Source organism: Quercus suber, unplaced genomic scaffold, assembly GCF_002906115.3.
Source record: "Quercus suber isolate HL8 unplaced genomic scaffold, Cork oak 2.0 scaffold_21, whole genome shotgun sequence".
Classification (NCBI taxonomy): domain Eukaryota; kingdom Viridiplantae; phylum Streptophyta; class Magnoliopsida; order Fagales; family Fagaceae; genus Quercus; species Quercus suber.
The window spans coordinates 2,098,521-2,170,609 of NW_027069486.1; the positions used below are offsets into that span (position 1 = coordinate 2,098,521).

The following is a 72,089-nucleotide window of genomic DNA, read 5'->3' on the forward strand; positions in this document are numbered from 1 at the left end:
ATAAAGCTCTTTTCTCTTCTGAGGGTACAACAGGACTAGAGATAGTCATTCGTGATAGTTCTGGTAATGCTCTCCATGCTTTGGCTCAACGTATCATAAAGCCAACCTCTACTGCGGTAGTGGAGGCGTTGGCTTGTCGTAGGGCCATGTTTTTTGCAAAAGAGAAAGGAGTGCTGGACTGCATTTTTGAGGGTGATGCTGAGGTTATTATACAAGCTATTAGGTCCTCGGATTTTTCTCATCCAGAGTATGGAAACGTGATTCATGATGTTCTCAACTTAGCCAGTGTTTTCTCTTTTTGTAGCTTTTCTCATATAAAATGGCAAGGAAATTTAGTTGCCCATTGTTTAGCCAGGTCTTCTAAATCTAGTTGTGAGCCTCAGGTTTGGCAGTATTCTATTCCTGGTGACATAGCTCCTATAGTCACATGTGAATCCTTGTAATTTCTTTTTTATTTCAATAATACTCAGACCTTCTTAGTCTGGTTTCTCAAAAAAAAAAAAAAAATAAATTGGTTCAAGTTACACCTGGTGTAACTTCATAAGAGTTACACCTTTTGTGAACCATTAATTACTATTAGATCTAAGGGTCAAAAAACACTCATAATAGTATCATTATTACTCCCTAGAAATTAGTGATTTAGGCATTAACTCTTCTTATTAAAGGGGGGAAAAAAAAACCACAGCATTAACTTTAAGTAATATTACACCATTCAATAAAGATTGAGAATTGTTCTTTTCAGAATAGAACTTGAACCCAACCCTATATATATATATATAAAGATTGAGAATTGTTCTCTGCAGAATAGAACTTAGCCAAGAAAGATCTCAGGTCCAATTCTCATAGTCTTATTGCTTAATATCAGCACAAAACTACGAAGTTTGGAACTTGAGTTAACCTTGGCCAGGGAGAAGAAGCCCGAAGAGTAGTGTATTTTTTGGGAGAAAGGGTGTACTTTAGTTGTGCATGCCAAGATATTCTACAAAGGGTTTTCTCTACTACTCTCTTAAAAAATTGTTCTGCCACAATTCTTTTTCTATTCTCTCTAATATATTTACTGCTCTACAAATACTTCTTTTTTCTCTTCTTGTTGATGTCCCTTGTGGCTGAGTTCTATTCCTATTCATGCACAAATTTTGGGATTTTCCTACCCCTTTTTCTTGCTAACTCTCTTCCTCTCTCTTTGGAAATTCTTATTACAAAAGGGGTTTTAATTTCTTTCTCTAGTTGGTAAATAGACTAATATCTTAAATCACAAGTCACAACAGCCCTTCTTTTCTAACAAGGATTCCTAGGGAGTAATGGATGCAAATTGATTATCTTATTTAAGCAAGGTACAATCTTAAGATTTCCAAAGCATGCACCATATGGTTCATCATATTCTCCATCCATTCGGGCAAAGCACTTCCTAGCAAGTCTAAGCAACCATGGCAGAATCCCAAAAACCAAATACTCCCTCCCCTCCACCAAGCCACAACTCCCAAGCTTCAATCAGCAATAAATCTTCCTTTCTTTCCAGGTTTGGAATGCAGAGGAATGGTACCAATCCTTTTCTTCACACTGCTCAATGTTTGAAATTACAAAATGGTTTTACTTACCTTCGTGTTCAATAGCTCTCTCTGTTTTCCCTTCTTTTTTTCACGGAGTGCTCAAGAGTCTCCAATTCTCTTATATAAGAAGTCTGAGGCTTCTTGGGCTTGTTTCAATTCTTTGGATCATTTTGTAAAAGCCCCTTTTTGTGGGCTTTTTATTCTTTTCAACGTGTTTAGGCCATTTCTTGGGCCTATTTTTGCTTCTATCGCAAGCTTCTTAGTATGCGTTTGAATACTGCTTATTTGGATGAAAACTGAAAACAATAAAAAAAATATTTTTTAGTTACTGTTCATTAATGAAGTTACTGTGCATTTGCCTTGATGCACTATTCATGTCCCATGAACAATGCACTAGGCATTGGAATAAAAATTATTAAAAAAAAAAAAAAAGGCAACTGGGTAGAGATTAGAGAATATATTGTGTTTGATTGTTTGTTGTGTGATAGTTGGGTAATAAAATAGGGACGAGTAACAGAAATAGGGACAAGTGACATAAATAGGAATAGTGATTCAACTTTCAAGGAATAAAAATGGTAAAGTTAGAAAAATATTTGTTGGAGTGCATATAAATTCATAGTATAGGTAGTAGGACTGGGCGAGTGACAGAAAAAAGAGATAAAGGCAGAGATACAAAGACAAAGACAAATCATATATATAATAAATTGTACACAAATTTAAAAGATTACAGTGATTCACTTGCACCTATTGTTAACTCATAACGCTATGACTAGTAAAAAAGTGAAACATTAAAAGTGGGACAATAATTCTATTTGTGGTAAGAGTTTAGAAGCTATATATCTTAAAACACTGCCACATGAATTTGCTCCAATATAGGTGTTACTTTAAAAAGCCTATATTGGGTTATAATAAATATTCTAAACTATTACTCGCAGGAGCTTATAACAAAATCCAGTACTTCAACAAAACATACACACACAAACATATTCCACTTTATATATAATTCTTGATAGCAATCTCTATTAATAGATTTTTGGCTCTTTATCTAATAGTTTTAGATTCAAGATAAACCTCCTAAATAGCATTTCACAAGTTAATAATTCACTGAGTATTGGTTCTATAGGTTGTATCAGCAAAGATAGCTCTTCCAGAGGAGGCAACTAAGGAATCAATCAAGGTTCAGGAGACTAAAGACAACAGAGGAGGTAGTGACTGCACCACCTGCACCAAAGCCAACCAAAGACGAGGCGGCAAAGGAAGCAGAAGAGATTGTGGCTAAAGTGTCTGAGGCAATCGTGGCCCCAAAACCTGAACCTGAAGCCCCAGCCAAAGTTGAGACTAAAAAGGTAGTAGAAAAGGCCAAGGTTTTATATCATATTATTAGTAGTCTAGTCTTTTCCTGAACAAATGAGTCTTTCTACACAAACACCAGTTTATGTTCGTTTTATTACTGCCAACATGAATCAGACACCAAATTAAAGGGAGGTTATCACACTACAAGTAGCTACAAATTATAAAGGAGCTCTCTAATTCCCATGCTAGACATGCCTTACATGTCATTTTATGATCAATGCAATTTGATTGTCCAAAAATGGCCAACCATTTTTTCAATTTGTTTAATTTCTTACCAATGCTAAGATGCATGCATGTAATTTTTCCCCATTTATAGCATGTTTGTAATCTCTTGTCTACCAAATTATGATTCTCATATACCAACCTTGCTTGAAATTGTTGGGAGAGAAGCTATAAATTAAGAATTTCCTATTATCCATATGTAGAGGATTATATCTATAAAATTGGCAAAATAAATTACCAATTATAGGTTAGAATGCCGACACAATCCATATCAATCCATGACCTGAGTTGAGAGCCCATTATTGTAATGACATAAGATTTAGACATCATAAAGGACAAATCTTTATCATAATTATACTCATTTCCTTGTCTTGGACTATTAATCACCACTTCTCAAAGAACTAAAATAAATAATAAATGTTGAAGGGAGTAGATTAATGTCATTGCATTGCTACCAAGAAAGTACCAATCAACTTTCTGCTACAGAAAAAAAAAAGCAACCTTTGTTATGTGCAAGGCACACTGTCCAGTCTAGATTATTGAGTAAGGTTATCCAATTTCAATTTCTAGGATTCAACCTAAACACCTTAGGTCAGATAAAACTTATGGGCAACTAACTCTAGTTGCCAGGTATCCCCTGACATGCTATGACAATTTTATCTTTAAAAAAAATGTAAAATCACCTGTTGCTTAGGTACTGAAGAATAAGGTTGATAACTCTGTCAGGTAAATAGCCACCAACACGAATCACAATAAGCAAATTTATGTGACACTCCAAGATCTTTTCAGCATATTTCTAATGAAACGTTTGAGCAAAAGCTTTGTTTTCTTGGTTTTGAAGGTTCAAATCTACAAACCTGAGTAAAATAAGAGTATAAATGGCAATGAAAAGTCAAAATGCGTCCTATTACAAGCCTCATGCTTATTAAATCAAAGAGGATGGCCATAAACCCACATATCAAAATAGTATCATTCCTATTTTGAAACACTTCATCAAACAACCTTTTTGCATCAACAAGTGAACTTAGCTTGATCCCAACTCAAACATGTTGCTAACTAAGGAATGTACACTGATTCAACACTAGAAAAACAAGAAACGAACACAATATTTTCAACCATAAAATTCAACATAGTTCAAACTTATTTTAGCAAAATCATAGAGTAAAATTCTAAACAAACAGTTGGATGATCCAGACCATAAAAAAAACAATAAAGCAAAGAAAAATTAAACAATAAAAAAGAAAAGACAAAAATTATAGATGACTATTATAAACACTAGATGACATTCGGCAAGCCTAGATGACAATTATAAACACTAGCAAAAGAAAAAGGAACAAACAAACATACACTAGATGACAATTAATTAGTAACCATTGTCTTACATACACACCCATGGTAAGTATAGTTTCTACCAAAAAAAAAAAAGTGCAACAAGTACATAAAGAAAATCCAATTACCACAACACCAAGCCTAAGCAACCCTATCGAGACAATCCCCTTTCTTTTAGAAAAAATGATATTGAGGGTTCATTTGGTACTACAACTGTAGCCACTTCAGCCGGACCTCCTTTTGATTCACAAGTGCTGCAAACATGATCTTACCCTCTTGCTTTCCCATTAAGAAGCAGGTGCTAAATAGATGAAGGTAATCACCTAATGCACCCTAGGAAGACTCAACACCATGTCCATAATTGTTTGAACCTCAGTAGCTGTTGTGGAAGCAAATGGTGTATGAATACTTACACTTCTACTTTTAATAATAACATTTATGATGTTCTTTAAAGAGTTAGACATCTCTTGCATAATTGAACGCTTCATTTTTTTTTTTTAGTTTCTTGCAAATTCCCCTAAAAAGGTGGACACCACTTGCCAAGCCTTTCACTACCGGTCTTGCCTTCGACGATGATGAGCCTTCAACCTCCATTAGGTCAACATTCGCAGAAGGTAGACATTAGGGGTCAACAAATTCTTTACTATCAACGGAGTCCCCAGACCCTTCGGTGCATTCCTTTGGTATTTTACCACTCGTGCAAAATGCATTTTTCCTCGTTGCAATCGTGCCTTTAAACATGATTGCCATGGATTGAACATTTGACAAAGGTTTGTTTTTAAATGTTAATGCCTTGAGACATGCCTACATGTGGACAACCAGTAGTTAGAACACAATATAGTTGAAGATAGTTGAGTTTTTCACAATTATGTAAAGTGAACTAACCTGAAGCTTTTAGGTCTACCACTCATCACTAGCCTCAAGGTTTCTAGTTACAGGATCATAACCCAATCCAGTCTCATACTCAAAACACTCATTCCAAGCCTTCCACTGTTTTCTCAGATGATCCCATTTGTTTTTAAACTGCGTATGAGTCACCACTTTTCTCATTTCATCCAACTACTCAATCACTGCATCAACTCATTCCCTTCTCAAAAATCCTCCATTCCTCTTGCCGTCTAAGATTTGAGCAGCACATAAATCACAAAAAGTTTTTAGTTCCACTAGTTCTTTCTACCTAGTTCTCACTTCATTACCACCGTCCTTCAATTTCCCCTTACCCATTTTTGCTACAACTTTCTTCCATACTCATTGAGGCATTTCAACAAACAGTTCGTATGCATATCATAATCGGTTACGCATGCCCACATGAAAAATGCAAAGTAAACTCATAGTCCAAATACAACATAGGCAAGAAGAGAAACACACAAAATTACACGAAAGAGAGAAAAATCTACATACTAGTGTCATGGAAAACACAAAAACCACACATAAACGTGGAACACAAAAATCACACACAAATGTTGAACACAAAACCACAAATAGAAGCCTCATGGAAAACAATATAACCACACATCAATAGATCAGAGAGTATGAGAAGTTAAACACAACTTACCCGTGAATGCAGAGACCTATAGTGGCAGCAACGACGTCCCAAGTGGAGAGAAGGTAAGCTCGAGCAAAGGAAGAACAGAGGGGATCAGGTTTGTTTGTTCTGCGTAATGGGTTTGCAATTACCGCGTTTTCTCTGTTTTGATGGTTTATTGGTTGATGGGTAGGTGCAATTCATTGAAGAGGAAGAGGAAGGAGCATTGAAACGCATTGAAGACATTTCTGTCATGGCAATTGAGAGAAAGAAGAAACCTAAGAATGCAAAAATTAGTCGTTGGCCTGAACGCACCGTTTTGTGTTTCCTCTGCTTCGTAGGTCATATGAGTGAACAGTACACAATACACAGTGAGAAGGTTGTGGCAACATGTTTCCTTTTAAGGTTGTATCCACGAACAGTACACACACACGCACAACATTAATGAAATGGTGCATTCAGGCTTTTATCTATACGTTTCAGCTGGAACTTTTACGCGTTTATTTCATGGGCACTGTAGCCGTGGGTCCTACGGTGAGTAAAATACAAATGAAACCTTGAAACGCTGCCTAGAAACGCAATCCAAACGCTACCTTATAAATTGAAAAGCAATGAGAAATACTGAATTTATAATTAACTGCTTCATATATATTACCTAGATTCTAGTATTTGTCTTTACTTAGTAACAACAATTAGTTTGTTTGTGAGATAATATATACAATTCTTATTTTATTTGTAGATCATGAGAAAATTAACTACAATGTTTGATTTTTTTCAAAAGAAAATATTCAAATTCTTTAGAAGTCAATGTAGTTTTACCAACAATTAATGTTGCTATTTCAATTCCTAAAAATGTTAATGTTCCAATTCTAGAAAATGTTCATTCCTCAATTTTGGAAATTGTCGATGTTCCAATTCTAGAAAATGTTGATATCCTAATTCCAGCAAAATGACTATATCCCTCAAACAAAATTTCAAAAAATTGATCTTGACTCTTTAGATTATGATCCCGGAACACATAAAGAAATATGGAAATATCATGTTAATCAACGTGATGACATTCGACGAGCTTACATTAAAAATGGTCCACACCAACCTTGTCTAGATACATACAAAAAAGGCGGGGAACATAATCGTAGCTTTTAAGTTTCTTGGTTTGAATACCATTCAACATGGCTTGAATATTCTCCAACAAAAGATGCAGCTTATTGTTTACCCTGCTTTATCTTTCATAAGCCAAATGGGGTTGTGGGACAAAATGCATTCATTGTTGGTGGATTTAGAAATTGGAAAAAAGTTGGGGGCAAAAATTGTTATTTTCAAAGTCATATAGGGATATATTCTAACTCGGCTCATAGAGTTACAGAGCAAATATGTAAGGATTTGATGAACCAATTGCAACATTTACAAAAGGTGATTGATTATTTCACTACAAAATAAATTGCAAATAATCGGTTGCAATTGAAGGCATCAATATATGTTGCCTGACATCTTGCCTTTCAAGCTATATATTTTAGAGGTCAAGATGAAAGATTTAGTTCATCTAATCGTGGGAACTTTCTTGAAACATTGGATATTGTGACTTTTTGGAATGAGAAGGTTGCTGAAATAATAGAAAAGGCTCCTAAAAATGTAACCTACACATCACCTAGGATTCAAAAGGAAATTCTACATGTTTACTCAACCAAGGTGAAAAAGGCAATTCGGGAAGAAATTGGTGATGCAAAGTTTTGCATAATGGTTGATGAAGCTCGTGATGAGTTCATGAAAAAGAAAATGGTTGTGGTTTTTAGATATGTTGATACAAAAGGCTTTGTGAAAGAATGTTTTTTTGGAGCTTATTCATGTTGTTAACACTGCGGCTTTGACTCTAAAGAAGGGGTATATTCTTTGTTATCTCAACATTGCTTAGATATACAAAATATTCGAGAGCAAGGATATGATAGAGCAAGCAATATGTGAGGTATGTGAAATGGATTACAAGTTTTGATTTTGAATGATTACTCATATGCTTATTACATTCATTGTTATTGCACATCGCTTACAACTAGCATTAGTTTTTTTTTTTTTTTTTTTTTTTTTTTAAGTATACAACTAGCATTAGTAAAAGCATCAAAACAAGTTGTTCCTATCAGTGGGTTTTTTCTAAAATTGATTTTGGTGATCAAAACTGCTAATGCTTCATACAAGCGTAATGAGCAATTGAAAGTTGTCAATGCTAATGAAATATCACATTTGATTGATCTTGAAGAACTTGAGGCTGGAAGTAGACTTAATCAAATTGGCATTTTACAATGACTTGTAGAAACACGTTGAAGTTCACATTTTAGATCAGTTTCTAGCTTATTAAGGATGTTTACTCCAACATGTGAAGTTTTATTAAGCATAATTGATGATGTAAGTGACAGTGAACATCGGACAGTAGCAAAGTTAGTTTATGATGGTTTAAATTCATTTGAATTTATCTTCATCTTGCATCTTTTGAAGGAAATTATGAAGATCACTAATAAACTTTATCAAGCTTTGCAAAGCCAATCTCAAGACATTTTAAATTCCATGCATTTAGTTTCATCTACTAAAACATTTATCCAAAAATTTAGAGATGATGGATGGGATGACTTACTTGCCATTGTGATATGATTTTGTGAGAAACATTGTATTGATGTCCTAGATATGAATGCTTGTTATGTTGGGAGGCGAGGCCGAGCTCATAAATAGCAAGGTGACTTTACAATTGAGCATTATTATCGAGTTAATATTTTTTATGTTGCAATAGACTCTTAACTACAGGAACTAAATCATTGGTTTAATGGGATGCAATAGAGTTACTTAGGCTTAGCTCAGCTTTAGAGTCTCGAGAGACATTAAATTCTTTTAGAATTAGTGATCTTTGTTTGTTGGTAAAGAAGTTCTATCAACAAGATTTCACGGACTATGACAAATAAGTGTTGGAGAAGAACCTTTATTATTATGAGCATAATGTAGTCTAGGACCTAGAGTTCAAAAAATTGAAAAGTTTATTTGAGTTGTGTCAATGGTTAGTGAGAATTGGAAACTCAAAACACCACAAACTTGTTTATAGAATAATGAGATTTGTGCTTACTCTTCTGATTTCTACTTCAACTACAGAGCGAGCATTTTCAGCTAAGAAAGTTGTCAAAACTAATCTTCGTAAGAAAATAAAAAATGATTTTTTGACGGACTCTCTAATGTTATGCATTGAAAAGAATATAGCTTTGACATTTAAAAGAACATCGAGTTCCCTTTTCATAGATAATGTATTAAGAGACAATAGGGTTTTGTATATTTTGTTTTTGTCGGTAGATGATTGCATCTTAATATATTTAAAAACAATGATTTTTGTATATTTGTCTTGGTTGATAGTTTGTTAATACTATATGGATGTGTATTTGAATTTTTTTTTTCGCTTATCTCCGGCCCCCTAGCTTGAAATCCTGAGTCCGTCCCTGAGGACGTGGGTCTAGTAATAGATTCTTTAGGTCCTTTCTTCCTTGCCTTTCTTGGGCTATTCTCTAGTGGTTTTGAGACTTTATTTTCTGGGCCATAATATAAAAAAATGGGCATCAACATACATCTCTCATTTTCACATTTTAAATGTGAACATCAATAAAGAAATATGTATATCATGCATGAAATTATGAACTTTGTGTATATGAAGTATACAACAAGAAGTGCAAAACGATATTTCTGTAAAAGATTAGCTTTTGAATTGTCAATCTAGCCATGACCTTTTGAACCAAAAAAATCATAAGACAAATTATCATTTTTTTTTAATAGAGGATTATGCTTGAAGAGCTTTTAGGTATGGCCTCTTCCTTTGCATTCAACTCCTCCTCTCCTCGGTTGAAATTGAAATGGATGCTTGCTTAATTGTTAATTTTATAAATAGAGGAACTAACACCTCTAGATCCTTATCTCATCAAGTTGATGATTGTAGACCCTTTTCAGTAGGATCCCCCGCTACTAGCTGAAGTGTTGCTTTAGAGAAGCAAATAGTGTGCCTCATGCACTAGCAAGGAGTGGCATTGAGATTGGAGAAGATTTTGTTATTTTTTGAACCTTTCTTCTAAATATTTTTATGTCACTTGATTGTTACTTTGGGTAATGCATATCTAAGGCATTGCCAAAACAATGCCAACAATTCGTAGTTTCTTCCTTCATCTACGCCAGATTCCCAACCCCCCCCCCCAACAAAAAAAAATAATAATAAAAGAAAGAAAGAAGAATAAGATTTAGACTTAGACATCTTGGTAGATGCCAATTAACATACGAGTGATATTGACATTGTTCATAGAAATCATTAATTACATACTGATACATGCCAAAAGGCATAGGAGTGATATTGATAGTAACTCTACGTATAAATCATTAACCACATTGTAATTAATAGTTTATCACTACTGTGAGAATATAATTATTTCTTCTTATTTTCTCAATCACATAAATGCATAATTATCTTTTGATAGTTCCCAACTGGCATGTTGACGAAGGGAGTTAGTCAAAATGTCAAATACTCGCTTTGCCACTTTGGGGGCTATATATAGAATGTGAAATGTTAATGGATGCTTTTAGGATAATGGTTAATAATTCATTTAAAGAAAGTTTTTATAGAAAAAAAAAATTAATGTTTTGACAACTTTTTCAATTTCTTATAAAAGTTGTGTCAAAACTTTTTTAAAATGAATTGTTAATTATTGCCCTAAAGGCACCTATTAGCATGACCCATATAGAATAAACAATTAGATAGCAACATTATAACTAGTAAATTACTATATATGATAAAAAAATTTGACAACAATAGTATATTGTATAACACAATAAGCATTAGACAACAACAGTATCATTATTCCTAATAATAATAGAGATGGGTTTAAATTACACCTGATGTAACTTTATAAGAGTTACACCTTTTTTAAGTCATAGATTTACAAAATATCTAATGGTAAAAAAAAATAGCATTAAATGCTAATTGATTTGCACATTTTTCACTTAATTAATAACAGTTTTGTTTCTCCCTCCGTACTTATTGTTAAAACCTTTTACATATATATTATTTTTTTGGCCACATGACTTTACAAATATATTTACAATACTCTTTCACCCTACATCTTCTTCTACCAGACTACCACTACTACTCTCTCTTTCCTTGTACACGTTTGCCATATCTTTCTTTGTTTTCTTTTTTCTTTCTAAGTCTTTGTTCCTCCTCTCTATTCTCTTGCGCCACTTTCAGATTGGATCTATTATCTCTGCCACCCTACTTTTTTTTATTTTTTTATTATCTCAATGTAGTTTCATCCAGAGCTTCCTTTTTCTTTTTTCCGCTAGGTATTATTTGACGCCCATAACTCTTGAAACCCAAAGAAGAAGAAAATGGAAAAGAAATTTTGAAAACAAATTTTGAATTAGAAAAATAATAGAAAATTAATTGTAATTGTGTTGTTGTTCCTGAGTTTCAGTTTGTAAAGTGGATTAGTTTTAATGGGCAAATAGATCTAATGGAGATTACTGGTTCAGAGGGTGTTAGTGCCCCTCCAAAGCCATAGTTTATCATAGTTAACATTTTTACTTGAACATTTTATGAAATGGATGAGGAAAGTGATAGAGGAAAAATAAATTACAGTGAAATAAAGAGAGAGAAAAAGAGAGACAAGAAGTAATTAATTAGGAGAGAGTTAATAAGGATGTTATTAATTAGGTAAGTATTTAATGATGAGATGAAAAAATTGTGTTTTCTTTTTGACCGTTAGATCTTTTGGAAATTTATGGCTTAAAAAAGGTGTAACTCTATAAGGTGTAACTTGAACCTATCTCATAATAATATATAATAAACAATTTACTCAAAAATGTATAATAAAAACAAATGTTGCACTTATGACTATAATTGCAACACCATTCCATTAGAAAAATAATTACTATATCATTGTTCATTATACAGTTTTATCATCACTACCACAAGGTGTGACTTGGTGGTAAGAGTCTTCATATGACAAGACTTGAGCCATTCGACTATAAATTCTTACAACAATAATCCTATCAAGGTTCCAATGGTACATGTAGTATTACGTATTGCCATCGTGTGGCGTGAGGTTGATAATTCTACACTGGACAGCGACGGACCTAGGTAGGGCCCAAGCCCCCTGGGTCCCATTTTTTTATTTTATTTTAGTTATTATATATTTCTTTTTTGTAGTTGGCCTCCCCTTGTAAAACCTTAGACCCCACTTCTCCTCAATAAGCCTAGCTAATCTCACTCAAATAGCAACTATCCAATTCAAAAACTTAACAAAAACAATAAAATCATTCACAATGATGATTGTATTTTAGCAACAACAAAAAAAAAATCTTTAATTAAAAAACTCAAATCTCTCTCTTCCTTTATTATTTTAATGAGTTGTTTTATATTATTTTAAATGAAGTGATAAAAAAAAAAAAACAATATTTGAATGAGTTATTGTAAGTGATGTGGTAAAATAGATAAAATAGTTTTTTGAGATGCTAAAAGCTAAAATTTTTAGCACAACCTCTGTAAATGCTCTAACTTCAATAAATAAATAAATAAATCTTAGGCAGCCTAGTATTAAAAAAAACATTTTGTTTTTGTTTTTATCTTTGTTAGTAAATGATTGCATCTTAATGTATTTAGAAACAATAATTTTGAGTGTTTAAAATTTTTTAATACTATATAAATGCCTATTGGATTTTTTTTTCTTTATACTCCAATCGCGCTAGTTTAAAATCCTGGGTCCGTTCCTGACACCAGAGACCTCCTTTTTTATTCAACAAAAAAAATATAATTTTGTCATCAATATATATATATATATAATATATATATAACCATCATATTAAAATTTGTGTCATAATGAAAGACTAAAATGAAATGACGCAAGTTTTAAGAGAGTTTTTTTTTTTTTTCTTAGTGTGAGTTTGGAATGTGCGTTTTGCACGTTTCTTAGTGGCAACTTTTTTTTAGTGGGTCCCATGAACTGTTTCACGGGATCCACAAGTACTTTTTGCAAAAAAACTTTAAAAAATGGGTCTTACAGCACTATTCACATATTTAAAAATTATTTTTTTACAGTGTTTTTAGCTTTCAATTTTCAGTTTTCAATTTCCAGTAATAAGCGGTATCTAAACAGACATTTACTTTTCATTTGATTCGATGGAAACTTATGTAGAATAAATCTTTAAAAAAAATATATATTTTCTTAAAATTATTATTTTTTATGTGTGGTTGTGATCTTGAAAATAAGTGAAAAAAATAAAGAAAATAGAAATTGTTGTTGTTTGTTACATACACAAAACCATTGATATTTCTTATCATTCTCAATAATCATATAAACAAAAACATTGATTCACAATAGAAACCTCAAGTGGGAAAATATTTCGTATTCTTTACCATTTAAAAGCCTTAAATGGAATATATATATATATATATATAGACTCAAACTTTTACTAATTTAAAAAAAAAAAAACCATTTTCATTTTATTGGACTTACTCTTTTTTTCTTAATTCATTATATTTTTTTTTGTTGGTAAAATATGATCAACTTATTTAGGTTTGGACTAATGTAGTTTAAGACATTTCAAAATTAACCAACTTAATCTATATCACTAACGACCATGAGAGAGAGAAAAAAAATAAATAATAGATTAAAGACAAAATTGGGTTTAGAAATCAAATTAATCAATTTTGAAANAAACTATTTTACCACCCCACCAAAAATCAAAAAGAAAACTAAAAATAAATGAACTCGGAGTTATTCAATTAGTTGATGGAATTGTTAATAGAAATCAAATTAATCAATTTTGAAATGTCTCAAAACTAATTTATCTACATTTTAGTCTTTATATATATATATATATATATATAAATCTTCATTCAAATGCTTTCTAAAACAAGTCAACAACGCAAGCAAATGTGATTTTCCGCCGAAACAAAAAAAATAAAAAATAAAAATAAAGCGACGGCAGAGAGAGGGCACAGTTGGTATGAGTAGAAATAAGCCGAGGTCCGTTTAACCCCAAAAAAAAAAAAATAAATAAACCGAGGACACAACGGTAAATTCACTCCACCGCAGAATTTCTCCAATCTTTCAAACTATAAATACCTCTTCACACTTTCCATTCTCGCTTGCTCTCAGCAGTTTCTCTCTCTCTCTCTCTAAATTCTCACAACAATGGCCCAGCCAGGCCAATTCCCCATAAACCCTATGAATCCGATGATGTACCACCCGACCGTACCGGTTTCGGTTCCCGTACCCGTACCCGCACCTCTACCCTTACCCATGCCCATGCCCCGACCCGTGCCTACTGCCGCGTTTCCCGAATTCGAATACGGACAGCCGTCGGCGGCGGCCGGGAAGCGCCGCCGGGAAGACGAGCTGGTTTCTGCTGAAGACGAGTCGGCGGCGAAGCGGAGAGTGAAGTTGGCTCAGGACGTACTGTTCAGAATCGTCGTCCCGTCACGGCAGATCGGGAAGGTCATCGGCAAAGAAGGCTGCCGAATCCAGAAGATTCGCGAAGATACCAAAGCCACCATCAAAATCGCCGATGCCATCGCTGTATGATGCTTCTAGCTTCTTCTTCTTCTTCCTCAAATTTTTTCGTGTTTTTTTTTTTTTTTTTTCATTTTGTGTAGTTTATATTTCACGTTAGGGTTTTGATTTTGTGTGTGACTGTACGAATTTTTTGCGATGTTGCCTGTGATTTTATATAGAGCTTTCGAGCTTGTTCGGCGGTTCTGTGAATCTACACTTTTAGAGCTTTTGTGATCATTGGCTTTCGAGTTCGTTAGGCTGTTCTATGATTGGCTTTCGGTGACTATTTGGAAAATTTAATTTGTGCTATTGCATTAGCAAAACATGGCTATTTGTGACAAATTGTGTTACATACACTTTTAGCTGAAGGAGTTGCCATTTGAGCTAGGGTTTTATGGGCTTTGTGTTTTATTGCTTATAATGTTGTAGTCGACAGGAATAGCATTTATTTTTTAGGGTAAATGGGGGAAAATTGTAATTCCATTAGGTTCCTTTCAAATTAAGTGTCTTCAAACGTTTCTTGTGTGATATTCTTTGTAATTTGTTAAGATACTTTGTGTTCATCATGAAGCAATGTTCTTTTTGAACAAATGAGTGTCTTTTCACATGTGGGTCATGTGATTTACTAACTTTTTAAGGTTAGTCCGTGTAGTATTTGAAAATTTTGTGGGGGGATAAATTGTGATAGGGCCAAACCAGAAGGGAATTTAGGGTAAATTTGTCTACAAAATGCAAAATCTGTTCATTTGAACAAAACCTTTATAATTTCATTTTGATCCAAATTTTAGGGTTTCAAATGTAGCAATTGAAACTCTGTGGACTAATTTGTGATAAGGCCAAACTACAAGGGGGTAAATTGTAATTTTTGCTATGTTTTATTATGTTAACCGAAAATTTGAAAATGCAACATTAGGAAAGGGTTCAGTTGTCACTGCAAATGCTAACAATGTTTATTTACTTTGGTGAGGAGTTGTTCAAAGTGATTTTTGTCTATAGAATTGAATCCTAAGTTTTAATCAACCAAATTCTGGTGATTAGTCTATTCCTACTTATCCAGTGGGCTGTGGCATGTTCTAAATCTGTTTATATTTTTTGCAGCGACATGAAGAGCGTGTAATTATCATAAGTTCTAAAGACAGTGACAACAAGCTCACTGACGCAGAAAATGCACTCCAGCAAATTGCCACTTTAATACTAAAGGTGATGTATTTCATAGTGAATGAACTTTTGTCCAGGTCATATCATGTTAGCACAATTTACTACAATTATGTGGTGGGCTCTTGAAATTCATTGTCAATAATATTTATATGTGCCCTAAATTTCATTTGAGTTTGATGCAAGTAGGCGCTTTTCTATAAAAAGTATTATCTGCTTTCCATTTGTCGACAACACGCAAAGAGTTTAATGTGGTCAAATATCTGGCCTTTTCTTAAGTGGCTTCTTTATTTATTCACTTGTTGGACTATATTTATCCATGAACAGTAATCTTAAGTTTAATGAATGTGGAAGTGGTTTAGTTGGCTTTTAGTCTAGACTCTCTAGACATTATATTTACTACCAAAAATATTTTGAATAGAATTCAATGGTATAAGGAGGGTAAGATTGTATAACAAACACTAAATCCGATGGACTGGTGTAGCTTGATATTAGTTAGATGGCCAGCCACTCAGTCTCCAAAGTGGTATATTCGCCTAGGTGCATTTAGTCACTTGGAGATCACTTAGGTCTGGATTCAACTGCATTTATTTGAATGCATACTTCATCAATGATTTTGATCTTGGTAGAGTTTATGCTACTGTCCTTCTGTAAGCTAGTGGTGAAGGTCTGAAGAACCTATTTTGAAGACTTCTCTTCTTCAAACTATTTCCTTGTAGGCAACCACCTACCATGTTCTTAATCCCAAGTTCTTGTTATGTTAGAATTCTATATCGTTTTATGTGAGGCTTTCTAGTTGGGACGTTGATGCAGGACAGCCTAGACTTCACCACCTAGAACAGCCCTGTAAACCTTAGGCTTCACCACCTAAGGGTTTTTTGGAATCACCATCAAACACAAAACAATTTCACGAATGAAATTTTATTTATAATAAATTAATAATAGTCCAAATACAAAATAAACCATCTAGGGCTTTTATAGAGTTTCTAGTAATTAAGATAAAGATAACATCCATGAAAACTAATCCTAACTGAACTCAATAGTCTAACCTGATCCAAACAACTAATCTTTATCTAAGAACGTGAAATCTAATCCCTATCTGAACTCAAATTAAATAAATAAATAAACTTAAAATGTGATATAATCTAATGAAAATCTAAAATAAAATTCTGAAATAATTTTTGGTTGTGCTCATGCATTAGATGTGTTATTTGCATTCGCCATAATTTGTATGAAATGCCATGATTAACAATTTGAAATAATGAAATTGATAGTAAGAAAACTTCAAGTCCACTAAGTTATCATCCCTTAACAACTTCTTATCAAAATATTTGGGAGTTCCAATAAAAAGCTGAGTATGTTCGAAGTGCATTGAGTATGAAATTCTGGATCATCCATGAGCACACAGACAACGTCATCAAGAAATGGGGGAATTCTGAGCAATGGGTTCTAGAATTACGTGATGGGAAGAGGGTGGCTGTCCCGATACAAATTTCTTTACCACCGGGAGATGTCGTTTTTGGAGTGGATGAGTCAGACCAGTGGCCGACGGTACCGATTGTGTCAGCGGAATGCAAGGAGCCTGATCCAGAATTGGTTAAAGGAGATTTTTGCTTCGAGGATGCTTCTCAACTTTCTGATTCTTCGCCACCTCTTAATGTCGAACCACTGGCTATCTCTTTGCCTAGGGGCGTCTTGGATATTTCCGAAGGGTCAGCAACTCAGAATGAGGAGAGTTTGCTGGGTAAGGAAAACTTCTCAGAATGGTTTCAGGAAAAGTTCAGTAGCTTTGATGATTTTCTTGGGACATCCCTCAAAGGTTTGGAAGAGCCAGCAACCAATTTCCTGTTGGCTGTTGAAACTGAGTTACAGAAGAGGGCCATTAAGGAACAAACTGTAAAAGCCCTGAAGAGCTCAGGGAGGAAAGGAATAAGGGAATTGCGGGGTTTATTTAGCTCTGTCAACTATGGTCCAGCTTCTCCAAGACGAATTAGTTTTGGTAAGGACAGGGCTCTACTTACTCTCCAATGAATTTGAAAATTTTATCTTGGAATGTTAGAGGGTTGAACGAGAAGAAAAAGCGGCTCGGGGTGTGTAATTTTCTACGTTCTTGGAAGGCAGATATCGTTTGTCTGCAAGAGACAAAATTGGAATGGATTACAAGAGGAATTGTTAGAAGTATTTGGAGTTGTCCTTACATAGATTGGCTTTATTTGGGTTCTGAGGGTGCTTCTGGTGGTATTTTGCTCATGTGGGATAGAAGGGTGGTTGAAAAGATAGAGGAAGCAGTGGGGTTTTATTCGATCTCATGTAGGTTCAAAAATGTCAGGGACCAATTTGAGTGGGCTTTCTCAGGTATCTATGGTCCAAATTTGAACAAGAATCGTCTATTTTTGTGGGAAGAATTGGCAGGCTTGAACAGTTGGTGGAATTTGCCTTGGTGCATGGGAGGAGATTTTAATGTCATCCGCTTTCCTTCAGAGAGGTTAGGGGCAGGAAGATTTACTCGCTGCATGTATGACTTTTCGGATTTTATATCTCACCATGGGCTTATGGACAATTCTCTGGAGGGAGGCCTATTCACTTGGTCTAACTCCACCTCAGCCTCTAGAATTGACCGATTTCTTCTCTCTTCAGACCTGGCAGACTATTTCTCTCATTTCTCACAAAAAAGGCTTCCTAGAGTGTTATCCGACCACTTCCCAATTCTTTTGGAGAGTGGGAGTCACTGCAAAGGGCATATTCCTTTTCGTTTTGAGAACATGTGGTTGAAGGCGGAGGGGTTTTTAGATAAGGTGAAGGCTTGGTGGGAAAATTACAATTTTCAAGGGACTCCTAGTTTCATTCTAGCCAAGAAGTTGGCTGCCTTAAAAGCGGATCTTAAAAAGTGGAACGAAACAGATTTTGGCAATATCACAGCCAAGAAACAACATTTATGGAGCAAGTTGAATGCTCTAGATGTAAAAGAGGACTTTCAACCTCTAACGGAAGAGGAGAAATTGGAAAAAGCATCTTTACGCGCCGATCTTGAAAAGGCAGCCTTATTAGAGGAGACTAGCTGGAGACAAAAGTCTAGAATGCTGTTTTTAAAGGAGGGCGATTCCAATACAAGGTTTTTTCATAGGATGGCTAATTCTAATAGAAGGAATAATCGTATTGAAAATCTTATGATTGATGGGGCCTTGTCTTCCAATCAGGATAGGATTTCTGACCATATTGTTCATTTCTATATGAACCTTTACTCTGAGCAGCAAGAGAAGCTCCCTTTACAGGAGGTTCTAGACTTTCCAAGGATTTCTGGGGATAATGTGAAATGGTTAGAGAGACCTTTCGAAGAAACTGAGATTTTTGAAGTCATCAAGGAGTTTAATGGGGACAAATCTCCTGGGCCTGACGGTTTTTCGATGGCTTTCTTTCAAGCTTGCTGGGGGATTCTCAAACCAGACATCATGGCTGTGTTCCACCATTTCCATGATACTGGTCAGTTTGAAAAAAGCTTGAATGCAACTTTCATTGCTCTCATTCCAAAAAAAGCTGTGGCAGTGGAGGTAAAAGACTTTCGGCCTATCAGTCTTGTTGGGGGGGTTTATAAAATTCTTGCTAAAGTTTTGGCGTCTCGTCTTCGTATGGTTTTAGGAGAGATCATCTCAGCTCCCCAGAACGCCTTTGTTCTAAATAGGCAGATTCTTGATTCCGTTCTTATTGCTAATGAATGCCTTGATAGTAGATTGAAGTCTGGTCAGCCAGGATTGTTATGTAAATTGGATATTGAAAAAGCCTTTGATCACGTGAATTGGGGACTTCTTTCTACCTTGCTTGAGCGTTGTGGTTTTTCTAATAAGTGGAGGCAATGGATTTCATTTTGTATATCAACGGTTCGCTTTTCCATCCTCATTAATGGTACTCCCCATGGGTTTTTTGGAAGTTCTAGGGGGTTGCGGCAAGGTGATCCTTTGTCCCCCTTATTATTTGTTCTGATTATGGAAGCAGCCGGTAGAATGTTGGATAAGGCTGTTCATGAGGGTCGTTTGTCAGGCTTTAGCGTTGGAGCTTCCTCTGGAAGATCTTTGATGATTTCCCATCTTCTTTTCGCAGATGATACTCTGATTTTTTGTGATGCTAATATTGATCAAATTTTGATTCTCCGTATGGTGCTTATTTGGTTTGAGGCTGTGTCTGGTCTGAAGGTAAATTTGGGCAAGTCTGAGCTAGTGGCTGTGGGGGCTGTTCATAATATGGATCTTTTGGTGGCTGTTTTAGGCTGCAAGCAAGGTTTCTCCAATGAAATACTTGGGTCTTCCTTTGGGGGCAAAATTTAAGGACAAGTCTATTTGGAATCCAATTCTAGAGAAGATGGAAAGAAAATTAGCAGGGTGGAAAAAATTATATCTCTCCAAGGGAGGTAGAGTCACTTTGATTAAAAGCACTCTCTCTAACCTCCCTACTTATTTTCTTTCCTTATTCCATATTCCTGCTTCTGTGGCCAACCGTATTGCTAGACTCCAGAGAGACTTTCTGTGGGGTGGCTTAGGAGACGAGCCCAAATTTCATTTGGTTAATTGGTCTACAGTATGTTCTCCGCTCTCTTCAGGTGGGCTGGGGATTAGAAACCTGAGAACCTTCAATGTAGCGTTATTAGGGAAGTGGTTATGGAGATTTGGGCAAGAAAGGGATGCTCTTTGGCGTCAAGTGATAGAGGTGAAGTATGGTTGTGATGGGGGCGGTTGGTGTTCTAGCTCTTTCTCTGGTCCTTATGGTGTTAGTTTGTGGAAAAATATTAGAAGAGGGTGGCATTCCTTATCTCGGTTTATTCTATATGAAATTGGAGATGGATCAAAAGTGCAGTTTTGGCTTGATCGTTGGTGTGGATCTTCTCCCCTTGCAGACCGTTATCCTAATTTATATAGGATTTGTTGCAACAAAGAGGCAAGTGTAAGGGATCTTATGAAGTTCACCAATGGAGTACTCCACTGGGAACTTCAGTTCTGTAGGGAGGTGCATAACCGTGAATTGGAAGCTTTCAGGAGTTTCATCAATTCCATTTATTGCACCCCTGTAAGGGGGATCGGGGAGGATAAGAGATGTTGGCTGCCTTGTAAGAGTAAGGGATTCACGGTCAGTGCTTACTACCATCTTCTAGCTGGCCATACTGAGCAGTTTTTCCCTTGGAAAAGCATTTGGAAGCTATGTTGCACGGACACAGACACGGACACGGACACGGACACGACACAGACATGGACACGGGGATACGGCAATTTTTGAAAAATAAGGACACGACACGGCGGGGACACGGCGGTTAAATAATTAATTAAATTATATATTTAGGCATATTTTTAAATATTTTTAGACATAAAATATATTTATGTTTAGAATTTAAATTATGTAACAACTACAAATAAATAAATTAACACCCAAATTAATATAATAATACACATAAAATATTTAGAGTACAAACCAAAAGTTTAAATAAACTACATTCAAATACTAATAATAATATTAAAAATAATAGTCAAAATAATAATATAAATTATTTTCTTTTGGACCAATGGCATCTTAAAGACATCATGGCATTGACTTATGGTGCTCAAAAGTTGAAATTTGAAATTGAAAGTTGGGAGTGACTTTCACGGGGGTTGGCAGAAGACACGCAAAACAAAGAGGAAATATAAAAAAGTATTATAAAAGTTAAAATGAACAGGGGAAGACAGCAGGCATCTGGGTCTGCGAAGAAAAAGAAAACGAAGAAGAAGAAGAAGAAGGAAAGAGGAGGAGCTCGCCGATCGGAAGGGACAGGGCACGCCGGCACAGCGTCGACGTCTATGGAGTTCGCCGATCGGCTCGATCTAGCTCCGACGAGGGACAAAGGGCAGCGGCAGCGGCAGCGGGTAGAGGTCAGAGGTCAGAGAGAGGGTGGAATCTGTGATTTTTTTTTTTTTCACTAAAAAAAAAAAAAAAAAGGGACACCGCCGGACACCCCAATCTGGCGCGTCGGACACCGACACGACGCCAAAAATGGCGTGTCCGTGCAACCTAGTTTGGAAGCAAAAGATCCCCTCTAGAGTGGCTTTCTTTGTATGGACAGCAGCCTTGGGGAAATGTCTGACTATTGACAACTTAAGGAAAAGAAAGATTTGCATTTTGGACTGGTGTTTCATGTGCAAGTGTAAAAAAAAAATTCAAAGTCATACAATTTTACTTTTTGATTACAAGACATCCTAATAAAATGCCAAACAAATAATAAACCAAGATGAAATCTTCAAGCACAAAGAGTACAACTTTAAATTGAAAACATCTTGATCATGCTGCTTTTGGTCCCTGAGAAAACATAGGAAAAAAAAACAGAGAAATATACGTAGAACTTCAACTAGTAGGGCTGTAATCAACCTGAGCCAAGTATAGAGAGGCCAAGATCGGCTTGATAATAAAGATAGCATGTTCAAACTCCGCTTGAACTTGATCCAAGCCTACAAACAATTTTTGAACTTGAGCTTGACAAAGACTCTAAAGGCTTGAGGTCGGCTTGCTTCATTAGTCAAGTTCATGCTCAATATCAAGCACTTGAGCTTGAACACAAGCACATAATCAAATGTTTAAATCTCAAGGAAAAAAAAAAATCAATGGATAATAATAGAAAACAATGGATTTCCTCTTTTGAGCCACAACAAAATATCACAATTTCTCAACAGTAACAGGAATCTAATGGATAATAAACATATCACAAATGAGTAATGCCCAGGGACACAATATTTTTCATAACTATTGACATGATACGACTTTTATTATGCACCAGTCACAACAAATCATATCATCAGTTGTGAAGAGTGTTGCGTCACTAGACTTGTTGTATCACAAATTGGGAAGCAATGGATAAACATGACAAGAACAGAAAAATATAGTAATGATGCATTATTAACTAGTTTCTTTGTCCTTCTCATTAGAATTAACAGTGGGTTTTCTTGTTCACTATAAGGACAGAATTAACATGACAAAAAATGCCATAGATGTGAACTTGGAAAGACACATTACAATAATAATTAACAAAGGAAGAACAAAGATTTCAACCACAAAAAGCTGAGCATTAACTGACAGAAGTTTTCACTCTAAAAGAGAAAAGATAAAATGAGTGTATATATTAAATTGCTCTGTTCTCAACATTATTCATAAAGGGTACTACCTACTATTCTTAACCCGAGACACCGGAAAAATCCAGAAACATAGTACACAGACAGAACACAAACATAGAGAGAGAGAGAGAGAGAGAGAGAAGAAATACTACCTCGGTCCCATTTTTTTTGTCCTCTATTCCATTTTGAGATGTCCCAAAATATTGTCCTGTTTCTAAAAATAAAAGTCATTAATTTACTAATGTTCCTATTATACCCCTATTAAGTTACTAATTCAATTTTTTGATAAATTTTTTTAAGGGTAGTTTTGGAAACTTATACATTTTTAAAAGATAGACAAGACAATAAATGATGTTCCCTTAAAAAGTTTGACTTTTCAAACAGGACAAAAAAAATGGGACAGAGGGAGTATTATAAATTTTTTTAAGGGTAGTTTTGGAAACTTATACATTTTTAAAAGATAGACAAGACAATAAATGATGTTCCCTTAAAAAGTTTGACTTTTCAAACAGGACAAAAAAAATGGGACAGAGGGAGTATTAATTTAAAATATTTAAGAGACAACAAATAACAAGTACATAAATCATTAATAGAACAGAGAATTACCTTGTGAAAAAGGGTGGCTTTTGTTGGCCTCAGCCTTGGCTGTGTGTACAGAGAGCCGTAAGAAAGCCGAATTCTCGAAAAAGAAGGAAATTTGGGAGGTGGGTTTCTTTTTAGGATGAGAGAAATCTAAGACACGATATTCTGGGTTTTCTTTCTCTCTCTCTCTCTGAGATTTCTCGCAGATTCTCGCTAACCAAACAGGGAATGCGAGACAACGTAATAATATAATTGGATTTATAGGGGCAGTGAGTGATAAATGATGACTATTATTTTATTTTTTTTTTATTTATTTGGGTACTATTATTTTTGGTATTTTTTTTAGGTCAAAATGTAAAGGAGATGTAAAAGAGAGGTTTTAATTTTTACAAAATAGGCGTAGTTCCCAAGGGCACATCCCTCGGGGACCCGTGGTTACATGTATTCACTACTTGCTTTCACTGAACCTAGCTTTTAGATCTTCTTTTCCCTTGATTTTTTAGTTTTTTATGTTTTGAAAAGAGAGACATAAAAGAGTAACAAAAATACAAATTTACTCATGTTTTTAACAGAAGTGGGTAACGGGAGACAAACGGAACTAGTCTTAAGTAAGTAAAGTGTCAATTTTTAAACCACAAGTAGGCAAAGTGTTTTTCAGGCAAATCACAAGTGGACAAAGTGTAATTTTCCCATTTATTTTTTATTTTCTTAATTTTTAAAAAATAAGTTAACAAAAATTTTATAAAAAAAAAACTTTAATTAGGGGAACAGCATCGCTCACTCCCCACATCTGAAGAACCAAAATTCTAACCCCACCCATCTGATAACTGAGAGACTAAAGTATCTATTTGGGATCTGCTTATTCTACTGAAGCTGAAAACTTTTTATTAAAAATACTGTAAATAAAAGTAAAAGTTAGCTGAAATAATACAGTGGCACCTATGAATAGTATCAAAAAAGCAGTAAGACCCATGAATAGTAGCAAAAATTAGCTGAATAATAAAATAAACTGGCAAAAATAATTTTTGCCAAAAGCACATAGAGAGGGAGAAAAAGGGGGAAAGAGAGAGAAAGAGAGAGAAATCGAGCGAGAGATTGAGACAATGTAAGTATGGTTTGTTGGGGTTGAAATATTATTTGGGTTTATTTTGAATGTCCAAAACATTTACTGGTTTTGGTTTTTTTGGCCTAATTTGTGATTCTGTTTGTGCAATTTTTGTTCTAATGCTTGATTTGACCAGTTTTGCCATCTAGGTATTTTGTTTTTATGGTCCTCAGTTTATAAAGATTAAAATTTTATTTAATGGGGCTTTGAATTTTGTTGGTGGTGTTGTGCGACAGATATGGCTTTTGGTGTTTTGCATTTATCTATGCTTTTTTTACGGATCATGTGATTCATTGGTAAAAGTTGTGGATTTAGGTGGGTGAGGTTAGAATTTGGGTTCTTCAGATGTGAGGAGCCTAATTAAATTTCTAGGCTTTTTTTAATTAACGTTTTTTAATTTTTAATTTTTAATTTTTGAGTTAAGAAATAAATAAAAAATAAATATTAAATAAAGGGCAAAATGTCATGGTGAATTAACAGCAATATTGGATAGATTATTAATAGATGACAAATTGAGGATTATTGAAACTTAGAGTACTGAAATGACAAAATGCAAATTTAAAGGACTGAAATAAAACTAATGAAACTTAGAGAGTGAGTTTTGTATTCTGGCCTTGATTTTATCTTATTGAGCTCAAGACTTAGTAATTGGGCTGAATTTCAAGTTGAGTTAGGCTTTGGAGTGAGATTATATCGTCATAGTTACACCCAATTAAGTCTGGACCTCTATTAAAAAAAATTTATAATTACAATAGAGAGAGGAGATTACAATCACGATATTTTCAATAAGACTCTTGACAACCTATACTCTATTTTACTTGTAAAGCTGTGTTATTAACTTATTATTTGGAGGTTGCTAAGGCCAAATTTTATGTTTTCTTTTGACCAACTTAAGTTTTCTTCTTAACCATATTTTTCAATGCTATTGCTACCAAGTATCAAATACAGGAAAACTCGAAAAACACTCTTTAAAAAAATAAAAAAAATAAAAAAGCACCCAAACAAACATAGTAGTAAATTAAGAACCCCAAATTTCTATGGAATGTATTTGTCCAAACAAACATCTTTGGCTTCTATAAGTTCAGAGCAAATGAGAGAGAAATTTCATGTCTCCTTTTGCCTTGAATAGCATTATGTGGCTCTTCATTATCCCTAACTAAATAAAGAACCATTAATTGAATCACCTGCAGCTATATCTATGATCATGTGTAAAGTAAAAGTATAACTAAACACTTAGAAAAGGAAAGGAAAAAGGAAAATAACACTCTCTCTCCCTCTCTCTCTCTCTATATATATATATATATGTATATATGTATGTATGTGTACACTAAATGCCATTGGCCAATTTCCCATAGTAGGTAATGAAGTTATAAGTAATAAAATATAAATTGTATATCACAAATAGAATACTAGCAGCGGCTATATTTTACTCACACCAAGTGAAAACCTTTAATTATATTTTTTTTTACAAGTACCTTTAATTATTATTATTTTTTAGAATACTAAGTATTTTAACATACACACACGGAAAAATGAGAGAATGTCTTAAAGAAACTTACAGTAATATATATCCAAAGAGCCTAACTCTTAAATACTTGGGTGAACTAAATAACTCTGCTAAAATTTGGGGAGGTTTCAAATTAAAACCAAATTATAAAAAGGTTAATCTAAAATCATATTTGAATCATTTTGGCGGCAATGATAAGTCATTGTTAATGAAAGTAATTGAATTTGTATAAGCTATGACTAAAATGTGTATACCACAAAGAGTCATTCCATGTAAAACTAATGACATAGTATATTATACGAAATTTGTGAAATTTTATACTAATCAAACATTTAATTATTATCACCTAAACATTCATGATAATTTTCGCAGTCTTGACCGTGTATGTTCCTCCAATGTTGAAGATATTTATCATGTTGATTTAGTACATTCTTAATAAAACTTTCGAAGTTTCTCCTAAAAAAGATATCATATACTATATAATTAGAATTCTATTATACAAGTTTGTGTTTGCACTAACTGGACACTTCTTCTTCTTTTTTGCATTTTTTCTCCTTATATAATGCGGCACACTATAAGTCTGTGAAATAACTAACGACTCTAAGTAAAAAACTATTTTAGAAATTTCGAAAAGTTTAAGAAATATTTCTCCTATAAACATTATACTACCAAAAATTCTAGAAATTTAAAAGAAGTTTTATTATTTATTTTATATTATTTTTATAACTTATCATGATTTTTTTAATAATAAAGTTTTTTTTTTCTTACACACACATATATATATGGTTTTTTGTTATATGCTAAGTAAAACTAATTAGAAATTATAGTTTTAACCAAAAATAGAAAAACATACCAACACTACCCAAATTCTGATTAAATTTTATTCTTCTCTAAACAAATTAATGTTTGTTTTTTTTTAATAAATTCTTTGATTTGAATTTTTTTATTGATTTAAAATTATCTTATATATATTCTCTCATACATCATACGAATTAATGACTAATTTAACCAATATTGTAAAAGAAAATAAGGTAAGTCATAGTCTATGCTCACAAGGTAGTATTGTGAATGTGATTTTAACTTTTACATCTGAATGTGGTTTTATAAATTATTTTTGTTACATAAGGCACTAAGTTGGTTCATTCGTAATTTTATGTGGCCAGTAATTTAATAAGGGAAGAGAAATGGCAGAAAGTGCAATCAACCTAGCCAAAGACTATTTGGCCCCGTTGTTAGTCCGAGAAGCAAGATTGCTGGTGGGAATCCACAACAAAGTTGAGAGCATCCAAAGTGAATTGGAGTTCATCCAGTCTTTCCTCAAGGATGCAGATTTAAAAGCGGAGAAGGGAGACACTAGCAGTGTTACACAAACATGGGTCAAAAATGTAAGGGAAACAGCTTATCACATAGAAGATGTAATTGATGAATACCTACTTCATTTTGCAAAATATCCTCAAACGCAAAGACGAATTTATCGTATACCCTTCAAGATTTTTCAATTTACTGCCAACTTGAAACCAAGACATGTGATTGCCTCTAAGATTCAAGATATCAACGACGAGCTCAAGGCACTCAGAGAGAGAGGTGAAAGATTTGGCTTCAATAATTTGGAGCAAGGAGGATTGAGCAATGATGCTAGACAGCCAAGATGTGATTTATGGAATGACCCTCGAGAGGCATCCCTTTTCATTGCAGACGATGAGCTTGTGGGCATTGAGGCTTCCAGAGACAATTGATAAAGTTGTTGGTAAACAGACCATCTAATCTCATGGTGATTTCAGTGGTTGGCATTGGTGGGCTTGGTAAGACCACTCTTGTCAAGAAAGTGTATGAAAACGAGCAAGTGACGCTGCCCTTTCATTGTAGTGCTTGGATCACTGTGTCTCAATCATACAAGATGGAGGATATATTGAGGAAAATGATAAAGGATTTCTACAAGGCAAGGAAGGTTATTCCCCCTAGGGAGATTGACACAATGGAAAGAACAATGTTAATTCAAGAATTGAGGCAATTTTTACTTGAATTGAGGTATGTAGTAGTTTTTGACGATGTATGGGATATGAGCTTCTGGCGTATTGTAAAACTTGCTTTACCGGATGAGAACAAAGGCAGTAGAGTAGTAATAACAACTCGAGATGAGAGTGTTGTTCCCTCTGACAAACAATCTCCATTTTATCATGTGTACAAATTGTCACATCTATCATTCAAAAAAGCTCGAGAGCTTTTTTGCAAGAAGGTCTTCCAATGTGAAGAGGGGATTTGTCCCCGTGAATTAAATGAATCGTCAAATAGCATAATTAAGAGATGCGATGGGCTGCCACTTGCAATTGTGACTATAGGCGGTCTTTTGTCAACAAAACAAAAGGTTGAGTCTGAGTGGATCAAATTTCTTGATAGCCTAACTTCAGAGTTAGAAAGTAATCCCCATCTCCAAGATATCACCAAAATCCTATCTCTTAGCTATGTTGATCTACCTTACAACCTCAAAGCTTGTTTCTTATATTTCGGCATGTTTCCAGAGGATTACTTCATTAATAGTGCAAAACTAATTCGACTTTGGATAGCCGAGGGTTTTGTAAAAGAAATGTCAGGGAAAACATTGGAGGACATTGCACAAGACTATTTGAACCAGCTTATTCATAGAAGCCTAGTTCAAGTGGCATGGATTGATTTTAATGGAAAAACCAGAAGTTGTCGAGTCCATGATATGTTGCATGGGTTCATTCTTAATAAGTCAAAGGAGTTGAGTTTTCATTGGGTCTCAATACAGAACTGCTTAAGGGTAGAGAGAATTGCTCGACGCCTCTCAATTCAAACCAAGGTAAATACCCCTTTGCAAAGTATTACTAGTTCCCAAACTCGTTCTATTCTCATTTTGGGGTTAGATGAAGTGCCCAATTCTTTTCTAATGACTTGTTTTTCAAATTTCAAGCTTATGAAAGTAATGGATTTTGAAGGTGCTCCTATCAATTGTATTCCTAAAGAAGTGGGAAGCCTATTCCATCTAAGATATTTAAGCCTAAGAGATACAAAAGTGCAAATGCTTCCAAAGTCCATAGGAAAATTGCTCAACCTAGAGACGTTGGATTTGAAACGTTCCCTTGTGTCTGAGCTTCCAGTGGAGATTAGTGGGCTTCGTAAGCTACGATATCTTGTGGCCTACAATTATAATAGAGATACCAAGTTCAATATAGATTCTCGGCGTGGAATAAAGATACCAAATGGCATTAGGCATTTAGAGTCCTTACAGAAGCTTTTTTATATTGAAGCCACCAGCGCTACACTTATAACAGAATTGGGAAGTTTGGCACAGTTGAGAAAGTTAGGGATCTCTAAATTGAAGAAAGAGAATGGGTTGGATTTGTGCACTGCGATACAAAAAATGAGTCAGCTTCGGTCATTGGAAATTGTAGCAACAAGTGAGGAAGAAGTTCTTAATTTGCAATCGTTGCCTTCTCCTCCTCTCCTCCTACAAATTCTTTGCCTAATAGGGCGACTAGAAAAGTTGCCAGAATGGATTCCCAAACTCAAGAGTATATTGAGAATTGATTTAAGCTGGTCAAAATTAATGGAAGATCCATTAAAGGTCCTTCAAGCTCTGCCTAATTTGATGAGTCTTCAGCTTCATGATGTATACGGAGGTGAGCAATTACATATTGAGGGAGGACGCTTCCAGAAACTCAAGTTTCTTCGGCTTGATAATTTGGGAGGATTGAATAGGTTGATAATAGATGAAGGTGCTCTGCCTCTTCTTGAAAATTTTGAAATTGGAGAATGCCCACAGCTGAAGGAGGTGCCCTCTGGCATCCACCATCTGAAAAGCCTCAAAATTCTGGAATTTACTGAAATGCCAACTGAATTCGTTCTTAGTCTGCAACCAGATGAAGGCCCTGATTTTTGGAAAGTCAAGCATATTCCCTCTGTTGAATTCTGGTATAGGACTCATGGAGAAAACTACATTTGGTACACGCTTGGTGATTCAGCATTGTTAAAGCGTCTACGAAGTTGATTCGTGGAGGACCGAAGTGCCCACACCACTTTCAGGAAATTACAGGTACGTCCCCACCCACTTATTTATTATTAGACTGTTACATTTACTGTAAATTACCAAAGTCTTTCACACATGCAATTACAGACACCATATTTCATAAGCCACTACTCCATTTTGTTAACCAACTTCAACCCAGAAAATGATCATAAACATTGTTTCCGATTGGAAACATATTGAAAATTTAATGGTTCCCCTTCCCTGTTTTTTCCTCTTTCTTATACTACTGCTTCTAACAAATAAATTGCTTCTATTATGACAATTAGCTTGAAACTAATCAAGAATTTTATAGATATCACTGTGAGTAGCATGAAGCAATAATTGGACAACAAGCATTGTTCAAATTCTAATTTATAGACAACTCTTTTACTAATGTTAGTATACATTATCAAGTTTGTTTATTGTGGACAGGAAAGATGATTGAGTGCTTAAGTTTTACTTGCCTATGAATTATAGTTGGTAAGCCTGAATTTCCTCCTTTCACACATTATAGACCTTTTTCTTTTTTGCATTTTTATTACATTTAAATTTTTATTTATACTGCTCTTGTTAATACTGTAGGCTTAGCTTCAAATGCCAATGTTTCCAGGATTTTCATGAGCCAGATCAAACAAGATACTGCTCTTTTCTCAACCAGCCAAAACATAAGCAGTTGTTTCTCCCGTTCATTGTTGCCTTTGTCATTATATTGTTGTAATGTGTTATTGTTTCTGTATTGAGATTGTTATAATTTGTAATCTTTTCTGTATCAAACTTATGCTACGCAAAAGAGTGATGTTTTAGTTGAATTGTATTTGTTGTCTTTAGAATGGTTTAAGTGTTTCATTGGTATGATCGCATGTAATGGCTTTGATATAATAGCTAAAAATTCTATATAATGACTTTTGTGTATAATTTGTGAAAGAGTAACTAGATGTATATGTTTTCTTTCTTTATTCATCGAAAAATAAATAAATAGAAACTGTATCGAATAGGCTTCTTGTTCTGATTATGGAGTGTCCTCAACTATTTCTAAAGACTAAGATGTTGTGTATGGTGTGGTGCTGCCATTTTGGCTTTGAGTAAGTTTCTGTGCTGCTGTAGTGTTGTTGCCTAGTTTGTTGCATATTTTATTTTGATGTATGTTAGGTGTTATTAATTTGATGTATAAATTCAGCTTTTGTTGCTTCTTTTTGAGCTTCTTGTATGATTTTTCTTGTTTCAAGAAATTTTACTCATTCATCTGAGGAAAAAAAAAACTAGATATTTTTTTACCATATGCAACATTCATTCATATTGATAAAAATGAAGTCCACTTCTAAACAACAAAATTGAAAAAGGTTCAATTAGTACTAAACATTATGAATTTAGTTACTGATGAGCGTCTCCCACAAAAGATTTTGACATCTTAAATCCTGATTTTTGGTAGGAATCCTAACTTGGAGGTTAGACTATATTTCCCCTAAAAGACTTTTTGATTCCAGAATTTTCTGAATGAAACCTCATGTACTGACACTGTGATCTTGTTTCAGTAAATTTAACTCATTCATAAATAATAATAATAATTGAACTAGAATTTTGTTTGCCTTATTCACAGTGTGATCTTGCTATGATTTTAGAATTATGAGCTTCTTCTTTTTTTCCTTTTTCTTTTTTTGGAGGGCGGGGAGGGGGGGTTCAACCATAAAAAATGAAGCGTTGAGGGCACTTAAGAAAGGAAGAAAAAAGAAGAGAGCATCTAGGTCATAACTTGATTATTTTAATTAACAGATAACAAGATCACCATTTGATATCAGCAAAGGAATTTTTTGAAATCTAATAATGTAAGATTAGTTTTGATTAATTTAGCTGATAAAGAACGTAGTTTAAAAAGTCTATAGCAAGTGGAAACCCATTGGCAGAAGTTTATTAGTTCATTCACTCCTAGTAACCAATCGGTTTTGTCCATAGCTAACAACAATGTGTAAGCATTCCCCCTAACATTGGAGCACTGTCCAATAATCTGCTATGAATAAAAGATAAAAGCTTTCACACGCTTTCTCAAGGAAAATGCAATTTACAAAGGTGCCCTGATGGGCTTGTAGGAGATCAATGGGGAGTAGTTCCAGGCTTCCAACTTCAGGTTTTTCTATTAGTGAACATCAAATTTGTAAAGTTATTAAGGATAATCACAATTACAGAAAAGACATTTGCTTATAATTTGTGAAAGAGTAAATCGTATGTATATGTTTTCTATATTCATCCAAAGAAGAAATTAGAAAACTGTTATGAACAGTATTATTTTTTTGGATTGGGAAATGTCCTCAACTATCTTTAAAGACTAAAATGTCATACCAATGTGGTGTTGTCTTTTCTGCTTTGAGTAGTTTCCTCTGTTGCTGCCTAGTTTGTTGCAGGTTTAGCTTTGATGTTTGGTAGGTATTGTTAGTTTGCTCAGTTGATTCAGCTTGTGCTGCTTATTTTGAACCTCTTGTACTGTGATCTTGTTTCAAAAAATTATCTCATTCATCTCAAAAAACAAACAAGAAATTTTTTACCATATATGCCATTCACAATGATAAAAACGTTAGTCCACTTCAAACTAATAAACTCAACATAAGTTCAATTAGTATAAATCACTATGGATTCAGTTAATGATGAGTGTCTCCATAAAAGAGCTTTAAAATCTGACAACCTGACTTTTTGGCAAGGAAATCCTAACTTCACATTGCAAATCCTAGAGGTTTATATACTATATCTTCCTTGTTTCTTTCTCAAAACTTGTCAATGTGTGAGTTCATAAATTAACTTGTCATTGGCACTAAAAGGTATTGAATGAAATTGGTCTGTTGTCCTTACCAAATATGTGAAACATAAAGTCGTTCTGCTAAAAGTTCTACTTTGGCCAGTGAACATCTTGACGGCTGACAATTTCTATGCAAGTATTTACCAAATGATTTTTGGATGTTTTCCTTTGTTCTCTTAGCCATGAAAGTGTAAATGCTACTGGATTGCTGGTTATCATAGAATATATATTGCATTATAATAGTATTAAGGCAATGTGATTTTCTTACTAAGTCAAATCAACATTAACAGTAATGAATGACGTTCGCATGTGAGTACATTCTCATAGTAAAAATTAGGAGAATTATGAATATAAAATCACTGTGTCGTTGGTTTTATCCTCATGTTAGATAGAGAGTTACTGAGCTTGGAGTGAGTCACTGATGGGTCCCGATTTAGTAGCCAATGCAGAGAGATTGGAACCAATGGAACCTGCTCGGGGCAGGCTAGAATTCCGATGGTGTCGACACCAGAAGGATCCGGGATGTGTTGTCGGCGAGCAAAGACAGTTCTTCCACCTTGCACTTTGTTTGCCTGAGCTCCCTTGTGAAGTTGGTGAAACAAGTAAATGAGAGTGCTTCAAATCTTCCAAACTAAATTCTGCCATCTTTATCTTCCGGTCCATCTGCTTTATGTTGATCTTCGGAGGCTTTTGCTCCACAATTTCATCCATATAATGTATATTGTAACCTTGAGAAAAATATAAGACATTACAAATCAAATGAACAATCACAATGGTTGTTGAATTTGAATTCCTATTTTACATTTATATGGCATGTCACAAATTATTTGTTGTGGCGAGACTATGTTTCTAAATTGACTTGTAGAAGAAACAGGAAAATATGTTTTGATTGATTGTCATAATTTTGAATCGTCATTATTCAGAAACTCTGATCAAAATCCTGCTGAGAAAAGACCTATTCTTCGAAGGTCTACACTTGCAAAGTGGAATTGAAGAACATTTCTGTTGAATGAGAGTGAATAATTTACTCAAATGCACTCTCTAAATATTTTATTGAATGAGAGTGAATTAAGTACATTTACATTTTACATAGAGGTTCAATACAGCTCTATTATTTATAGTCCAAAATAAAAATTAAGAGAAAGGAAAATGTATATTCGTAACTAACTCAGTTTAGCCGTTGCACAGTGCTAACTAAAATATTACTGATTCCTGACTAATCACTTAGCAACGTGTGTCAAAGCCTAATTGACTGTTTTTAAACTCACGTGAAACACTTATGTCTTGCGACACCGTTTCATAAACGAATGTACTCCTTCAAGTGGAGACGACACCGTTTGCAAAAAAAGAAAAAAACAACATTTCATGCTTCTATCAAAAATAAAATAAAAACTGTTGTATGGTCTTAGAAAAATTCGAAATCAAAGATTTTACTGTCCAGATATGAAAAGGAGAATTTCAAGGGAAATGGAGGAAATTCATTTTTCTTTTTATGAATTTGATAATGTACAAAGTGTTATGTCATTTCAAATTTGTAATTTCATAGTCTTGACTCTTGAATACACTTCTAGATTTATTTTGAAAATCTCGCTGTTAGATTACATGTTCTATATGTTCTTAACTTGCGTACCAATTTTCATGTTAATTGTATGTTATTTACTGTTCGATTCATAAACTCATCTTTTATGCATTATTTTAAAATGTAAAAACTTGGTTTTAAATTGTAAAAACTTGATTTTAAACAATTGATAGATGACATGATATTGATCTTTAATCACTTTGAAATTTCGCAAGTATAGAGAATATATGAACATAATGTAATCCAACGGTGAATTTGTCAAAATTTGGATTTAATTAAAAAAATTGAGTAGTGTAACATTACTTAAAGTTACAGTATGTGTAACTTTAACCTAATCCTAGTTAGTTTGGAAAACGATACACAACTCCATGTTGTACTTTCTCCTCTTACATAAATAGTAGATCTCACCATAAATTTAATTAGAATGACCTACTATTATGTGAGAGAACGGAGTGCACCATATATATATATATATATATATATATACACACACTAGCCTCTGAGCACGTGCTCACGCGCGTGCTTAGAAGCTCTTCTATTTTTTGAGTAAGGGTTAATTTAGAACATTTATTATACTTTAGAATTATTACATTTTTCAATTACAAAAAAAAACCTAGGGGTGTGACGAAAAATTATTTCACTTGTTAACGCATAATACTCATCACACCCCCAGATTTTTTTTGTGATTGGAAAATGTAGTGAGCCCAAAGTATAATAAATGCTCTAAATTAACCCTTACTCAAAAATAGAAGAGCCTCTAAGCACGCGCGTGAGCGCGTGCTTAGAGGCTAGTATCCCTAATTGAAGTTTACATGTTTGTCTACTAATATTACACATTTGCGAGTGACTGATACAACCAGAAATGTCATGAGACTAGCTACAAAAAATCAACACCAAAATTGCATTTAAAATTTGAAATCATATGTTTGTGTGTGAATGTGTTCATTTTTTGTGGCTAGCCTCATGACATTTTTGGTTGTATCAGTCATTCAAAAATGTGTAATATTAATGGACAAACATGTAAACTTCAACCAGGAATAAATAGAAAATTATAACATTAAATCCAAAAAATAAAAAAGAGCATCATTAGTACACGTGCTCCTATTCTACAAATATCATCCAAATTTTGCGTTGCTTCTAATGTGAATGTTAATAGATAAATTTTGGAAACCTTAATATAATTAGAATTTGAAAGTGTAGAAGATTGTTCAAATTGGGTTTGTGATTGAAAAATATAAAGCAACAGTTCAATATTGTCATCTACTTCATTTTTAGATCTCTCTGTTAATGTGGCCCAACTTCCTAACAAAAATTACCCTATAACATATGGAGAATCCTGAAGAATGAGGGGTCCTAGTTAACTTGTTAAAGAACATCAGTAGCATAAAATCTTGTTTTTTTATTTTTTTTAAAAAAAAAAAAAAATCACCCACCATACATATGCGAAAGTCAAAATTTCCAAAATAAACATGCAAAGGTAAACAGAAGCATAGATATAAGATTAGGAATTGACAAATAAATAATTTCCCTCTTCATTTGAAAAATAAAAATGATAAAGAAGGGAACACCATAGGTACATTGTAATTACACATTCAAAAAATAATTTAATTATTTAATTGTTGCTTTCCATGATTCAAATGTAATTACACATTCAAAATTAAGTGGCTCAGATGTGAAACATGAGTAAGAAAAGGAAATGCAAAAGTTTGGTAACTTCTTCATAAAATCTTGGGGTTCATGCAATCTTAACGCTTTCGTTCGGCTAAAATCCTAGATTGGCATCAGTCATCGATCTATCAAGGTCGCTTTATAGTGCTTTCAGTTGAAACACATATCTGCAAACCACAATGTGAATGGAATAAGGATATTACTATCTTTCTCAAGAGTTTTTGGTCCAAACAAAGTAAAAGGAAATTTTTTACAGAAAATTTGAATAGATTGAACAGTGCAAACATACCTTTTAGTACATGCGTTCCCAATAGTGATAATGCCCGTTCATCCTCATCCACCAATTTGAAACCAAAATCCTTTCATTCAAAATGGCATGCAAAACGTATTAGATCAAATCAGACTCCATAAAATTATTTCATAAAAGTAGAAGGAACAAAATTAAAGCAAATATCATAGGAAATAGGAATGAAATCAAACTTGCCAGCACTCTTGAAAGTATAAGAGATTACGCAAATTGGCGGAAGAAATGATGATCATAAGTGTTACAAAATCACAGCTCAGACTCTTGAAATCAACATCATTAATAATTAAACGATGCAATTAGAATGGAGATGGTAATGAAAGTTAAAAAAAAAAAAAAAAAAAAAAAAAAAAAAAAAAAAAAAAAAAAAAAAAAAAAAAAAAAACTGGAAAAGAACGTGAAAACGTGAAACATGGGAAATAGAGGAAGTTTGAATAATAGACTCTCTTTTTTTTAATAAAGGTAATTGATTTTTTTTTTTTTAATCAATTATCATGGCAGATATATTCACCCAAAAAAAAAAATGTTTGTTTTAATTTAATTTAATTTTTTTAATAAAGGAATAAAGCAATTTGAAAATCATCAGAAAGTAGTCCTATTTTGTAGGCAATGTTTTAGTGTAAGTTAGACATGTATTTTTACTTGACTACCCTTTACTTTTGTCTCTATTTAAACATAGGCTGTAGGGGTATTTTAGAACAAAAAAAAAAATATGGTCCAAACAGGTGTAGCCCCTTAAATAGTAATATAGATATATATATATATATATATAAGTTAAATTGTAGCATTTATTGTACAATGCTACGCTTAGTTGAGCCACATCATCTGCCACATCAGTCACCTATTTCCAACATTTTCTCTCTCATTTTAAACTATTTTACTCTTTATTAATTTATCACCTTACAATTACACTTCCTCCAACATTTCCACTCACTTTTACCAATTTATTTCCCCATTACTCTATATTTTAATGTTGCAATTCCTCCATCCCTTCATCTTCCTTTTATTTTGACTTTTCTTCTCCCATTTTATTTAGTATAAATTTTGCTATTCTCTCTTCCATACAATCCATATTTTGTCTACACAAAAAGGTAAATACTCTCTCTCTCTCTCTCTCTCTCTCTTCTCTCTATATATATATATATATATATATTCATTTCCTTTGGTGGATTTTTTATTCTTGATTGCATCTCTATTTTAGGTTGATGGATTTTTGTGTTGAACTCTACTTTAGGTTGATGCGATTTGGTAGTATTTTAATTTCTTATCTTTTTTCTTTTCTTTTCTTTGATTGATAGATGTTATCATATGTGATATGACATTATATGGTATATAATGATATAATGTTATTTTATTACGTAAGCAGCATGGTTTGGATAATTTGCTGTTTACAACTATACATTTTCTTTTGAATATATTCTTTTACTCATCTTCTTTATATAAATTTACTATTTTTCCCACATTCTCTCCCAAAAATGTGATTACTCTCTCTCTCTCTCTCTCTCTCTCTCTCTCTCTCTATTATTTATTCTTTCCTGCAACTCTATTTTAGTTTGATGAATTGTTGTATTTTTTATATCTCTACTTTGGGTTGATACATTTTGGTAGTGTATTTTTTGAGTTCCCCATCATATGTACTCTCTCTCCCTCTTATATTTTAGTTTGAGTTAATTCTTAGATATTTTGGAAGTGGGAATTTGAGTTTATATAATATACGATCTACATGGCTATGTATCTGAATGTTTCTATCAATTATTTGAGCAATATCCATGTAAATTGTATTTATCAATTATTTGAGCAATATCAATTGTAAATTCATTACGAGGTTTGATTATTATGATCTCTTTAAGAGAATGAGATATTTGAATATTAAAAAAGTTTAGCTGCAAAAAAAAAAAAGAAAAAAGAAAGAAAAAGAAGAAGAACTCATAACACACTATAACAAGAAGATACTTTTTTTTTGGTAAACTGGAATTATCATTAAAAAGAAGAAGATACTTTACAAATGAATATTAATCTACAGTCCATAAATTGTGATGTAATAATCTGTTCCTAGTTCCTGCAATGTTGTACTGTCATCGTCAGTGTTATAAAGGTACATAGATGCCTCATGCCTGTGCAACTTGCAATAAGGAAACTTGTAGTAATTGATCAAGACAATGACTACCCCACAAACTCAAAGACTGAAAAAAATTCCCTTCAGAATCCTACCTTTAAATGCTTTGCTTACCTCAAAGGCTCCCTCACCCAATAGGAAAGATCTGACTTTTCTCTTGCTTTGCTTTCCTTCATTCAATTATTAATGTTTGAAGTACTCCAATCACAATATATTTATAATTTTTTAATTTGTAACTTGCAGAAAATGAAAATAGATCTGTTTTTATGGGCAATTCTTAGGTAGTTTTAGAGTAGTTTCTAGGCTTTCACAAAGAGCACTACTCCAAGACTGCCTAAATTTTTTCTTTTGCTAAAGACCGGTGATCAAATTCCATAAGTTCGGGTCCAGCCAGTAACATTGACCGTATGCAATTCCAATCCGGTTGGACTCTTCTATTATAAATTTCGCCAACATAAACTTTCAGCTGGCAACTTTATACCCACCTCAAAAATTTCATAGTTGTGTTGATAATATGGTTTCAACTTGATCACCAGTCTTTAGCAATACCAATTTTCATATTCAATACCAAATTGCTATTTCTTTTCCCTAAAGCAATGGCACAATCTGGATTTTTTTCTTTTTTTCTTTTTGTCCCTTGACATCTTCAGCCATAGAAGTGATCTCTTGCAAAGCAAAATAAATCTATGGCACTCCGTTTCTAAGTCCTGAGCATACAAGACAACTCCATTAAGTAAATTTTGTAATGTAAGATGTCATGCTCTTTCGCAAATTAGCTTAGACATCTACTTTATGTGGGGAATAACTAACATACATTTATGTTCAGATTGAAATTTCTGCTTTATCTACTTAAGAAGAAAAAGAAGCGACATTTAAAGAGCAGAAGTGCAATTTAAAGAGCAGGTACTCATACTTTTCTGATGCTTTTTATTGGGACCATCGTGAAATGAGTTTATTCTGTTTTATTTGTTCTTAGCATGGTAATCGAGTCGAGCCCACTTCATTACTAATTTTCTTGAATTGTTCAAGCTTGGCTTGGCTTTATTGATTAGTCAAGCCAAGTTCAAGCTTAATATCAAGCTCAGACTCGAGCTCAGGTCAAGCTTTTGAGCTTTAGATCTAAAAAAAATTACATTATCAAATGCTTAAATTTCTAAAATTAAAAAAAAAAAAATAGTATATTCATTTTATCATGTAACTCGTCCTACTTATGACTAGCCATTATTCAAATAAAAAATTTACATAATTAAATTCATTCATTCATCATTTATTGTCTACAGCTTCAACAATTATTTAAAATACAATTTTTACATTCATGTTAGATGGTGAAGAATTATAAAAATACTTGTTTGTAATTATTATGAATAAGAAAATACTAACATGTTTCAAAACTTTATGTTAGACGATTGATAGGGAAAGATCATATGTGGCCCACTTAATTAATTAATTTATTTTCAAATGTAACTATAGTCTAAAGTAATTCTTGGACAGTTTAGAAGGATGGAAAAAATTAAGGTAATACATAGCGTTCCCATATTGGCCATGTCATTATTAAATTATGTGTAATGAGTATATTTAGCTAATATATATAAACTTATAAATGAGTCTATGCTTGAATTGTTTTGTATCAAGCCTAATAGCTCACGAGCTTGTTTGTGAACAAATTTTTTTGCTTAGGCTCGGCTTGTTTATTAAATTAGCCTAAAACTAAGGCTCAAGCTTGGTTTATTTATAAACAAATAAACATGAACGATCTTTTTATTGAGCCGAGTCCGAGTTGTTCATGATTGGTTTGGTTCATTTACAGCCCTACTTTTGTTTTCTCTTGACCAACTTAAGTTTTATTCTTAGAGCAAATTACAACTTGCCTACCTGTGGTTTGGCTGAAATTTAAGTTGCTTACTTGTGGTTTGAAATTTGACACTTCACCCACTTGAGATTTGACCGAAATTTAAATTGCCTACCTATGGTTTGAAATCTCATGGTAAAAGTTTTCCGCTGGATCCTTTTTGATCTTATTTGATTTTATATTTTTATGTTTTTTGTGTTTTTGAAGGAGAGAGACACAAAAGTGGAGCAAAATTACATATTTAGCCATGTTTTTAACAAAGATATGTTACGGAACTCTAACTGAACTAACATCAAGTGGGTAAAAGTGTCAAATTTCTAACTACAAGTAGACAACTTAAATTTCAGCTAAACCACAGATGGGTAAACTGTAATTTGCACTTCCTCTTAACCATATTTTTCAATGCTATTGCTACCATGTACCAAATACAAGAAAGCTCGAAAAACATTGTTAAAATTAAAAATAAAAATAAAAATAAAAATCATCCAAACAAACCTAGCAGAAAATTAGAAACTCCTCCAAATATCTATGGAATGTCTCAGCCCAAACAAACAGCTGAGCAAATGAGAGAGAAATTCCATGTCTCCGTTTGTCTTGAGTAGCATTACATGGCTCTTCTTTATCCCAAAAATAAATAAACAACCATTAATAATTGAATCACCTGCAGCCATATCTATGATCACGTGTAAACTAAAAGTATAACTAATCACTCAAAAAAAAAAAAAAAAGGAAAAAGGAAAAAAGAAAAAGAAAAAGGATTTCTGCCTCTCTCTCTCTCTCTCTCTCTCTCTCTCTCTCTCTCTCTCTCTCTCTCTCTCTATATATATATATATATATATCATATCATATCATATCATATCATATATTATATAAAAGTTGAGTTTAGAAGCCGTGGTTGCACTAAGTGGCTTTACCAAATTGCATAAATTTTTAAAATTTTTTTAAAAAAATAGATACAATTTTGTTCTTATCTTCTTCTCCTATAATTTTAAGTTGATAGAAATCTTAATTTGATTACAATTCAAATTTTTCATCTAATCCTTTATCATTAATTTATTTCATACTATTTATTTTTACTTAAATTATATTACTACACAGTCATCAAAAAAAAAAAATAAATAAAATAAACAAACAACAACGTTATTTGTTCATACTGCATACCGATTTACCAAACTTTTTTTTTGGATAAACTAACAAAAAATTATTGTAAATAACATAATATTCCTAAGTATTTAAGTTTAAAGTAAACACCTTCTCCTTAAAATTCTATATATAATGAAGGAGTTTACATATATACTTATACGTATGTGATCTTTTTTTATTCCTCTTTTTTATGGGATAGCAACAAACGCATTGATTAAATTAAAAATCTTAATTTCAATGGGATTTAGGTTCTATATCAAATGGAACTCTACCACTATATATAAGCTTACTCTAATATGTGAATACTTAAATCCTATGACAATGCAGTTGTATGCATTCTTTCTTTTTCTTTTTTCTTTTTTTTCATTTTTATTATTTTTAACTTCAAAAAAAAAAATTAACAANGGAGAGATCTAAAGAGGCCAAGGAGATCTAGAGATCTGAGGGATCTGGGAGAGAGGACATCAAACCATCTGAAGCACAAGCAGCATCAGAGAGGATTCAGAAGTCCAGAAGCTCTGCTGGAATCAAGCCCTGAAGCCTTCAGCAACTTCAAGAACTTCAACCCTCAAACACGAAGAACATTGAAACAGAATCATCCAAACTACCTGCCTAGATCTCAAAGTTCACTGAAATCAAGCTCAAAAGTCTCTAGAAACCTCAATAAATACAAATCAGTGAAGCTCTACGGATTCAAGCCTCTAAAGCACCGAAGAACTTCCAACACAACCTTCAAATACGAAGAACATTCAAAGAGAATCATCCAAATCATATTCCTAGATCTCAAAGTTCACTGAATCAAGCTCAAAAGCCTCCAGAAACCTCACAAACCACAAATCAGCGAAGCTTTACGGATTTAAGCCTCTAAAGCCCCGAAGAACTTCCACCACAAATCTTCAAAGATGAAGAACGCACCAAGAACACGAAGAACGTCCGAAAAACATGAAGAACAAAGAATTTCTAACAAGCTCATAGCCAGAGATTCATTGTAATTCTGTTTCGAAGGTCTTTGATCCATCCCTCAACCAAATTGAAGAATATTTGGTGTTCAAATCAAAATCACATTACCACAACTCCAATCAACAAATCTTCAAGGAGATCAAATTAGAGGATCACTCTTTTGTAATCACAGAGAATTGTACCACACAATTCTCAATACAAATTCGCACTTGTGAAACTATTTTTACTTGTTTGATTTATTTCAAACCGAGAAATTTAGTCGTCTACACTCTTTATTAATTTATCACCTTACAATTACACTTCCTCCAACATTTTCCACTCACTTTTACCAATTTATTTCCCCATTACTCTATAATTAATGTTGCAATTCCTCCATCCCTTCATCTTCCTTTTATTTTGACTTTTCTTCTACCATTTTATTTAGTATAAATTTTGCTATTCTCTCTTCCATACAATCCATATTTTGTCACACAAAAGGTAAATACTCTCTCTCTCTCTTTCTCTCTCTCTCTCTCTCTCTCTCCTCTACTATATATATATATATATATATATATATATATATATATATATTCCTTTCCTTTGGTGGATTTTTATTCTTGATTGCATCTCTATTTTAGGTTGATGGATTTTTGTGTTGAACACTACTTTAGGTTGATGCGATTTGGTAGTATTTTGATTTGTTATCTTTTTTCTTTTCTTTTCTTTGATTGATAGATGTTATCATATGTGATATGACATTATATGGTATATAATGATATAATGTTATTTTATTACGTAAGCAGCATGGTTTGGATGATTTGCTGTTTACAACTATACATTTTCTTTTGATATATTCTTTTACTCATCTTCTTTATATAAATTTACTATTTTTCCCACATTCTCTCCCAAAAAGGTGATTATCTCTCTCTCTCTCTCTCTCTCTCTCTCTCTCTCTCTCTCTCTCTCTCTCTCTCTCTCTATTATTTATCCTTTCCTGCAACTCTATTTTAGTTTGATGAATTGTTGTATTTTTTATATCTTTACTTTGGTTTGATACATTTTGGTAGTGTATTTTTTGAGTTCACCATCATATGTACTCTCTCCCCCTTTTATATTTTAGTTTGAGTTAATTCTTAGATATTTTGGAAGTGATAATTTGAGTTTATATAATATACGATCTACATGGCTATGTATCTGAATGTGTCTATCAATTATTTGAGTAATATCCATGTAAATTGTATTTATCAATTATTTGAGCAATATTAATTGTAAATTATTGTAAATTCATTATGAGGCTTGATTATTATGATCTCTTTAAGAGAATGAGAAATTTGAATCTTAAAAAAGTTTAGTTGCACCCAAAAAAAAAAAAAAAAAAACTCATAACACACTATAACAAGAAGATACTGTACAAATGAATGTTAATCTACAGTCCATAAATTGTGATGTGATAATCTGTTCCTAGTTCCTACAATGTTTTACTGTCATCGTCAGTGTTATAAAGGTACATAGATGCCTCATGCCTGTGCAACTTGCAATAAGGAAACTTGTAGACTATAATTGATCAAGACAATGACTACCCCACAAACTCAAAGACTGAAAAAATTTCCCTTCAGAATCCTCCCTTTAAATGCTTTGCTTACCTCAAAGGCTCCCTCACCCAATAGGAAAGATCACTTTTTCTCTTGCTTTGCTTTCCTTCATTCTATTATTAATGTTTGAAGTACTCCAATCACAATATATTTATAATTTTTTAATTTGTAACTTGCAGAAAATGAAAATAGATCTGTTTTTACGGTAATTCTTAGGTAGTTTTAGAGTAGTGTTCTAGGCTTTCACAAAGAGCACTGCTCCAAGACTACCTAAATTTTTTCTTTTGCTAAAGACTGGTGATCAAATTCCGTAAGTTCAAGTCCAGCCAGTAACATTGACCGTATGCAATTCCAATCCGGTTGGACTCTTCTATTATAAATTTTGCCAACATAAACTTTCAGCTAGAAACTTTATACCCACCTCAAAAATTTCATAGTTGTGTTGATAATATGGCTTCAACTTGATCACCAGTCTTTAGCAATACCAATTTTCATATTCAATACCAAATTGCTATTTCTTTTCCCGTAAAAGAAAGCACTTTCTCTAAATAGAATCTGAATTGAATTGATTGAAAAAAGTGACTGTACAATGGACGCTAATGTATTTATATACAATCATGTACAAGAGGAAACAATAACCAACTCCCTAACAAACTCCCCTGAAATCAAGGAAACAAGTAAAACAACCTATCTATGACACGTGTAATTCATCCCACTTGGGTACATTTCCTGTATTGAATGTATAATCTGATCATGATGTGGAATTGACTCTATTAAATCCTCTAAGTCTTCATTCCTTAGGATTGGATCTCTGTTTTTTCTTTGACCCTCTGATGCATCGTGCCCTGTATCCAACTGCAGTGTTTCACGCTTCTGTGGTGTAGCACAGGATGCACCTTGATGCCTCAATACATGATCAGATGCACTCACTTGCTGCTTCCCTTGCAATTGTATGCTATCATCCTGCTTGGAAGCATGTTGCTGTATAAGACATGCATTGGACTCAGCATTGCTTTTAACATTTCCCTAAAGCAATGGCACAATTTGGATTTTTTCTTTTTCTCCCTTAACATCTTCAGCCATAGAAGTGATCTCTTGCAAAGCAAAATAAATCTATGGCACTCCGTTTCTAAGCCCTGAGCATACAAGACAACTCCATTAAGTAAATTTTGTAATGTAAGATGTCATGCTCTTTCGCAAATTAGCTTAGACATCTAATTTATGTGGGGAATAACTAACTTACATTTATGTTCAGATTGAAATTGCTGCTTTATTTACTTAAGAAGAAAAAGAAGCGACATTTAAAGAGCAGAAGTGCAATTTAAAGAGCAGGTACTAATACTTTTCTGATGCTTTTTATGGGGACTATCCTGAAATGAGTTTATTCTGTTTTATTTGTTCTTAGCATGGTAATCGAGTCAAGCCCACTTCGTTACTAATTTTCTTGAATTGTTAGTAAAGAACTTGAGCCAGCACTAAAGAAATTCTTATAATAATCTGATTTAAAAATTATCAAAAACACCATAACAGTGGATTTTTCTTCTTTTACATCTTTTGCCTTATTGTATCATTAATTGTTTGACATTCTTCCTTACTCAATTCAGCGGGCACCTCAGGATAGCATCAGTTGTAATGGGCAAGGTTAGATACTGAGTTCAAATCATTCTAATTCTAACTTTCTCCCACTTTGTTGTTATTTTAATGGATAGATATATAAAATGTATATTCCCTGTATACAACCAAAGTACCAAACTCAGGTTCCTAATCAGTAACACGCTTCTCTACACATTTTCACCACCAAAATGAACTCCTAGATTTTTTTCTCATGGTCTACTGCTTTTCTTGTTTCTTTCCTTGTCATAACCTTGGTTTTCGTGGAGCTTCCTGTGTCTTTATGCACTGATCTGATGATTGGTACTCAAGTTGCAATACCAATACATTCAACAGTGGGGAGATCACAGATGTGGGTTATCCATTCTGGGGATCTGGCCAAGCTGGTGCTTGTGGCAATCCTCAGAGCTCACCTGTGAGAAAAATATACCACCATAGACATTATGAACATGAAATACAGGGGATTCCAAAACCAAAAGACTCCATATTGCAAAGAAGAACAACATTAATGGAATTTTTTTGCCCAATTTTGTGAATAGCAAACTCTATTCCAAGCTTTTCCACAGCGTCACACTCTTACAAAATATTACCATAATCTATGGTTGTTAGGAAAATCGACTTCTTATAATGTATGATTAGGTGTTCTCTTATGAAAATTTGAAATTTCACTTGCCCTCTACTTCGTAACATGGGCATGGGCTTTTAATAGTGAAATATGATGGCAGAGTTGTGTCTTGTTTAGTGAGAACCAAACAATTTCAAGCGATACTCTCTCATTTTTCATCAATAAGAGTCACCCATATCTTTAAGTAAATTACTCCTTTTAAATCTCTTTTAAAAAAAATATATATTTTCACTTATCCATCTTAATATTCACATTGTAACTACTTTTATAAATACTTTGCTTCCTAACACAGGGTGGCTGTACATGCAACCTAGGGGATTCAAACGAACCCCTGACCGTTTTTTATATTATTATATATAATTTTTTTTTGAACCCCCTAAAATAAAATTTTGAATACCTTGAACCTAATTTTTTTAATCTCAGTTGAAAAAAAGCTTGAATTTGATTATCTCAATGCTACTTTTACAATAATTTCGCAATAAAAGTTAAGTGGCCAATTGTAACTAGTTTCTATCAAGACCCACAACCGACATCACTTTTTCACCTACCTTTAACAACTTGTCATCTAAATTTTAATTGTTGTGAAATTTTTATGAAAATATTGTGTTAGTAGCACTACTATTAAAATATTTAATTTTATAAGAAAGAAAAAAATATTTCTAATTTTTGCTCCTTCGTTTAAAAAAAACAAAAAACAAAAACTTTATCTTCAGAATTCTAGCTTACTTTAGCTGCATTTTCTTCTTTATTAGCAAAAAATTACACCACCTGTACAACCAACATATATTTATCTATATCTGTGATTTTTTCTTCATTCTCTCTATCTCTTTTTATCCCTTCCATGTTTTCTTAGTCTTTTACTGTTTCCTCCAATTCCAAGCAAGTGACCGCATGTTTGGTTAAAAAGCCACACACTTCAAAAGCAAAAGTTTATATCAGTTACTATTTTTTTCTTAGTTCCATGTTTACTCACAATTCAACTTCTAGGTGTGTTACTATTCTTCTTTATCATAAAATTTTATTTAATTGACATTACATATAATAATAATAATAATATTATTATTATTATTAGAGAAATGATATGTCTACAACATTTTTATAACAAATCCTAAGTGGCAGGTTGTTACTGGTTGTTATTGTTAGGGTAAAAAAGTAATCTTAGTGTTAGTTTCAAATCCGAACCAATAACAACTAACCACCTGTGATTTGTTATAAAAATATTGTAAAATTGTTGTAGACGTAGCATCTCTCTTATTATTATTATTATTATTATTATTAAGAAAAATTGAGTCTTTTCATCGTCATAAAGGGTGGAGTGCTCTAATTAATCACTCTAAGAAATCATAATGAGCTCCTTTTTAAAGAAAAAAATGGTGGTACAATTGTAGAAAATAATTAGTCACTCTATAACATACTAGCTTGTCACTTTGCTTTGTTCACTGTTCAATGAAACTCTCAATTGTGCTACAAATGAGAACCCAGTATGCATTACTGCTAATTTGCTAAAGAGAGAAAGAGGGACAACCTCTGGTACCCACTTCTTGTATCCCATAAAACAAAGACAACGACAATTACAAAGCCTTAGTTCCAAAAGTGTGGAGGTTGGCACTTGGCATTTATTCATTTAGTATCACCAGTTTCACAAAGTCATTTTCACTCAATGTATGTTGGTTACCCATGTTTTCCTCCATGGCTTTTCCTTATCTCCCTTGAAGCATTCAACCTACCACATTTCATTAGTACTGTTTATCAATCTGAAACTTCAGTGTCTGTTTCACTCTGATTCTCCTTCCTAAATTTTATGAAACTTGCTCTAGTATTCTACATTGAGTAATTCTAAGGTAAATTTGGCAGCTCTTCTAAGTGGAAAATTAAAATTTTCGTCTTGCAAGTTGCACAAATATCTTCTTTCAAGACTATGGACTAAATTCCATGACAACTTGTTGGATGATTCCATCCTTGTCTTGATTAATTTGTGCTAGACTTTTCTTCTTTCATGACTCTTGGCTAGCAAGAGTCGAGAGTTGGCTGTGCGTGGAATCATGATTTTGAAAGGAAAGCCTGTGCCAACTCTCCTTGCAAGTTGCAAGTTGGCATGCTACTAGTATTGGCTCACCCATTTCAACTTCACAATTCTTCTATGATTGAAGGATTAAAGATGTTACCCCAAACCTAATGTAAAAGATTATATTCCATGATTTCTCAAATATATGATTTTAAGCAAATTTGGCCCTTGCTTATGAAGATTGAGATTATTGAGTGATTCTATTACTCAAAGAAACTATAATAGTGTATTTGATAAATCGAATTATATTGTTATACACTTTAAATTTAATCTAATATTGACAGTTTAAATTTATTTTTAAGAACTATAGTTTTGAAAGAAGTTGTGAATAAAGAAAATCCAATTGATATACTAACACACACACAAAAGATTAATCCAAAATCATGTATTGCTACAATTTATTTATTTTTGACTATATCAATAAAATTGGAAAATTTTCAAATTTAAAATTAATAAAACCATATATAAAATCAATTATGTACAAGGAAATATAAAAAAAGAAACTGTCATATTATCAATTCTAAAGAAGATGTTAGCAAACTTGAATACAAAAGTTTAATTAACAATTTTACTTCTAAAAATGCAAGAGGAATAGATTTTAAATTAAAAAGATTGATAATATAAAAAGTTAAATAAATATTGTTTATTTAATATATAAATATACAAAAATAACTCACTCATATTATCGCCTTAGCCCTCAACTCTTATTGAGTCAGTCTTACCTTTCCTCCATTTGCCCATACAAAAATTTACAACCCCCGCTGGTCTTTGGTTAACCCTCCAATTAAATTAGATGGTGCCATTTTTTTCTAGATTAATTGGTATAAGATTTCTTCTTGCAAGTTACACAAATATCTTCTCTATATCTAGATTCTAGACTAGTAAAATGAAAGGCCCATGACAAAAGGATGTACCTTCCATGAAAAACTTGTCTTCATTAATTGGCTCAAAATTTCTTCCACGACAAATTTGTTGCAAAAATGCCATATTTGTCTTGATTAATTTTTGCAATATTTCGTCTCGCAAGTAGCACAAATATCTTCATTCAAAATTTTTGCTAGCAAGAGTCAAGTTAGCGTACACACGGAACCATGGTTTCAAGAGGAAATATACAATATTGGTAAGTCATAAAGCTCTTGATACCACGTGTAGTAAATTAAGATAAGAATAGTGATGGAGAATGAGATAGTTCGATGGGTCCACGATATTGTTTGGTTATTATTAAGCTCTCAACAATATCAAACAAGATGAGCTGCATGGATAGTGAGTTATTGATCTCTCCACTTTGTAGATTGAGATAACAAACTAATGGACACCTTTTTCTAGCGCCAAGAAAAACTAATTTTCTAAGTTCAGAAAACTCCTTTTATTATTATTTTCAGTATGTATTCAAACAATACATTTTAAAAGAATAACTTCCCTCCTGTTAGCATTATATCAAATGTTATTCGTTTTTTTTTTTTTTTTTTTAAATCATTGGTTAATATAATACTCCTAATATCGAAATATTCAACAGTTCCTACTGCTATTTATATATAGGAGGTACATTCTTTCTTTAAGGTTTTTGATTTTTGATTTTTGATTTTTTTTTTTTTCACTCAATCCTAAATGGCATAGATGACTAGTGCAGTTGGGAGAACATTTTCAAAGACCATAATAGAAATCAGGCAGAAAGAATATTCATCAACTCTTCATTTATTTGTTTTCATTATTAGATAATCTATATCTATATATTACTAAAAGCTGAAGCGTAGCGTTTAATACTGCTGCTCTTATGTTACGCCACATCAGCTGCCACGTCATTTTAAATATATATATATATATATATATATATAATTTGTCCTACAATTTTAAAATGATTTTTACAATTTTCAGCCTTATAAATACAGTCTACTACTTATTTATTTACTTCCACTATCACCCTATAATAAATCCAGTACACTACTTATTTATTTACTTCCACTATCACCATATAATAAATCTGTATAATTAATCTAGCCCACCTCTTCTTTATTTAGTTCCGCTATCAAGTCCAACCCAAAACCTTTTCAGTTTTAGGATTTTGTGTGAGCCTTTTCAATTAAAGAAAAAATTAAAATTAAAAAATTAAAAAAAAAACGTTGAAGCCTTTCAAGCTTTTTTTTTTTTTTTTTTTTTCCAGTTTCCTATAATTGTTTTTAACATTTATTTTTTTAATATTTACATTTCTCCAACCTTTCTCTCTCTTACCATTTCATCTTCCCACTACTTCTTCAATCTTTCTCCCTTCCTTACCTTTTCATCTCCCCACTACCCTCTACATTAATATCATTCTTCCTTTTTTCCTTCATCTTCCTTTATTTTTGTCTATTCTTATTCACACCCTCTTACTATAAATTTGTCAATATCTCTTCTATTCTATGCATAGTTTTTCCTCACAAAAAAAAAAAAAAAAAAGGTACTTTCTCTCTCTCTCTCTTTCTCTCTAAATTTTTTGGTGGATTTTTTTATTTTTATTGCATCTCTACTTTAGGTTGATAATTTTTTATATTCTTTAAAACTCTATTTTGGGTTAATGCGATTTAGTTTTGTTTTTTAAATTGTTGTTGTTGTTTTTTATTTTATTTTTTATTTTCTTTGATTGTTATATATTATCCTATTGCGATCTAAAGAATTAAATATAGCGTATAAAAATATAATATTATTCTACTACATAGCATGATTTGGATAATTTGGTATTTATTTTGTTACATAGCATGATTTTTTATAGTGCTCAATTAGGATGTTAAACTATGAGATTTTACTAATTTTTGTTTATTTTCTAATCCTTTGTGGTGGACAAAGTACTTTTAATAGTTGTATTAGAAGTACTTTATAATGCCATTCATTTAAAGAAAAGCAAAGGTTAGCCAAATGAAAATAATTGGATAGGTGACAAATTGCAAAAGTTAAAATTTGTATATATACAATTGTGGGGCCAAGAAATAGTCAGGCAACCCCGGCCCACTCCGAACCAGGCCCAAGGCCCATGCCGAGGACGCGTCCAAGGTCCGGGGACTGAAGTGTAATGCCCAGCTGCCCGCGAAACAGTGTCGAGGATGATAACGTCCTCGGAATTCCGAGATCCGAAAACGGGCAAGCAGCACTCCATCAAAGGAAACCTCCCCGAGCATCCAAGGAACAAACAGCAGATACCAAATACCGGACATGGAAGCATGGTGGAGGAGCAAATCCCAGTTGAACTGTCACCTCCACATTAAATGCTCCCAACTAACGTCCTGGCCGCATTAATGAGGAGGGGACGCCTCAACAGTGCCACCTTGGTTGCTGCCATCCACAGAGATAATGGGAAGGTGGCTGATGGGACAGGCACTCAAATGATGCCCTAATCCCTTTACAAATGTAGGGTTTGGATCGATTGAGAGAGGGATATACAATGTAAGGAACTCCTCCTAAAAGGGGGAGATGATAGAGGAAACACTGTAGTAATCTGTATGCTCTGAGAGAACTTTGTAGTCAGTCTTAAAGAAAGAAATTATAAGAACTCCAAGTCCTGGAGAACACGTCCGAGGAGCATTATTACTCATCCCAATGCACGTTCAAATTATCCAACCCACGTACAACCATGCATGGCCGTTGCACTTCTCACTAACGCCTAGTTCTTGAATCCATTCTCTACAAATTCATTGCGGGAAAACTGGGCTTGGGTCCACTCCCTCAAACCTGGTCCCTACAACAATAATTGTTTATTTGATAATATGTTTTGGGTGGCCGAAATTATAATTTCTACAAATAAAATAACCTTAATATATTATCAAAAACAAAAATTTACCCTAATATTGGTTCAATTAAAAAAATATATATAAAAAAATATGATTGTTCCTATAATAAAAATATATATAATTACGAAATGCATTACTCATTATTAGATTAGTTTAAATTGTAAAAAAAAAATTAATAAAACCACCATAAAAATAATTATCACGCGCAATGCGCGGGTCCGCGACTAGTAATAATAAAAGCTAATATAGTAAAAAACGACATTATGAAATTTTCAGGATAAATAAATAAATAATAAATAATAAATAAAAAAAAGAACTTTATATAATCTACCAATGTAAATAAGTAATATTGGTTATGATTAATTTCGAAGGTGGAGAACATAGTTTGAAAAGTCTATAGCCAGTTGAAAGTTGAAACTCATCAGCTACCAATTGGTTTTGTGAAAGCGTTCCCATTAACATTGGTACAATGTTGAATTTTCTACAATGATTGAAAGATGAAAGGTTTCACACGCTTTCTCAAGAAAAAACAATTGAAAGGCAGAGGAGAAAACAAAATGAACGGTCCCTCTAGTGGATAATTTTAGAGAATAGAAAACATTTGGCACAACGTTGAAGATCATTCTTTATATGTATTGACGAAAAAATTGAAGAAGAAAACACAGATTACCATTCCTTTTTCCCAAAGCCATGGCACAATCTCCCTTCATCATCTTTAGCCATAGATGCAATTACTTGTAAAGCAAAATACATCCATGGGAATCTGTTCCTAAGCCCCAACCATACAAGGAAACTCCATTAAAATTATTTTTGAAATGTATGATCTCATGCTCTTTTGTAAGATTAGCTTAGATATGTACTTTGTGTGGAGAATAATTATCATTCGTGTGTGGTCAGGTTGAAGTTGCTGCTGTTCCTACTCAAGAAGAAAAGAACAAGTGCAATTTAAAGAGCAGAAGTGCAAATTAGAGAGCAGGTACTCACATGTTTCTGATGCCATTCATTAAGACTACCCTAAAACGAGTTTTATTTGTTCTTAGCATGTGAAATGAGCCCATTTTGTTACAATTTATTCTTGAATTGTTAGTAAAAAACTTAAAAAGGAATTTCAGAACTTCTTATAATAAATCTGATTTAAAAATTATCAGAAACACCATGATGATGAATTATTCTTCTCTTGCATCTTTTGGCTTATTGTATTATTATAGAGTTTTACGAGGTGGGGCGGGGCTTCGTGGGGCCCTAAGGGGCGGGGATGGGGCAAGAAATTTTCCCCGTCATGTGGGGCAGGGTGGGGATGGGGCAAGAAAAATCCACGCGGGGTGGGGACAAAGACCCCATCCTTCGGCCCCACCCCGCCCCATTGCCACCCCTAGTCTACACTGGAGGTATATGGAGTTTTGATAACCAAGCGTTACTGTTAACTAGATGGAAGTCGGGGATGACGGTGACGAATGTCAGGTTTGATTCAGTATCCTTATGGGTACAAAGATGGGGGGCGCCCTTTGATATAAGAACAGCTCGGGTTGCGGAGGAGGTGGGGAACCAATTAGGTAGGGTTTTGGAGGTTGAGAAACGGCGTAACATTGACGGCCATAATTTTTTTATGAGGGTGAAGGTGGCTATTCCGTTAGAGAAAAAGATACGCCGTGGTGCTTTCTTGGCAAGATCAGATGGAAAGAAATTTTGGGTGGACCTGAAGTATGAACGATTGCCTATTTTGTGCCATTACTGTGGACTGCTTGGGCATGAACTATGTTTCTGTGCTTAGTACTTTAGTCAAACAAAATCTGGGGCTGTGGTCGAGTTTAGCTATAGGGATTGGTTGAAGGCAACAGATTGTAGGATGAGATCGCCATAGAGGAGGGGATTTATGAAGGACGATGCGCAAGAGGGAAATAAAGGTGAACAGCCACGGTCTGCTTCACAGAGTGTGTCGGACATGGGAGCAAGGGGCAACGGGGATGATAGAAACTGTACTAAAACGGTTATGGAGGTGGTGGGTGGTGATACCAGATCAGTGGGGGAGGACTAGGCTGACAATGAGATTAGGGGCGAGAATCATGGGACTGGGGACGTGGACAAGGAAAACAAAGATTCATGCTCATTATTTTTGAGTGCACAGAATTCATGCCAACCTGAAGGGACTGAGTTGGCACTAGTAACACATGGAGAGCACGTGCAGAGCATGGACGATAGAGTTGGGCTGAGTAATATCAAAAAGCCATCTACTTGGACTAGACTAGTCTAGATGGAGGTTGGGCCAAGGGGAATGTTAAAAGAATCCATTTTGGGGAAGAGACACATGTTGGCTGCTTTAGTTGATGGGGAGGCAGAAGAGGACAGTAATAATGGGAAAAAAGTGAAGGTTGGTGAGGGCTTTACCATGAATGAAGCGGTAGGGGTGTTGCAACACCCTTGCCGAGAGCAATGAGGCTTTTAAGTTGGAATTGCCAAGGGCTTGGGAACCTTTGGATAGTTCAAAGCCTTCACAAATTAATGAGGGAACAAGCTTTCGATGTATGCTTCTTAATGGAAATGAGGTTGGATCGAAGTGGTTTTGAGAAGCATTGTGGTGATGTACCTTTTAAAAATAAATTGATAGTGAAAAAGCCAAATTTGAGTGGAGGGTTGGCATTGCTTTGGAAGGAGGAGGTGACGTTGGATGTGATTAATTTTACTAACAATCATATTTTGGCTAAGGTGGTGGAAAACGATGGTTTTGTGTGGCATCTTACAGGATTTTATGGGTGGCCGGAGGCAAATGAAAAGCGGATGATGTAGAACAGACAGCACATGCCTTCCTTGAGTAGCAGGGGCGTAGGAAGTCAGAACGCAAGATCAAAGGGGGGTGCCAGTAGGGACCATCGGGGTAACATTGTCGGAATTGCATGAAATTTGGCAGGCTGAAGGGAAACGACCTTCTGATCCAGATTCCATGAACTTCGCCAAAATTTAGGCGAATTCCTTCATTAAGGCCCCGATAACAGTGTTTTTGCTATTTATAGTAAAATTTGTTTTTCCTTAATAACTTTTAGTTTAAAAGTCAGAATACGGTCCCGTCTGTTTTGGGACGACCCTTAAGGTCAGTAGTTTATGATTCTGCATTTAACTCAATTCAGCCTTTTTTGGTAAAATTCAGTATTTTTGTTACCTAATCGTGTAATTAGTGCGAATTAGGGTTTTAGACGTTTTCCTTAGTATTTATATGTTTTGTAGCCGTCAGAGGCAACATAGTTTATTATCAATAAAAATTTAGACTTGTGTCTTTTGTGTTCTCTGGTGGATTCCAGACCTATCACCTTGTGGATTCAAGGAACCCCTCGTGGATTCGAGGTTTACTACCCAGGAACTAACAGTTTAGTTTCTGTCCATCAAAGAGAGCATCGTGTGTGCTTCTCTTCAGGCTTCTGTGACATCAGTTGGTATCAGAGTCTTGACTTACCCTAGTCTGATGGCTAACCGGTGAGACGGTAACCACCACAACAATGACAGCGGTGACGACGTGAACAACCCAGTCTTCACTAGGGCTGAGTTCCTTGATTTTCGTGATGAAAATCAACAATTTCGTGATGAACATCAACAATTTCGTGATTCAACCTAGCAGACTCTGGACCAGATTCAAGAAGCGCTTGCCACCTTGCTTAACCGAAACCCTAATCGTGATGACGAAGAGCGACGTGATAACTGAGCACATGGCCCTCCCTATCGTGGTCCAAACCAGAATAGGCAGCAAGACTACAACAAAGAAGACAGTGAAGACGAGGAGTATGCAGAGAGAGTCCTTGGAAATCATCGTGGCCCTGCAAGGGATAATGGTCGAGATTATCAGGAACAAAGGGACTATCGGATGAAAGTAGAGTTACCATCCTTTAGTGGTAATGTCTCCATTGAAGAGTATCTGGATTGGGTCAGTGAGGTGGAAAAGTTTTTCGATTATATAGGCACAGCAGATGACAAACAAGTGTGTTTGGTGGCCTACAAATTGAAGGGAGGAGCATCTGCCTGGTGGGATCGTGTTCAATTAAACCATACTCGTGAACGAAAGCTTCCAATAGGATCATGGAGGAGAATGAAAAGATTAATGGCAGATCGGTTCTTACCACCAGATTATCAGCAAGAGTTGTTCAGACAATACCAAGATTGCAGGCAGGGTACTCGGACAGTTAATGAGTACATGGAGAAGTTTGACAGGTTGGCGAATCGCAATGATTTGGAGGAAACTGAAGATCAACGGATATCCAGATTTGTACACGGACTACGAGTTTCCATCCGAGATCAGGTATCCTTACAAACCCTATATACTTTGAATGAGGCTGTAACCTTATCCAAGAAAATAGAATATCAGCATCTTAGGGCAGGTTTGAAGTTTTCCAATCGCGGTTCGAAGTCCTCTGGTTCCACTGCCAACAAAGGTAAACAGCCCATGTTTACACCACGATCACAACCCGTGGTTAGGGAGAATAGTGGTGTCAACCAATCCACAGTGGCAGTAGCAGGTTCCGCAGCCCAGCCGATAGTGAATGCCAACCCTTATGCTAGGCCAACTGGGAATAAGTGCTACAGGTGCGGAGAACCAGGACATCGATCTAGTACTTGCCCTAAGCGAGCTGCAATGAATCTAGTGGTGGCAGAAGAGGGCGAGGTAGAAGGTGAACAGGAGGGTGAAGAGGTGTATAATGATGCTGATCCGTATGCCTATGATCCCAATGAGGTCCAAGAGGATGAGGAAGGCGTGCCACTAGGGCGGTCCTTGGTGATTCAGAGGTTGTTGCTCACATTAAGGGTGGAATACGGTGATCAGCGGAATGAGATCTTCCAAGCACGATGCACCATCAGTAAGAGGGTCTATGATTTAATCATTGATAGTGGCAGTGTAGAGAACATTGTGTCGAAGAGTTTGGTTACCAAGCTGGGACTGAAAATAGAAAAGCATCCCTCTCCGTACAAGAGAGGTTGGATCAAGAAAGGTACAGAAACTCTTGTTACTCAACAATGTCGTGTTACTTTTTCTATGGGTAAATGTTATGTAGATGAAGTAGTTTGTGATGTTGTTGAAATGGATGCATGTCATTTAATACTGGGTAGACCTTGGCAGTATGATGTAGATGCTACTCATAGGTGTAAGGATAATGTGTATGTGTTTTTTAAGAATGGCAAAAAAATTGTCCTTGGTCATATTAAGGAAGGCAGTATATCTAAAGCTTCTAAAGTGGAGGGGAAGCCAGTACTCCTCATAGTGAACAATGAAGATGAGTTTGACAGGGAGTGTAAGGAGTTGAAACAAGTATATGCTGTACTGGTGACAGATGGTGAGCCAAAGAAGGTTACTGAGATACCTGAGGCAATTCAACCATTGATCAAGGAGTTTGAAGAGCTTTTTTCAGAAGAGTTGCCTGCAGGTTTACCACCAATGCGTGATATCCAGCATTGCATTGATTTAGTTCCGGGAGCTAGTCTACCTAATCTGCCACATTACAGGATGAATCCTTAAGAGGGTCAGATTCTACAGGGGCAGGTGGATGAGCTTTTGAGCAAGGGGCAGATTAGGGAGAGTATGAGTCCATGTGCAGTACCAGCACTGTTAACACTAAAGAAGGATGGGAGCTGGCATATGTGTGTGGATAGTCGAGCCATTAACAAGATCACAGTCAGGTATCGATTTCCTATTCCCCGACTAGATGACATGTTTGATATGCTGAGTGGGTCTAAGTGTTACAGCAAGCTGGATCTCAAGAGCGGGTATCACCAGATTCGGATTCGACCTGGAGATGAGTGGAAGACAGCTTTTAAGACAAAGGAATGGTTGTATGAGTGGATGGTAATGCCTTTCGGATTGTCCAATGCTCCCAGCACTTTCATGAGACTTATGAATCAGGTATTGAAACCATTTATTGGAAAGTTTGTGGTAGTTTATTTTGACGATATCCTAATTTATAGTAAAACAGAAGCAGTCCACTATAATCATGTGCGAGAAGTATTAGCAGTGTTGCAGGCCAATGAGTTGTATATCAACTTGAAGAAGTGCAGCTTCTTGACTGATAAGTTGCTGTTCTTAGGGTATGTGGTTAGTGTAGATGGGATTCATGTTGATGAGGACAAGGTCCGTGCAGTTAGGGAATGGCCAACCCCAAAGACAGTTAGTGATGTGCGAAGCTTCCATGGGCTAGCAACCTTCTATCAGAGGTTTGTTCAAGATTTCAATAGCATAGTAGCCTCTATCACTGAGTGTCTGAAGAAGGGGAGGTTCTCATGGGGAAAAGAGGCAGAACAAAGCTTTGCCTTGATCAAGGAAAAGCTGAGCACAACCCCGGTTTTGGCATTGCCCAACTTCGATAAGGTGTTTCAGGTGGAGTGTGATGCATCTGTGGTCGGGATAGGCGCTATTCTTTCACAAGACAACAGACCAGTAGCATTCTTCAGTGAGAAAATTTGTAAACCTCGAAGTAAATGGTCAGCCTATGAACTGGAGTTCTTTGCTGTAGTACGGACTCTTAAGCATTAGGAGCACTACCTGATTCAGAGGGAGTTTGTATTATACACGGATCATCAGGCATTAAAGCACATCAGCAGTCAAGTTAGCATTAACAGGATGCATGCTCGGTGGGTAGCTTATATACAACACTTTCACTTCACTTTGAAGCACAAGTCTGGTGTCACCAATAAGGTGGCTGATGCATTCAGCAGGCGAGCATCGTTGTTGACCACACTACGTACTGAAGTTGTAGGGTTTGATTGCCTCAAGGAGCTGTACGAGCATGACGAGGATTTTGGTGATATTTGGGGTAAGTGTCAACAAACTCATACTGCTATCAATAGTATGTACATCCAGGATGGTTTCCTTTTTCGAGGTAACCAATTATGCAGCCCTAAAGGTTCATTAAGGGAGCAGATTATTAGGGAGCTGCATGGTGGAGGTTTGGGTGGACATATGGGCAGAGATAAGACTATAACACTAGTGGAAGAGAGGTATTATTTTGCCACAACTCAAGAGGGATGTTGGCAATCATGTGAGGAAGTGTCCAATCTGCCAAACTGTTAAGGGTCAGTCTCAGAATATTGGTTTATATATGCCTTTGCCAGTTCCACAAGCACCATGGGAAGATCTGTCTATGGACTTTATACTGGGTCTTCCTCGAACCCAGCGAGGTATGGATTCTGTTTTTGTTGTGGTTGACAGGTATTCGAAGATGTCCCATTTCATAGCATACAAGAAAACTTAAGATGCTACTCGAGTGGCCAATCTGTTCTTTAAAAAAGTTGTGCGTTTGCAAGGAGTGCCAAAGTCCATGACCTCTGACTGGGATACCAAGTTCATTAGTCACTTCTGGTGAACTTTGTGGAAGCGTTTTGACACTTCCTTGAATTACAGCAGCACTAGTCATCCACAGATTGATGGCCAGACAGAAGTGGTTAATCGCACTTTGGGGAATCTGATCCGGTGTATCTCAGGCGAGAAGCTCAAGTAGTGGGATCTTGCATTGTCCCAAGCAGAGTTTGCGTGCAATAGCTCAGTCAATAGAAGCACTAGTAAGTCTCCATTTGCCATTGTCTACTGCGTGCCCCCAAAACACGCTTTGGACTTGGTACCTTTACCTGAGCTTCCAGGAGTGAGTCAAGTAGCAGAGAATATGGCTGACCGTATTCAGGCCATGCAAGAGGAGGTGAGGCAGAAACTGGAAGCTCCAAATGCTAAGTACAAGGAAGCTGCTCATAAGAAAAGGCGTGAGAAAATCTTCAATGTTGGGGATTTAGTGCTGGTCTATCTTAGGAAGGAGAGATTTCCCGTTGGTACCTACAACAAATTGAAGGACAAGAAGTATGGGCCATTTCAGATTACTAAGAAGATCAACAACAATGCTTATGTGGTTGCTCTTCCTCCAGACATGAGTATTTCTTCTACCTTCAATGTTGCTGACTTGTATGATTATCATCCTCCTGATGAACCAGATAGTGCAAACTCGGGGTCGAGTTCTTTTCAAGTAAGGGGGGACTGATGTAGAATAGACAGCACATGCCTTCCTTGAGCAGCAGGGGTGCAGGAAGTCACAATGCAAGATCAAAGAGGGGTGCCAGTAGAGACCATCGGGGTAACAGTGTTGGAATTGCATGAAATTTGGCAGGCTGAAGGGAAATGACGTTCTGATCCAGATTCATGACCATGAACGTCGCCAAAATTTAGGCGAATTCCTTCATTAAGGCCCCGATAACAGTGTTTTTGCTATTTATAGTAAAATTTGTTTTTCCTTAATAACTTTTAGTTTAAAAGTCAGAATATGGTCCCGTCTGTTTTGGGACGACCCTTAAGGTCAGAAGTTTATGATTCTGCATTTAACTCAATTCTGCCATTTTTGATAAAATTCGGTATTTTTGTTACCTAATCGCGTAATTAGCGCGAATTAGGGTTTTAGACGTTTTCCTTAGTATTTATATGTTTTGTAGCCGTCAGAGGCAACATAGTTTATTATCAATAAAAATTTAGACTTGTGTCTTTTGTGTTCTCTGGTGGATTCCAGACCTATCACCTTGTGGATTTAAGAAACCCCTCGTGGATTCGAGGTTTACTACCCAGGAACTAACAGTTTAGTTTCTGTCCATCAAAGAGAGCATCATGTGTGCTTCTCTTCAAGCTTCCGCGACATCAGTGAAATTCATGGGCACTTTTATCTCATTTAAGGACTTTTGTTGAGGGTCCTTGGTGTTGCATTGGTGATCTCAATGCTATACTTCATGCATCAGAGAAACAGAGTGTCAATGCACCTTACTATAACCAAATGGAGGATTTTTGGGTTGCTTTGGAGAACTGTGAGTTGATAGATTTGGGTTTTATTGGGCATAAGTTCACTTGGGCAAATAGGCGGCCAGGTTCAGCTCACACAAAACAACGGTTGGATAGAGCTACTGCTAATAGAGGATGGACTGAAATGTTTCCGACAAGTTTGGTTTCCCATTTGTTCAGCCATGCTTTTGATCATCTTCCTATTCTTTTGACAACCATGAATGATAGGCGGCTTAGGGGTAGGGGGGCTGGTGGCTTCAAATTTAAGGAATGCTGGTTGTTATGGGATGATTGTGAGAAGGCTGTACTTGAGGCATGGACAAAGGGAGGGCATGGTAGCGTGGGTTTAAGTGGTTTGGGTTGACCAAATCCAAATGTGTGGGGCTGATTTGCATACATGGGGTTCTTCTAAGACTAAACCCAAAACAGAAGAGATTAAAAGATTACAAAAGAAATTGGAACTAATGAATGCCAGTGAGATGACCGAAGAAAGCAAAAAGGAATTTCTTTTACTGAGTAAATAGTTGGATGATTTATTGTTTAAGCAAGAGATGTTTTGGTATCAAAGGTCCCGGGTGTCATGGTTAAAGTATGGAGATAGGAATACTAAATTCTTTCACTCCAAGGCTTCCCAACGAAGGCGAAGGAATTTTATTGAGGGAATCAAGAATGCTAATGGGGTTTGGGTGGAGGAGGTGGATGACGTTGCAGATGTGGCTTTTGATTATTTCATGAATATTTTTAAAGTAGGCACTTGTGACAGAATGGAGGAATGCCTTAATGCAGTTAACCGGAAGATGACTAAGGATATGTTGGAGGTGTTGTCCAGGCTATATAACAATGAAGAAGTTAAAGCAGCGTTGTTCCAAATGGGACCAACAAAGGCTCCTAGACCCGATCGTATGAATGCCCCTTTCTATAAAATTTTTTTGGCATATTGTTGGTAATGAGGTGACTGGGGTTGTGTTAGATTTTTTACATACTGGTCATATGGTGCCTGATATTAATTATACTTATATAGTTTTGATTCCTAAAGTAAAGAAACAGGAGAAAATGGTAGATTTCAAACCTATTAGCCTATATAATGTGATATATAAAATTATTTCAAAAGTATTGGGGAATAGGTTGAAGCTGATCTTGCCACAGTTAATTTCCCCTACTCAGAGTGCTTTTGTACCTGGACGCCTTATCACTGATAATGTGTTGGTAGCCTATGAAACTTTGCATGCCATGCATATTAGAAAGAAGGGTAAAAAAAGGGCTTTAGCTCTTAAACTAAATGTTAGTAAGGCCTATGATAGGGTGGAGTAGGGCTTCCTTAAAGGCATGATGATTAAACTGGGGTTTCTGAAGGTTTGGGTGGATAGGGTTATGAGTTGTGTCTCTACACCTTCCTTTTCAGTCCGAATCAATGGTAAAGCTTATGGGAATATAACCCCATCTAGGGGTATTCGCTAAGGAGATCCTCTGTTCCCTTATCTGTTTCTGATATGTGCTGAAGGTTTTACTTCGCTCCTTGCTAAAGCAGAGATTGAAGGGAGTTTGCATGGAGTGGCATTATGTAGAAGTGCTCCACCTATTACTAATTTTCTTTTTGTTGATGATTCTTTGATTTTTTGTCAAGCTAATAAAGATGAAGTGCAGGTGGTTTCTGATACCCTACAGCTATATCCTGAAGCTTTGGCCCAATGCATAAACCTTGAGAAGTCTTCTGCCTATTTCAGTAGCAATGTGTCTATGGAACAGAAAGCATGGATAATTGAAAAATTAAAGGTTAAGGAAGTGGAGAAATTTAATGCTTATTTGGGGCTGCCTACTCTGATAGGAAGAAGAAAATATAAGACTTCTACTTTTCTAAAGGAACGGATTTGGAGAAAGTTGCAAGGTTGGAAGGGGAAGTTGCTTTCTAGGGCTGGCAAGGAGGTCCTTATAAAAGCAGTGGCTCAATCCATCCCCACGTATACAATGGGGTTTTGTCAGTTGCCTGGCAAATTATGTGATGAGTTGGACACTATATGTGCTAGATTTTGGTGGGGACAAATTGGGGAGAAAAGGAAAATACACTGGAAAAATTGGAGTTTTTTAACACTGCCAAAGAAAGAGGGCGGAATGGGTTTCAGAAATTTAAGATCATTTAATTTAGCCATGTTAGCAAAACAGGGTTGGAGGTTGTTGCGGGATAAAAGCTCTCTCTTAAACAGCTATTTTAAAGCAAAATATTTTCTGCGGTGTGATTTTCTTGAAGCGACTGGTTGCCAAAATAGTTCCTATGTTTGGAAGAGTTTGTTAGCGGCTCAACCAATTTTGTGGAAAGGATGCCTTTGGAGAGTAGGTAATGGGGCTTCAATTCGTGTTCTAAAGGATTGCTAGCTACTAAACCAACCAACAAAAAAAATTCTTTTCCAACCTGACGAGGAGACTTGGGAGTGGAGGGTCTCTGAGTTAGTTGACTGGCAGAATCATCAGTGGGATAAAGAAAGAATTACGGCCATGTTCCATCAGTTTAATGCAGAAGCTATACTTCAAGTCCCTTTGAGTAGGCAGGTTGTACAAGATGTGCTAGTATGGTCTTTTTCAAAGAAGGGCAGCTATGTAGTCTGGTCTAGGTATTTTGTGGCAAAACAGTTAAGGAAGGAAGAGTTAAATGCTGGGGAGTCTTCGGAGCAAAGAGCATATGGGTCACTATGGTCACAAATTTGGAAAGCAGATGTTCCAAATAAGATCAAAATTTTTTCTTGGAGAGCTTGTCTTAATATTTTGCCCACACAAGACAATCTCATTCGAAGAAGGGTGGTGGAGACCGCGAGATGTTGTTTCTGTCAGAAAGAGGCTGAATCAGTTCTGCATGTGCTTTGGAGTTGTGGGGCGGCACAGGATGTTTGGGCTGGGAGTTTAGGTAGATTTCAAAAATCATGTACTGAGCAGGATGATTTCTTGCAGCTAGTCACAACTCTCATGGCGAAGCTTTCATCGGAGGAATGGAACCTGTTTTGGGTTATTTGTTGGCAGATATGGCATTAGAGGAACACGATCATGCATGAAGGTGCATTCCAGCATCCTTCAAGGTCGGCCCAGCGCACAGTGGATTATTTGAGGGAGTATACAGATGCACAAGATCATTTGAGTGTGCCTGCTTAGATTCATGTTCTAGTGTAGCAGACATGGCAGCCTCCACAGGGATCATTATTTAAGCTGAACTTCGACGGTGCTTGTTTTGATGATGGAGTTGCATCGGGTTATGGGGCTGTGATTTAGAATGAAAAGGGTGAAGTCATGGCTGCTATAACTGCGAGGGTCGTTGCTGTGCGAGATAGTGAGGAGGTGGAAGTGATGGCATGCAGTAAAGCACTTGAGTTTGCTATTGATGCGGGCTTCACGGAGATAATTTTGGAAGGTGATAATGCTATGGTTATGAAGACGATTTCTCAGGCTTAACCGAATATCTCGCGACTTGGTTTAGTATATGAAGACATCTGGTGCTTGGTCGTAGGTTTCAACTCCATTTCAACTAATTGTGTTAGGCGCAGTGCAAATAGTGTTGCTCATGCTTTGGCTAGATTTGCTAGATTAATTGATAATGAAATTATTTGGATGGAGGAGGATCCTCCGCCAGTGGTGGATGCATTGTATTTGGATTCTAGTATTCTAAATTAATGAAAATTGATTGGTTCCAGCTTCAAAAAAAAAAAAAAAAATATATATATATATATATTTATATATTCTCTCATACCATACATCATACTATTTAATGACTAATTTAACCAATATTATAAAAGAAAATAAGGCAAGTCATAGTTTATGACTCTATAATATACGCCTTTACGTCTTACAATTTACATGCACAACCAACGTGGCCAAAACTTGTATAGCTAGAAAGATCTAGGGGGCAATTACCCTTAACTTAGCCACACACACACACACAAAAGTAGAAGAAGAAGAAGAAAGATTACAAGGCTCCAAGCAGGTTCATAACATCTAAATTAACATGAGAAAGAAGAGATTTCTTGAAAGTACCACTGTTTATAATGATATACATTTCTTTGCCCATTACAAAGAATTTGGGTATCAGTTCAAAGCATACGAAGAGCTGGACCATTTAGCTTACTACAATCATTTGACATATATTTTCGTGTGTAGTGTTTGCGTTTCGTATTGACTTATTGTTATAAAAGTAGTTTTCTAGCTTGAGGCAACAATTCTTTGATTCTATTGCAGCTGTGGTCTTGCACGAGGCTTTTCTTTTAGTAAGCACCAAATTTGGACAGTTATGTTAAAATGTAATTTGCAATTGACAAGTGGCTCCCTATCTGTCAAAGAAAGAAGCAACTGAAATCTAAGTGTCAACAAATGAAGAATCCAGCACCAAGCAAGCATGCAAGTAGACACCTCATGGACAAGTGTCAATTAAAGAGAAATGAAGCAAACTTCTGTAGTGTTCTTGAAGCTTGTAGTCATCCTAAACTTCTTAACACATCTATATATAGATGTGAGTTGTAAATGAAGTGGTAATATCCGAAAAAAGAAACAATATTGTAATGAAAGTTATGCAGCAACACTCTGTTTTCTTTTCATATCTAGCATTATAGTAACATATCTACAAAAGTATAAACACTAAATTCTACTCCTAGCCATATTGTTCTAAACTTGCACCCAACAAATTTTGGTATCAGAGCTAGGTTGCCAGCCTCTTTTGTCCTAGAACTATAAACCAGACAACCATAAACCATGGCAGCAAGTACAAGTACAGCCACCTTCAACTATGCCCAAAACATTGTTCCCATCTTCACCGGTGAGAGCTATGATTTTTGGAGCACACAAATGAAGACACTCTTCATCTCACAAGATTTGTGGGATTTAATTGAAGAAGGCTATGAACAGCCAGAAGATTTGTCAACTTTGGCAGCAGCAAAGCTAAAGGAGTACAAGCAAAACAAGCGAAGAGATGCAAGGGCTCTACTCTTCATCCAGCAAGGGGTAAGCAAAACTATTTTCCCTAGAATTTCTGGTGCAACTAAATCTAGAGATGCATGGGAAAATTTGAAAAAGCAATTTAATGGCTATGATAAAGTAATTTCTATTAAACTACAGAATCTTTGGAGAGAATTTGATAACTTGCAAATGAGAGTGTTAATGTATTTTATGTTATGGGCTTTAGGCCCAGCTAGTTTACTTGTACCGCACACATATACTTACTTGTACTACACACATATGCCTCCTATATAAAGGCATCACATGTATATTCCCAAATCATGAAATACAATACAATCATTCAGTATTTCTAACATGGTATCAGAGCCACTGCTCTGACCTTTCTTTTAGCAGTCTTGTCTCTCTTGGTGTTACTCCACCCTTATCGCTTCCGCCATCACAACAGCCGTTGCAGCCACTCACTGTTGAACCTTCGACGTCTCTCAGCCATTGTCCTCGGGTTTCGGAACTGCAGCCGCCGTCGTTGAGGAGTCCCGCACCACAAAGACCACTGCAATCACCGTCTCCGCCGTGCATCTTGCTCCGATAACGTTTTTGCAGATACCACCGTGATCGTCTCGCCTCGATCTACTCAACCGTGGAAGTCTCGCAAGCATCGGAGCCTGCACGCGCTCTCACCCGCCGCCTGAAGAAGCCGCGCCTCAGTCACGCGCCGTCACGCGCCTCCTTCAGTTCTGCTGACGTCATCCGTGACGTCATTCTGCCACGTCACCTAGGGCTGACGTCATCATCCACTCATCTGCTGACGTCACCCACTGCTGACGTCATCTGTTGATGTCATCGTTGACCAGACCGTTGACTTTGACCGTTGACCAAGGTTGACTTTGACCGAGAGTTGACTTTGACCGTTGACTTTTCTACAGGTTGACTTTTTGCAGTCTAGGTTCTACTTATCCAGTTTTTCGCGTAGATTTCATTTTTGCAGTCTGTTTTTGCATATTGTGTCTCTAAATGGATTAAAAGGATAATTTTCTTCCTCGCCCCATCAGTACTGTATTAGAGGGGAATAAGAATTACTTACCTTGGTCTCAAGCTATGCGCAGTTTTCTTAAGGGTCGCATGCTTTGGCATTATTGTACTGGTGCAATTACTATTCCTGTCAAGGGGGCAAGTGAAGAAGATGCTGCCTTCCTCAGTCGCATGATTGAATGGGATAGTCACAACCATATGATCCTCACATGGATTCGGAACACTTCCATTCCCTCCATCTCCAACCTGTTGGGCAGCTTTGATGATGCAAAATCAACATGGGATATGTTGGCCAAAAGGTACTCCACTACTCACGGATCCACGAAATATCAGTTAATGGTTGAATTGCATCAACTTCGACAAAAACCAGGGCAATCCATCAATGACTAGTATGATCAGCTTCGCTTCATTTGGGACCAAATTGACCTTTCTGATCCAATTTGGGCATGCTCAAAGGATGCTCAGCAATATACTACAGTTAGAGATGAATTTTGTCTCTATGAATTCCTGATGTCACTTCACAAGAACTTTGAGCCCATCCGAGGTTAGCTTCTTAATCACAGTCCTCCTCTCTCTCTTGATACTGTTGTAAACGAGTTGGTTAGAAAAGAAGCTCGGCTTGCAACCCTTCAAACCCAGAATAAGTTCAATGTTTTGGCTATTACTCCTTCTTCTCCTGCCATTAAGCAACCTCAACAATCAGGTGATTTCTCTGGGTCCAGCAATCGTCGCAAGCAGACCAACAAGAAGTTCTGCAATTATTGCAAGCGTCCTGGCCATACCATTGAGACTTTTTACCATCGCAACAAATCTACTGCTGTTGTTGCTAATACTGAGCCTACTTCGCTGATGCCTTCCATTTCAGCTGAGTCCCATTCTTCTGGATCCACTATCAACCTCTCCCCCACTGAACTACGGGAGATCATAGCTCAGGCTGTTCGTATGGCTGGTATTGCATCTCTTTCCACTGCTCTTTCAGTTCTGCCCGGTAAGTCTCAAACTTGGCTTTTTGATTCTGCCTGTTGCAATCACATGACACCTCACTCATCCTTATTCTCCAAACTTGACCCTGCACCACATCCTCTTAATATTCATATAGCTGATGGTTCCACCATGCATGGGAATAGTCTAGGTTTTGTTTCGACCTCTAACCTCTCTGTTCTTGGGGTCTTCCATGTACCTAACCTATCCTATAATTTGTGCTCTGTGGGACAATTAGGTGAACTAGGATATCGCCTTATTTTTTACTATTCTAGGTGTATTGTGCAGGATCCGAGGACGGGGCAAGAGCTTGGGACCGGTCCTAGGGTTGGGCGTATGTTTCCCGTGGACAATCTTCATCTTCCACCTGTTGCTCCTGTCTCTGTTGCTGCTGCAGTTTCTTCCTTACCTTCTCTCGCACTTTGGCATTCTCGTCTTGGTCATGCCTCATCTACTCGGGTACAACAGTTAGCTTCTAAGGGTCTGTTGGGTTCTGTGTCCAAAGACAATTTTGATTGTACTTCATGCCAGTTAAGAAAACAGCCAGCTTTACCTTTCAATAATAGTGAATCTATCTCTAATAGTATTTTTGAGTTAATTCATTCTGATGTTTGGGGACCTTCTCCTGTTACTAGTATTGGTGGATCTCGTTATTTTGTTGTCTTCATTGATGATTATTCTCGTTATAGTTGGATCTTTCCTATGAAATCTCGTTTTGAAATCTTACCAATATACAGTAACTTTGCAAAAATAGTTGAAACACAATTCTCCAAACATATCAAAACATTTCGTTCTGATAATGCTCTTGAATATACTCAATATGCTTTTCAAGTTCTATTACATTCCTATGGCACTGTACATCATCTAACCTGTCCAGGCACCTCTCAACAAAATGGTCGAGCCGAAAGAAAACTTCGTCATATTCTTGACACTGTCCGTGCTCTTCTTCTTTCTACCAAAGTTCCTGCCCCATTTTGGGGTGAAGCCGCTCTTCATGATGTTCATACCATTAATCGCATTCCAAGCACTGTTATCCATAATCAGACTCCGTATGAGCGCCTTTTTGGGTCACCCCCTGACTATCATTACCTTCACTCATTCGGATCTGCTTGTTTCGTTCTTCTTCAGCCTCATGAGCACAACAAACTTGAGCCTCGATCTAGACTTTGTTGTTTCCTTGGTTATGGTGAAACTCAAAAAGGGTATCAGTGCTATGATCCTGTCTCTCATCGTCTTCGTGTTTCTCGTAATGTTGTCTTTTGGGAACACCGCTTGTTTGTTGAACTCTCTCACTTTCGTTCTTCCCTAACTAACTCTTCTGTTTTAGAAATCTTTCCAGATAAGTCTCCTGTTCCTTCTACAGATACTCTTGATCCTCCTTTGGACTTCTCTATTCCATCTCCAGATATTTTTGATGATTCTCCAAGACAGGTTGTAGATGAACAGGTTGATGACGAGTTACCCCACCTTGAGCCTAGGTCCCCTGCTCCTGCTCTGCCTGAAGATCCTCCACAAGACATTCCACCTCGCCACTCAACCCGGGTAAGATCCATTCCTGCACATTTACTTGACTATCATTGTTACACTGCCCTTACTACACTCCATGAGCCTCAAACCTATCGTGAGGCCTCTACTGACCCTTTATGGCAGATTGCAATGAAAGAGGAACTTGATGCATTAACCAAAAACCATACTTGGAATCTGGTTACTCTCCCTCCTCGTCAGTCTGTGGTTGGTTGTAAGTGGATTTATAAGATCAAGACTCGCTCTGATGGGTCCATCGAGTGCTACAAGGCTCATCTTGTTGCAAAAGGTTTTACACAGGAGTATGGGATTGATTATGAAGAGACTTTTGCTCTAGTTGCCCGTATCTCCTCTGTTCGTGCCCTCTTAGCTGTTGCAGCTGCTAGTAAATGGGACCCTTTTCAGATGGATGTTAAAAATGCCTTCCTTAATGGGGATCTGCATGAAGAAATCTATCTGCAACCTCCTCCTGGTCTTTCTGTTGAAACAAACAAGGTTTGTTGCCTTCGACGTGCACTTTATGGCCTTAAACAAGCTCCACGAGCTTGGTTTGCCAAGTTCAGCTCCACCATCTTTCGCTTGGGTTATACTGCCAGTCCTTATGATTCTGCCTTGTTTCTTCGTCGCAATGATAAAGGCACCATTTTGCTTCTACTATATGTAGATGATATGATCATAACTGGTGATGACCTCAGTGGCATTCAAGAACTCAAGTATTTTCTTAGTCAGCAGTTTGAGATGAAAGACCTTGGACATCTCAGCTATTTCTTGGGTCTTGAGATCACTCGTTCCACAGATGGTCTTTATATTACTCAAGCCAAGTATGCATCTGACCTTTTATCTCGAGCTGGACTCACTGATAGCAAGACTGTTGACACTCCAGTTGAACTTAATGCGCATCTGACACCCTTAGGGGGGAAACCATTGTCTAATCCCTCTCTTTACAGACGATTGGTTGGCAGCCTAGTTTATCTCACAGTTACTCGTCCAGACATTTCTTATGCTGTTCATCAGGTGAGCCAATATCTGTCTGCTCTACGATCGACTCACTATGCTGCTGTTCTGCGCATTCTACGATACTTGAAGGGCACTCTCTTCCATGGCCTTTTCTACTCAGCTCAGTCTCCCCTTATACTCCGTGCATTCTCTGATGCTGATTGGGCAGGAGATCCCACTGATCGCAGGTCCACTACAGGTTATTGCTTTCTCCTTGGTTCTTCTTTGATTTCTTGGTGAAGTAAGAAACAAACTTTCGTGGCCCACTCCAATACTGAAGCAAAATATCGTGCTCTTACTGACACCACATCTGAGCTCCTTTGGCTACGATGGCTTCTTAAGGATTTGGGTGTGTCCACATCCTCCGCTACTCCCTTTTATTGTGACAACCAGAGTGCCATTCATATTGCTCACAATGATGTCTTTCATGAACGGACTAAACACATCGAGATTGATTGTCATTTTATCCGTTCTCATCTTGTCTATGGTGCTCTCAAGCTTTTCTCCGTCTCCTCCAAAGATCAACTTGCAGATATCTTCACGAAGGCACTTCCTAAGGGACGCACTCGTGATTTGGTCGATAACCTCAAGCTGGTCTCACATCCACCTTGAGTTTGAGGGGGGCTGTTAATGTATTTTATGTTATGGGCTTTAGGCCTAGCTAGTTTACTTGTACCGCACACATATACTTACTTGTACCACACACATATGCCTCCTATATAAAGGCATCACATGTATATTCCCAAATCATGAAATACAATACAATCATTCAGTATTTCTAACAGAGAGAAAATGAAACTGTGCAAGAATTTTTCTCTAAAGTTTCAGCAATAATAAATCAAATTAGAGGCTATGGAGATAATATAAATGATCAAAAAATTGTAGAGAAAATACTAAGAAGTTTGTCAATAAAATTTGAACATGTGGTTGCTGCAATTGAAGAAGCTAAAGATTTATCAAAGCTTACACTAGATGAGCTTTGTGGATCTCTTGAAGCACATGAAAAAAGGATGGGTAGATTTTCTACTCAATCTTTTGAACAAGCATTTCAATCTAAAGTGAAAAGTACAGACAATAAAAACACAAAGAATGAACAAGAAAATAAAGCCAGCAGTTCCTCCCAACAAAGGAATCAAACTGGAGGAGGACGAGGAAAATAGAATTTTAGAGGTCGAGGCAGAGGAAAAAGAAGTTTTTCAGGCCAAAGAAAATTTTCTAGTAACTCTGACTCTTAATGCATAATCTGTAAAAAATTTGGACATGAGTCCAAAAATTGCTATTTTCGATGCACTAAGTGTAAAATCCCAAATCACTCTTAAAGAGACTGCTAGTATAAAGATGATAAAAGTGCTAAAGAAGATCATGATGCCAACTTCACTAAGGAAGTTGAAAATGCACAAGTGTTTTTCTCATGTATGTCTGTACAACAAGAACCAAGAAGTACATGGTATCTGGATAGTGCTTGCAGTAATCATATGACAGGAAGCAAAGAATTTTCCGTGAGTCTTGATGAAGGCTACACATCCAAAGTGAAGCTTGGAGATGGAAAATTTCATGACATCAAAGGAAAAGGTGTAGTAGCTGTTGAATCAAAAGGAGGTAACTCTAAACTTATCTATGATGTGCATTTTGTTCCTGGTTTAGCTGCAAATCTTTTAAGTCTTGGACAACTATTAAGGAAAGGCTACAAAATAAATTTTGATGATGATGAAGGGACAATCATAGATAAGAAGAATAATTCTATAGTGGCAAAATTAAAAATGAATTCTAAAAA

The 72,089-nt window shown here is 35.5% G+C and overlaps 3 protein-coding genes and 1 long non-coding RNA gene across 4 annotated transcripts; 3 read left to right on the top strand and 1 right to left on the bottom strand.

The window, feature by feature from the left end:
- Nucleotides 1-27,172: 27,172 nt before the first annotated feature.
- LOC112036408 (disease resistance protein RPM1-like) lies at nt 27,173-30,955 on the top strand. Its single transcript, XM_065764080.1, is given in 4 exon segments — nt 27,173-27,741; nt 27,744-30,067; nt 30,473-30,520; nt 30,623-30,955. Coding segments are annotated over 2 exon segments (2,823 nt in total). The 5' UTR covers nt 27,173-27,197; the 3' UTR covers nt 30,023-30,067; nt 30,473-30,520; nt 30,623-30,955.
- Nucleotides 30,956-35,966: 5,011 nt separating this feature from the next.
- Nucleotides 35,967-36,717, bottom strand: LOC136063645 (uncharacterized). The gene is made up of 3 exons (XR_010625273.1): nt 36,557-36,717; nt 36,362-36,431; nt 35,967-36,239 (listed from the first exon to the last, which is right to left on the bottom strand). It is a non-coding gene; the product is annotated as an uncharacterized LOC136063645 (long non-coding RNA).
- A 16,615-nt stretch (nt 36,718-53,332) lies between these two features.
- Nucleotides 53,333-53,848, top strand: LOC136063367 (uncharacterized protein At4g02000-like). Its single transcript, XM_065763668.1, has one exon. It carries the CDS (start codon nt 53,333-53,335, stop codon nt 53,846-53,848), a length of 516 nt encoding a protein of 171 aa, XP_065619740.1.
- Nucleotides 53,849-61,407: 7,559 nt separating this feature from the next.
- Nucleotides 61,408-63,226, top strand: LOC136063373 (uncharacterized). Its single transcript, XM_065763683.1, has 2 exons — nt 61,408-61,756; nt 62,358-63,226. Exons 1-2 carry the CDS (start codon nt 61,408-61,410, stop codon nt 63,224-63,226), a joined length of 1,218 nt encoding a protein of 405 aa, XP_065619755.1.
- The last annotated feature ends 8,863 nt before the right edge of the window (nt 63,227-72,089 follow it).

Coding starts and splice junctions, on each gene's coding strand:
- LOC136063367 (XM_065763668.1), top strand. CDS start 53,333: ATGGGGCAAGAAATTTTCCCCGTCATGTGGGGCAGGGTGGGGATGGGG.
- LOC136063373 (XM_065763683.1), top strand. CDS start 61,408: ATGTTTTGGTATCAAAGGTCCCGGGTGTCATGGTTAAAGTATGGAGAT. Junction 61,757..62,357: donor AAAGGCTCCTAGACCCGATC/GTATGAATGCCC, acceptor TATGTGCTGAAG/GTTTTACTTCGCTCCTTGCT.